This window comes from Arachis hypogaea, chromosome 17 (assembly GCF_003086295.3).
Source record: "Arachis hypogaea cultivar Tifrunner chromosome 17, arahy.Tifrunner.gnm2.J5K5, whole genome shotgun sequence".
Taxonomy (NCBI): domain Eukaryota; kingdom Viridiplantae; phylum Streptophyta; class Magnoliopsida; order Fabales; family Fabaceae; genus Arachis; species Arachis hypogaea.
Genome location: NC_092052.1, coordinates 17,287,902 through 17,359,990, shown reverse-complemented (window position 1 = coordinate 17,359,990; position 72,089 = coordinate 17,287,902). Strand labels below are relative to the sequence as shown.

At 33.5% G+C, this 72,089-nt stretch overlaps 3 protein-coding genes and 1 long non-coding RNA gene across 21 annotated transcripts; 3 read left to right on the top strand and 1 right to left on the bottom strand.

The window, feature by feature from the left end:
- Nucleotides 1-16,966: 16,966 nt before the first annotated feature.
- Nucleotides 16,967-19,166, bottom strand: LOC112765469 (UDP-glycosyltransferase 73C3). Its single transcript, XM_025811369.2, has 2 exons — nucleotides 18,105-19,166; nucleotides 16,967-17,815 (listed from the first exon to the last, which is right to left on the bottom strand). Exons 1-2 carry the CDS (start codon nucleotides 18,877-18,879, stop codon nucleotides 17,127-17,129), a joined length of 1,464 nt encoding a protein of 487 aa, XP_025667154.1. The 5' UTR covers nucleotides 18,880-19,166; the 3' UTR covers nucleotides 16,967-17,126.
- A 14,319-nt stretch (nucleotides 19,167-33,485) lies between these two features.
- Nucleotides 33,486-36,929, top strand: LOC140180906 (uncharacterized). Its single transcript, XR_011875014.1, has 2 exons — nucleotides 33,486-33,736; nucleotides 36,281-36,929. It is a non-coding gene; the product is annotated as an uncharacterized lncRNA (long non-coding RNA).
- An 8,171-nt stretch (nucleotides 36,930-45,100) lies between these two features.
- LOC112765468 (uncharacterized) lies at nucleotides 45,101-51,383 on the top strand. Of its 17 annotated transcripts, XM_072222509.1 has the most exons (10): nucleotides 45,146-45,561; nucleotides 46,864-47,453; nucleotides 47,831-48,016; nucleotides 49,134-49,219; nucleotides 49,397-49,433; nucleotides 49,583-49,656; nucleotides 49,766-49,859; nucleotides 49,953-50,035; nucleotides 50,511-50,602; nucleotides 50,862-51,383. In XM_072222509.1, exons 4-10 carry the CDS (start codon nucleotides 49,145-49,147, stop codon nucleotides 50,896-50,898), a joined length of 492 nt encoding a protein of 163 aa, XP_072078610.1. In that variant the 5' UTR covers nucleotides 45,146-45,561; nucleotides 46,864-47,453; nucleotides 47,831-48,016; nucleotides 49,134-49,144; the 3' UTR covers nucleotides 50,899-51,383. The 17 variants fall into 17 exon arrangements, 11 of the variants coding, with proteins under 11 accessions (XP_072078611.1, XP_072078612.1, XP_072078605.1 ...); XM_072222510.1 differs by lacking the exon at nucleotides 46,864-47,453 and having other exon boundaries at nucleotides 45,101-45,561; XM_072222511.1 differs by lacking the exon at nucleotides 46,864-47,453 and having other exon boundaries at nucleotides 45,101-45,561; nucleotides 47,831-48,161.
- A 10,381-nt stretch (nucleotides 51,384-61,764) lies between these two features.
- Nucleotides 61,765-66,222, top strand: LOC112764704 (isocitrate dehydrogenase [NADP]). Of its 2 annotated transcripts, none has more exons than XM_025810440.3 (16): nucleotides 61,765-61,971; nucleotides 63,019-63,062; nucleotides 63,167-63,276; nucleotides 63,429-63,466; nucleotides 63,654-63,731; nucleotides 63,886-63,939; nucleotides 64,026-64,127; nucleotides 64,235-64,323; nucleotides 64,414-64,517; nucleotides 64,607-64,675; nucleotides 64,764-64,879; nucleotides 64,979-65,013; nucleotides 65,231-65,373; nucleotides 65,460-65,582; nucleotides 65,683-65,775; nucleotides 65,930-66,222. In XM_025810440.3, the coding sequence occupies exons 1-15, from the start codon at nucleotides 61,923-61,925 to the stop codon at nucleotides 65,762-65,764; spliced, it is 1,236 nt and encodes a 411-aa protein (XP_025666225.1). In that variant the 5' UTR covers nucleotides 61,765-61,922; the 3' UTR covers nucleotides 65,765-65,775; nucleotides 65,930-66,222. The 2 variants fall into 2 exon arrangements, with proteins under 2 accessions (XP_025666225.1, XP_025666226.1); XM_025810441.3 differs by having other exon boundaries at nucleotides 61,770-61,971; nucleotides 65,924-66,222.
- Nucleotides 66,223-72,089: the final 5,867 nt, after the last annotated feature.

Sequence of the window (72,089 nt, the reverse complement as noted above, 5' to 3'; positions counted from 1 at the left end):
CACTTCTAACTGAGAGGAGAATATATTTTTTTTAATTATAAATGTGTTTTTGTCGTGAAATTTCATTTAAGGGCAGACAATAGAAAAAACAATATTATAACAGAAAAATACGGTGAAATTGAAAATACATTTCGTAAAAGAAATTTAAAAAATTAAGAATTTAAAATTTAAAAGAAACTGAGTAAGCAGATGCAATTGAAATTGTAAACAATTATTGTAATAGACACTTATCCAGGCACGGACCTACATGGAACCATGGGGGGGCACTTGCCCCCACTCTCATTTAATTTTTTTAAACAAAAAAAAATATATACATATATAATATGCCCCCATTTTAAATTTTAAATGATCCCATTACAAATAAATTAAACTAATTATTTAAAACCTTGAATCCATTTTATCTTGCTATCATTTTGATTATGAGTTAACCTAATTAAATTTAGTCTTCTCTCATTCTCAAATCCTAGTCGTCACTCATTTATTCTCTTAAACTCTCTTCTTAGTTTCATATTTTCAACATTTTTTTTCTATTCCTTGTTTAGTGGTCATCTTGTCTTCATCAACAGGTAAATTTTAAATTCTCTATTTTGTTTTATACAGCTCTCTATGATTTTATGTTTTTTTTCAATTTTATTGTTTCTCTTTTCATATTTTCGATTGCAAATTTTAATTCAAACAATTATAGTTTAGGTATTAATCTATTTTTATATTCTCTTCATGAATTTATATATTTTATTTTATTTTTGATTTAGTGATCCTTATTATTTATTTGTTTATCTTTTATTCTATTCTATTATATATAATTATGTTGCATATAAATTTCTAAAGTGAATCGATCAATTTACTAATTTAGAATATATATTTTTTATTTTTAGAAATAATAATGGAAAAATATTTTAAAAGAAAGCTACCACTAGAATCTGAAGTCACTTCATTAGTCTCTTCTAATAAAAAAAAGTTTTTAAAATTCAATGTAAAAAGTTTCATAGTTGATCCTGAACAACGACCCAAAATTTTAAATTATGATATAAATGACAGAGATGAAATTAGACAAATTTATTTGTGAAAAGATCATTGTCAACCAAGAGAATATAATTTTCTACAAACATATTTTGGGACTTTTTTTGGTAAATTTAATGCTGATTGGTTTGATGAATTTAGCAATTAATTGGAATATAGTATTTCATAAGATGCTGTTTTTTATCTCTATTATTATCTTATGAAATCTGATAGTGCGAGTAGTAATGCTTTTATAAAAGAGCTCTTTTTAAATTTAAATTAATATATCTTTTGATAATAATGTGAATTATTTTTGCCCCCTTACCATAAATTTTCTGGGTCCGTCACTGCACTTATCCATATTAGTTTGATTTGATTTGATACCCTTTTGAAATTTAATTGCTGAATATTATAAAATTGTCGAGATATAGAAAGGAGAGTCAACTACTTCCCTGGGACAGTAGAGCAACTCCAACGCTAGAAAATGGAGTCTCTCTTTTGATATCTGGAGATCTAATTATCATTGAAGTGAAGTGTGAAAAGTGAAAAGAGACTTTTTACGTGGATTAAAGTTGAGAATTTTTCTAAAGAAAAATTTACAGCAGCCAATAATTTATTATCGTATGATAAGTTAATAAAAAAAATTAAAAAATATTATATATATATATATATATATATATATATTAAATAATTAAATTATAATTAATTTATTAGTCATTATAATAATTTATTATATTAAATAATTATATATTTATTTAATAATTAATTATAGTAAATTATAATTAATATAAATAATTATATTAAATTAATATCAAATATTATTTATATTATTATATTAAATCATAATTAATTAAATTTATTAATTGAACACACTATTTATTGTTTAACTATAGAGTTTGTTTTTTTATATTAAGTAATTTATAAATTAATTTATTATTTTTATATATAATTTTTTTAATATTAATATTTTTTTAACAGTAAATTATTTTTGAATTTTTAAATTTAAATAATATTATTGTAAAAAAATAGTAATTACATTAATTTTAATTACTTAAATTAATTAATTAATTAAGTGAGACTACAATAGGAATTAAAGTTTGTTTCTCCTAATAGAGAAGAGAGAGATGCTTTGAGTTTCTATTTACTGTTTATGACGCAAAAATTAATGTGGAGTTACTTTTTATGACAGGTGGGTCATAAATAGGGATGGAATGAGTTTTCTACTAGAGATGGTCTCTTAGGACTCACAATATAGACTCTATCTAACGATTTTTTTCTTGTAAAAACTCAAAGCAACCACTAAGCTAACCATTTAATTTTAATTTAGTATTTTTGTTATTTAAAGAGTAATGTTACAAGAATTTGGGGTTAGAAAAAGAGTGGCAAGACATTTAGTTTTGTTTGTGTTATTTAATTTTATTAAGGAGGCCACTCAGATAAACACGCCTAAAACGTCTTTTTTTAAAGATGTTTTCATATTGTGTTTTAATTGGTTTCTGTATAATTTATTCGGTGTTCCTCATCACATATTATTAAATTCTTCAAAAGATTTTCTTTCCAAAAACACTAAAAAATATTTAATTTGGACTAAAACAAAAAAAAGTAATAGATTAACTATTAGATTTTTTTAAAAGATTATTTACATAAAAAATATATCACATTCATAAAAATATATATATATATATATATATATATATATATATATATATATATATATATATATATAAAACAAGCTCAAGCGTTTAAAAATTTTTATAAATAAAAAAAATAATTAATTTATATTCGTACAATATATAAAATAATTACTATATTATTATTATATTATAGATTAAGATTCACTAATTTAATTTTTTTTATTTTTAATATAAGTATTAGAAATAAATAAATTTTTTATAATTAAATGTAGTGTAACAAAATATATATAATATTAATTAGTTCTTAAAAATTTTAAAAAAATAGTTTCTCATTTTAGTAAAATAACTATTTATTAAAGTAGACAAATGAATTTTTTTTCTCATATACGGTTTTTTTAAGACATAAAAGCAATTAATTAGGACATTGGTTAAGATAATTAAAGTCACTATTTCATTAAATTTTTAATTTAAAGAAAAATCCTAGTTAATTTTGGTATAGAAATTTCGAATTTAAAAACATTGATAAAAATTATGTTGAATTTTGATTTATTTGATTTTCATTTAAATTAATCACTACATAAGTTAAAGTTCTGTTTTGAAGTTATATTCAAGCTTTAATCTGATTTTTAAAGTTTCAATTTACTTAGTTTGATTTTTTAACTTAGGTATCCGTGACTCATATTAGGGTTTTAAGTGTTTAGTTGAAAATAAAAAATAAGGTAAAAAAATTTCAATTGTCACATCAAATAGTCGCTAGAATGTATAATGTAGCAGTCGTTAGTCCATTTCAGCATGTCGTTAACGATTTTGTGAGACAGTGACAAAAATAAGATTAGGAACCAATGTGAGTCATAACTATTAAGTTGGGAGACATAATTGTTAGAACTGATTAGGAACCAATTGGGAGACATAATTTGTTGTTACTTGATTAGGAACCAATTGTGAGTCATAACTATTAAATTGAGTAAATCGAAATTTTTAAAATTAGATTGAAATATAATTGTTAGAACTGAACCAGTGATCGAACCGATCAAGCTACTGGTTTACTGGTTTATTGGTTCAACTGATAAATTACTGGTTGAACCGATAAAACTGGTCTCACGTAAATATAAAAATATAAAATAGTTAAAAACTTAAAATTAAAATTTGAAATGCATATCTTCACTAACATTTTATGAAGAATCAAGTCTCAACTTCTAAAAATAACTAATATAAAAAAAACCATAAAATTTTAATACTACAATAGTATCTTATTTTGACACAATAAAAAAATAATTAATTCACAAAGCCTATCATCTAACTATAATATCAGTAGATTTTAACACTAACATCAAAACAAATAACCTTAATCACAATACTAGCAATAAAATAGATCAAGTAAATTAATAAATTTTTAGTGAAATTTATATTTATATTAATAATGGTATATAATTAAAATATAATTAATTTTAAAAATAGAAAAAACAAAAATTAAATTAAATTAGATATTTATGTATACTATATAATTAGTATTTGTCAAATATAGTACTTAGAAGTGTAATGGCTAAGTGGCAAGTAGAGGTTACTTTTGCTCCGCAGACCAGTTTGGTTAGACCAGTTTGCACCGGTTCTTACCAGTTCACACCGATTTTATTCCTTAAACGGTCCAAAGAATAAACCGAACTGGACTATAATCCACTATAATCCAGTTCTAGTCCGGTTTACTAGTTTTTTGGTCGAACCAACCGATCCAGTTCGGTTTTTACAACTATGGATATAATAATGGTAATTAAGTTGACCATTCAGTTGTTTTAATGGTAATTAAAATCTAATAATAGTTTATAATAAAAGAAACATTCTTTTGCAACAATGAACCTATAGTAATAGTTAGGGGTGTTCATAGATTAGATCATTATCTGATCTGTAATTTGAGAATATGATCTGATCTGTAAGATGATCGGATTGGATCGAATCGGATCCACACTCTAATCAGATAGAAGTAAATATGTTTAAAAAAGTAAACAAAAAAATTATTGACTTTTTTTTTTATAAAAATAATTTTTTTTATATTTTTTATTTTATGGATATATTTGATATCTGATCCAAACATAAAAAGTGCGAATATCGAATTTGATCTAATGAATTTAGTGCGGATTGGATCGAAATTTCAGCCATATCCCATCTATAAACACCCCTAGCAATAATAACTAAAAAATTATAATGATTATATTTTTAACTAAGAGGAAGTGCAAAAAAAAGTACTAAATACAAGAACATTTAATCAAATATTAAAAAAAATTTTACTTTAAAACATACAGTTGGACTTTTTTTGCTCATATATATATATATATAATAATAATAATAATAATAATAATAATAATAATAATAATAATAATAATAATAATAATAATAATAATAATATGATAATTGCTTTGTATATCACACAAATATAAACGTTTTTTTTTCTATGATCTTAAGAAAGGTTTTGTAAGTCTCTAACTTTGTTGTCGATTTTTGTAGTGTTAGCTCTCATTATCAATTTGATTCATATATAATTCGGATGATAAATTATTTGGTGACGTGCTTTCTTTTTTACTGTGATATACTTGTTTTTATTATTATTATTATTATTATTATTATTATTATTATTATTATGTACATTAAAAAATAACAGGCCAAATTATTACCATAACATAATAGAAGTATGGAAGTTTATCATTCTTCTCTAATGGAGGAAACAAAATTCTTTTCAATAATTTATTTAACGTTTAGTAGAATAAAAATAAATTTTATTAGAATAAATTTTAGTATGAGTTTAATATTTTTATTCATCATAAAATATTTATAGAATTACTCGTAGATAAATTTTGGAAAAAAGAAAAAAAAACCATGATTTTTAATTTTATTTTTAAATAAACTTTATTTTTAATTTTAAAATAAATTTTATTTTTAATTTTTAATAATATTAATTTTTTACCGTATATAATTATTCAATTATTTTTTAATCATATATAAATAAATTACTCTTAATAAGACTTTTTTGTGTTATTCAATTATCTTTTTTTAAAAAATAATTAATTATTAAAATAATTAAATTTTTCACAACAAAAATAATAAAAAATTATGAATGAAAAAAATTAACCATTCTGATACTTTTTTGTATTTTTATTCATATTTTAATTATAAACATAAATATAATTTAATTATATTATTTATGAAATGTGACTATAGATGTAGATAAAATTTAGTTATATTACTTATATATAGTTTCATTTTATTGTATTGCTTATAAAGTTAGATTATAATTATGACAATAGAATTGTTCTTGTATTTTTATATGTGTGACTAATTGGTGGTGTTAAAACATTACTTTTAATTATAAATAAGGTTTATAATTTAAAAAATCAAAGACTCAATTAAAAAGATACGAAAAAAATGATGTTAAAATATTCTAACACTTTAAAATAAAAATATTCGAAATTTAATTAAAAATTATTTAAAATTTAAACTCAATAAAAATTTATATTCAATGTATTTTGTATTAAATATATTTAATAACCTATTATATCATATTATATCATATTGGTTGAAATTAGTTTTTATAATGTTAATTTTTTAATAACACTTTATTAGAAAAAACCATCTTTTCAGAATTTTTTAAAAACTAATTAATATTATATATATTTTATTACAATATATCTTGTTATAAAAAAATTATTTATTTTTAATGCTTATATTAAAAATAAAAACAAAATTTAAATTAGTAAATTTTAATCTATAATATAATAATTATTTTATATATTATACGAATAAAAATTAATTATTTTTTTATTTATAAAATTTTTTAAGAGCTTTTATATATATATATATTGATGAATGTGATATATTTTTTATGTAAATAATCTTTTAAAAAAAATCTAATAGTTAATCTATTACCTTTTTTGTTTTAGTCCAAATTAAATGTTTTTTATTGTTTTTGGAAAGAAAATCTTTTGAGGAATTTAATAATATGTGATGAGGAACACCGAATAAATTATACCAAAACCAATTAAAACACAACATAAAGACATCTTTAAAAAAAGACGTTTTAGGCGTGTTTATCTGAGTGGCCTCCTTTTATTAAAAACTTGATGATAATGCTATTTGTAATTTTATGTTAGATTTCTTTAAAATTTTATTATTTTTAATTTTGATTCGAACTTTATTTTTAATTTTTTATTTTATTAATATGTATAAAATATAAAATAATTAAATTTTATATTTATTTAAAAAATTTTAATTTTTTTACAAGTAAGGTAAAATAATATAAAGTTAAAAATTTTAGAATGTAAATAAAATTAGAATAAAAAGAAATTTTCAACTCATAAATAAAATAAAATTAATTTTAAAAAAATTTAATCCACATATAAAATTAAAATAAAATCCAAACTTTATTCTACCCTATTTATTATCCCAATAGCAAAGATCATAATTTGAACAAAAAATCTGATGTTGTACAAATAATTCTCTATCTTAGAACTATTCGAAGTATCTTGTGCCAATCAGAGTCATCTACCAAATAAATAGCATTAGTATCTTATCCACTTTAAACCTTCATAAAAGATAAAATGGTTTTTTCATGATAACTAATATATCTACTTGTGTCGTGCACGGCTTAATATATAAAAATATATGAAGTATTTATCTTTTAAAAAAAATGTACAAAAAATATTACTATAACAATTTTAAGTCACAATCAATTAAAAAGTTTAATTATTTTTAATAAAAAAATTAAAATAAGAAATAAATATTTTACGTATATTTAAAGTTGAACAAATTACTCATTAATAAAATTATATATTTTAAAATTAAATTAAAATATTTATATTAAAATCCTATTATTTAAAGATTTTTTTATATAAGGTTATTTTCTGGCTTATAACTTAATTACTCTACAATGTTCACTTCGATTTAAGTTCAATTAGCATTTATTTAAATTATATAGTCTTGTGAAATGTGAACAACATTATTTACTTGATACTCAGAACTGAGCTTTGGAAAGGAAAGGAGAAGAAAAGAATGGGTTGTTGAGAAAGGTGGAATCAATTTTATTCTTCAAGCGTTTCCTTTAATTCTTTTCCATCTTAGACCTCAATTCACAAATATTATTTGGTGTGGATGTATAAATAGGATAAAAATTTTTATAGGTAAACTCTGTGCGTAGTTTTAGGCTCAACCCGACATAATGTGCATTTAAAATGGAAGTCGAAAAATTTTTTAACTTCATGATCACGCAACAGGGAGTAAAGATAAACCCAAAAAATGCAAAGTCATTTTCGAAATGAACAGTTCTACAAATCTCAAGGACATTTAAATACTAATTGGATGACTAGTCGTCCTCTTGTGCTTTCTCAGAGTCTCATGAAAAAGGGTATACATTTCAAATGGGAACTTGAATGTGAAAAGGCGTTCCAACACTTCAAAAAAGTGTTAGTAAAAACTCCCATACTCTCAAAATCCAAGACAAGTGAAACATTGTACTTCTACTTATCCATAACAGAGGAAGCGCTAGCAGCGACGCTAATCGAGGAAGACGAACAAAAAACGCAAGGTCTCATATACTTCATAAGTAAAGTTTTTCGAAACACCGAGACACGTTACTCCAGCCTTGAGAAACTCGCCTACGCACTACTCATGGTGTCCCGATGGCTCCGGCAATAATTTCAGAGCCACCTTACTATGGTCTGAATAGACCAAGCCGTCAAACAAGTACTTCAGAAGTCAGACCTAGCAAGGCGAATGCTCTCTTGGTCGGTTGAGTTATCCCAATATGAAGTCCGGTTTCAAAAGTAGTATTGGTTTTAAAGGAAAAGGATTTGAGTTTCTAAATGATTTGCAAATCCGACTGCAAATTTTAGATTAAGTGAGAAGTAAAAGTAATTCTTGACATGATGTGAATTAATTACATATATTGTTGTTGAAAATAAAAGATGTCAATGTGTGATCTTGAATTGGGACTCTTATGAATTGGATTCTGATTATGATTATTGATTACTTGCCTAGGTAGAAGCAAGGGTTATGCCTTACTTGCTCTGGGTTAAGGTTTGGGACACCTGGGTAGGCGCAAGGGTTGTGACTTAGTCTCACTTGTTTTGGGTTGAGATTTTAAACACCTGCTTGGGTAGATATAAGGATTGAGGTGTTGTCCCACTTGTTCCGGGATGTGATGAAAGGCATCTGTCTGGATAGATGTAAGGGTTGAGGCATTGTCCTACTTGTTCCAGGATGTGGTGAAAGGCACCTGCCTGGGTAGATGCAAGGGTTGAGGCATTGTCTCACTTGCTCTGGGTTGCGGTGTGAAGCATCTGCATGGTTAGACGTAAGGATTGTGGTTAGTCCCACTTGCTCCGTGATATGGTATTCTATGTCCGGGTTAGCTACTGGATGTGTCGGGTTTGGCATTATAACCGATAAGTGAGCTCATGCCCAGTAGGATAAGCATGCATCATATTGTTTGGGTGTACATATTTTATTTGGTTTGCCTATGTGAATATTTCTGTTTAACTGCTAATTGTCATACTGTAATTGCTCTCGGTTGTGTTTGAACTTCATTACTTGTGATTGTGACTGGTTGGTTCGGATTATAGTCGTTTGAGTGTTGATCAATTTTCCTTGGGCCGGAGGCTGTGATTTGATTATATATTGGGACGAAGGCCGTGATTTGATTATAGGTTTAATTACTCTGTTGGTCCCTATAGTTTCGCAAAATTTTTAATTAGGTCCCTATACCTTTTTTTTAATTGAGTCCTTGCACCAATTTTTTTTAATTTGGTCCCTATATTTTTTTCTTTTTTTTGGGTCCCTACACCAATTTTTTTAATTGAGTCCCTATACAATTAAACCAATTACTGTCAAGAGGGACCTAACTGAAAAAAAATTGGTGCAGAACCAAATTAAAAGGAAAAAAAGATATAGGGACCTAATTGAAAATTTTGCGAAATTGTGGAGACCAACAGAGTAATTAAACCTTGATTATATGTTGGGTCAGAGGCTATGATTTGATTATATGCTAGGTCGGAGGCCATGATTTGATTATATGTTGGGCTAAAAGCCATGATTTAATTATGTTTGGGCCAGAGGCCGTAATTGGGTAAGTTATATGTCTTGGTAAGTTTGATAAGAATGATTCTTTGTATGAGGTAGAATCTTTTGGATATTATGCTTTGATTGGCTTTTATAAATTTAAAATATGAATTTGGATTTAAGATAAGTAATTGTTGATTTTCGAAAAGATTCATAAGACGAATGATGATCACTACGGTTGAAAACAACTTTCTTTTATATATTTTCTTATGACAATTCTAAAACTCCTCTAATGAGACCGTGTGATTAGGTTCTCACCCCCTACAGCCTTACTTTATCAGAAAATGAGCGAAGAAGCTTATGAAGAGTATACTGCGCTTTTGTTATGTGATATCGTTGTATTAGCTTAGTTATTACTTTTTCCTCTCCATTATTATTATATTTTTGTAAGAGGGATAGGAGTCATGATTGTAATTATATATATATATATATATATATATATATATATATATATATATATATATATACTGTGATTTGTATCTAGGTATTTTTTTTTAAAGAAAAAGTATTTTCAGTTTTTCAAAGAAAACAGCGATACGGTTCTGAGTTAGCAGCTCTTATTTTGTTATTAAGTATATGAAAATTGTCGTAATATCCTCGCTATCAGAGTGGCATAGCCAGAAGCGTGACATTTTGGTAGTAAGGGTGTTACATAGCCCACCAACGAGAACTTGCCCTGAAACAAAGGGTAAGCCTGAGGTATAACCGAGACATCATGAAACGAGAGTTCAAGCAAGGAGATCTAATCTTACGATGCAACGACATAGGCCCTCCCACAATGGGGAAACAAAAACTGACTTCTAACTGGAAAGGGCCTACTGAGTTAAATCTGTAATCGAAAAAGGAGCCTACAAACCGAAGTAGCTCAATGGCACCGAGGTAGCAAGATCGTGGAACACCGCAAACATACGACACTACTACTACTCTTAGGCGACCGCCACCGAGTTGATAACTTTAGCAAAATTTAAGGTTTATCTACAGTTCTTTTATTTCCTTTGCTTTGTTTTAGTTTTTTCGTTTTTCATATTTATGATCAAATCGTTTTCCGGGTTCTCTTTCCTACCCAAAAGACAACGGGAGGTTTTAACGAGGTCCAATCTTCAATAAAATATTATTTATTCAAATATTCCTTTTTAAGTTTCCACGTTTCTACCTGAGCAAAATGGTATAAACAAAATAGCTACCCCGGGGCCCGATCACCCTCGAAGGCTATGAAACGGATATCCAAACAAACACAATAAGCACGCAATTCAGCCCATCAAGAGGCCCAAAAGCATTTCGTAACAAAACGGCCCAAAAAAGGCCACCAGAGTAGTGCATATGTCGAACAGACGGCTCACAAACTTCAAAAACTAGCCAAAAAAGCAATGTATATACGCTGAACAAACGGCTTACAAACTTAAGCAAATTGTTCCATAATACCATAAAATAAAACTACTCTATATCAATGATCTCCCCATCATGAACAGTCCGGAAGGCCCGCAATACGGACACATCAACCTCGGGGGCCAGCACCTTGACCTGAGCTTTCAAGGCCTCCTCAGTCGCAGAAATCGCATACGTAACATCAGCAAGCAGGCCTTCCCTATCCCTCTTCAGTTGAGCGACCTCGGTCCTCAAACGCTCCACCTCAGCAAGGGTAGAAGCGTCCCCTGACTCAACCTCGGCATCCCGCTTCCACTGTCGAGCCAGTTGATAAAGAAGCAAGGTCTCCAACTCGGAAAGACGGAGGATCTCTGAACCAACATCCTCAGCATCTTTCACAGCCTTCAGCTGAGCAGTCTTAGCAACCTCCAGTTTCTCTTTCAGCTTACTGACCTCCGCTTGAGACTGACGGAGCTTGCCATCCAGAAGGAATACCTGAGACAGCATCGGCTTCGCCTTTTGAACAATGACAACTGAGCGAAGGAGAGCGCAAAACATGGACTTTGCCTAGTCGGCATGATCGCAGTCATGGAAAAAGTCCTCAATACTCGACAGAAGATGTTGATCGATGAAAGCCAGAGCATCAAAATCCGGATCCATCACGGAAGAGACAGACACCTCCTCCTCAAGGTTTTTCCCACCGCTCCCTTCAATCGGCCTTTTTCGCTTCTTGCTAGACTCGGGGATGGGAATCTCCAAAACCTCCACATCAGCACCGATTAACCTAGCCACAACCATCTCCTGAGATATAGTTTGTGAACTTGACTGAGAGACGGGTTGAGGAGTTGACGGCGAGGCCTCATCACTGAGACTCTCTGAGTCATGAGCAAAGGCAGCCTTGAACCTCGCCAAAGTAGACAACCCTTCAACCATCTCAACTGAAAAGCTAAACCAAACAAAAGTTTACAAGTTATAAACTAGGAAACAAAGCAATAGATTGGATACCAAGAAAAAAAGAAAGAAAACAAAACCAACCAACATACAACCAACGCGCCCCCGAATCACCCATAACATCCTGAGGACTTAACAGCCTGTCCCCAAAGACAGCCAATAGAATATCAGCAATATCTTTAATTTTAGGGACAACCCCTCATAAGTAATCTTCGTCAGGTAAGACAAACCCGAGCAAAATTCCAGTAAGTGGCGAAGCGACGTTCTCATTCCAGAGTTAGCCAAAAGAGGTGAACTTTGAAATATTCCTCCTTAAAATCGTGGAAGGAATTTTTGAACAGCCCAAAAACCTGGCGGTTCAGCTAAGCACGGAACGACACATAACCTTTCTTGTGCCTCCCCTCCTTGATCGGGATTGTGCATAAGAAAAAATTCAAGAACACCTCCACCGAGCAGGAAGCTCCAAATATTCATAAACCAATTCGAAAGTTTGGACGGCTGCCCAACTATTCGGATGCAGTTGAGACGGCGCCACCGAACACCGATTCAAGAGGGTCTGGACAAATGTGGAAAAAGGGAGCTGCACTCCCAGCTTTGTAAACATGGGATCGTAAACCCAAATCCGATCGGCAACTTGGGGAGAATTAGGGTTGATATAGCAAACCCTTTCGTTCTCCCTGGAGAGCACCAACTCATACTGACGCTTAGCATCGCCTCTTCAACACACTGCACCCTTGTCACGAAGTTTTTGAAGATCCTCCTCCATAAGCCAGGAGGGCGTACCCAGGACGTTGGAGGTTACCCAATAATAGTCATTAGGAATGCCTCTCGCCGGGTAGACGAGCACCCTAGCACGCTCGGACTTCCACTGGACCATACCTATAACCAAAGGGGGCACCACCGTCAGCCTACTCCTTAGAAACAGAAGAATACAAAATCCTACACTAAAATTTAGTGAAACTTAATCTATACCAAAACAGTGGTAGCCCCCTACTTTCTGCTACTACTATGCAGGAAAAATAAAAAAAAAGGAGGAACCAAAAGCAAAACAATGTACAAAATGGCAGAACAAGAGTAAAAATACCAACCTGTTCTCATAATTCAAACTAAAGCGGTGAAGTAGCAGCAAACACAAGAAAAGCAGAACCAAAAACCCTCGAAAAATTCTAAAAAAACCAGGCCAAGGCACAACACTAAAATCAACAGAAAGCGCTCGACAGGGAAAGGTAAAAAAACAGTAAAGGAAAATGTAAAGAAAAAGCAATTACAGTGAGGGGAAAATAAAACCCCCAACTTTTCAAATGGAAAAACGTAACGGACAAAAATACACCACCGAGTAACGCAACGGACAGAAGTAGAAACGACTGCTCGTCTCATCTACGAACTCTCGACCTCCTAAATAAACAAAAACCGAACTCATCAGCCACGGAAGAAATGTCGCAATGGCCCACCAGAGAACCAAAGGATGTTCAGAAACGGAAGGCAATGTCCTACCTTTCCATGTGAGGTCTGCGACCTCCTAACTCACGGAAAGACTCAATCAACAAAGAAACTAAGCAAACTTACCCTCATGCTGTGGGTGCAACTATTTTGGGTCTGGCCTTCGGGGGACTTGAAACAGTCAAACAATGACCTGACTCCTGGGCCCAAAACCCTTTCTACGGCCCGAACTAGCCAGAAATCAACAACCGATATTTAAATTCAAATATCTCCCGTATCTTAGAAAAATAAGATAAGATAAGATAACAAGACAACTATATAAGGGGAGCCAAAGGCTCCCTCAGGTACGTTTCACACTCCTAACCCTCTTTTATACCTCTTAGATCCATTCTGACTTGAGCGTCGGAGTATCTTTGCAGGTACCACTCCCGCCGCTCCAGAAGTTCGATCACATCATCACTGAGACCAACAGTCCTCGATTCTTCCCTCAACCCGTACTAGAGAAGTCTCGTACATGATATATATAAATTTTAAGTTTATACTTAACCACAAAAAATGCACCCGAATTTACTATCGACAAAAATACCTTCAAATAATTTAAAAACGCGACAAAAAAATCTAACAGTAAATATATATTTTAAAAAATGTCTTAAAGATTGAATTTTGATACGATTTTTTGCAAGTATAATTATAAAAATGATATATTATTATCCTTAAAATTTGGTAATTTTTCGTTAAGTATATATTTTTTTGTAATTTTTTTGTTAACAACTAATAATACTTTTAAAAAAGAGTAAAGTATCGTTTTTGTCCCCAACGTTTGGGGTAAATCCTATTTGTGTCCCTAACGTTTAAATCGTCCTATTTGTATCCCTAACGTTTGTAAAAGAGATTCAATGTTATCCTGCCATCAATACACATCATGAGCGCTTTAGTTTGAGTTTTAAAAATCTCTTCTTGAAGTTAGAATACAAATGTCTGGGATAGAATCGATGATCTACTCCGAAAAATAGCTCATCAAATGTTGAAACTAACTCCTACAACATTTACATAATTCACTTTTCTAGGGACATAATTAAATCTAAACACAAATAGTGGGTATAATATTAAAATCGAACACATCCAAGTGAGACCTAATTGAGAATAAATACATCCAAGTGAGAATAATTGAAAAATATAATCTGATTTGTTAGTATAATTGATAGTAGGATAACATTGAATCACTTTTATAAACGTTAAGGATACAAATAGGACGATTTAAACGTTAGGGACACAAATAGGACTTACCCCAAACGTTGAGGACAAAAACGATACTTTACTCTTTAAAAAATTACGAAAAAATATACTTAACAAAAAATTACCAAATTTTAAGAATAATAATATCTTTTTTTTTAATCATACTTTTAAAAAATCACATCAAAATTCAATCTCTAATGTATTTTTTGAGAAATACATATTTAATGTTAATTTTTTTGTAAGATTATCTAACATTCCAAAAAATATATTAGAGATTGAATTTTGATACAATTTTTTGCAAGCATAATTAGAAAAATGAGATATTATTATCCTTAAAATTTGGTAATTTTTTGTTAAGTATATAATTTTTTTTTGTAATTTTTCTTAACAACCAATAATATTTTTAAAAAAATCACAAAAAAATATATACTTAGCAAAAAAGTCACCAAATTTTAAGAATATTAATATTTTATTTTTTTAATCATACTTTAAGAAATCACATCAAAATTCAATCTTTAAGACATTTTTTGAAAATACATATTTACTGTTAGACATTTTTATCGCATTTTAAAATTATTTGACAGCATTTTTGTTGATAATAAAATTTTAAATTTAAATATATTTTTGTCAGCGTTTGAATAATTTAGAGGCGTTTTTAGTGATTAATCCCTTTAATATTATGTGAATATTATTTTTTAAATATATGTTAAATTTTATATTTTTTATAGATATAAGTGAAATTGCAATTCGACTGGGTGGCAACTTGGAAGTGGAAGGAGGCAAATTACTTGCAAGTTACAACAATATTATTATTTAATGTAATGAGGAGAGAGGAGAGAAAAGACGATTTTGCAGTTTGATTTAAAAATAATGTGAATAACTCTGAAAAATGAATTATTTTATAAATAAAACAAGTATATTTAAAAAAACTGGAGTAGATGTTGCAGTTTTTATCCTCAAAGAAAAAGCAAGGTAAAAAAAATTTAGAATGTATATTTCAGTTTTCTAAACTTTTATTTTATGAAAGGGTAAAATATTAACATATAAGTACAATAATTTTGAATTTGCTAATTTTAATAAAGAAAACTCGGATGTCTGGGTACATTGATTCTGGCATATGTGTTCATCTCTGTTCTGCAGTTCCTTTCTTGCTTGATTAGATTCTTTGTTTTATTAGTTTACATAAAATGTCTACGTAATTTTACAGCATATATACTGTCTCTATGCATTTGTTTTTTCCCATTGGGTGTAGCTTGGCACTTGGTTATATGCATACAAACAGAGATATGAATCCAATTTTCTCTCTAGGTTCGGTAGCAGCTTTACATGCATTTTCCAGGGTCAGAGAGTCTCTTCTATTTTATTAAATTTTGTCTATTATTTCGATTATGACTTTAAAAATAATACAATTTTGCTGGATATACATCCGAGGGACGAAGCCGCATAGTGAGAAAGGGGGAATGCCCTCTTTAACTTTAATTTTTGATATATAAATTATATGTAAATTTTAGTTTAGTCGCTTTTAAAATTTTATTTTAATTTTATTTTAATTATATAAATATTTTTAGTCTTTTTTTAATATTCTATGTAGCTCTATTTTTGATACATTTTTTTATATAAATACTAATTTAAACTAATATTTTTTTAATAATTATATACAATTTTTTTTATTTATTAAATAAAAAATAATTTAAATTTATAATTATTTAATAATAATTAAATATAAAAAATATTTGGTATACAAACAGTATTTTTTAAAATCTTTTAAAGTCATATATGGCAACATAAATTATATTCCGTTTCATTGGTGATATATTTTTTTGTGACTAAATAGAAAAGAAAGAAAAAAAAAAAGAGAGACAAAACCAAATTAATTGGCTAAGGTCATATCTAAATCTATTAGATGTTGAAACTCACTCTATGGTTGGCTTCAATTCGAGTAAATGTCCGCGACAGGAGCAGCTGCTTTAGCCATACAATCTGACAATCTGTAACACTATTTACAGTCCTCTAAATTAAAAGAATAGAGACTCTCAAATTGTTTCATTGGTGATATATGGGTACACGTCTTGTATGTCTCTTTATCTTTTATTTTTTTATGTTTCTGTCTTTATCTATTATTTCACACTTTCTCATTTTTCTTGGTCTTCTTCTGCTGGTTTCCTAAAATACAAGTGATTATAAAACCCTTTCAGTTATGACAATGCAGTCTTTTATTATAACAGATTAGAGATTCGATCTGACTGATGAAACTAAAACTTAATAGCAATGATAAGCTCAGATATATAACACTGTTGTTGAAACAAAAATATAAAATTGACTCTCCTAAACAAATTTGAAAAAGCCATTAGAGAAATTAAGGTCGCTGCCTCTTATAGGAAGATATGCTTACAAACGATATCATATATCTCCCTTAGTTTTTTGCATAATATCTTGGATAAGGAGGGTCACATTTGAGTGAGAAGACCCACCTTTTTCTACAGCTTTCTTAGCCATCTCAGCAAGCTCTCTTATCCTTTTTCTTCTTTCTTCCTTTTCAATACTCTCATCCATAAACTCCTCTATTGCATTTTGAACATCTTCCTTCTTTATCAGCACACCAATTTCCTCTTCTTTCCCCCACGTAACAGGACACTCCACCCCAATCCTTACTCCAACTTTCAATATCTGAACAATTAACTTTTCATTGAAAAATTGGTCTCCAAATTGCGGCCACGTAAGCATTGGTACACCGGCACACACGGCTTCTAAGGTAGAGTTCCAACCACAATGTGTTATGAACCCTCCAATGGAAGGGTGTGACAATATTAGCAGCTGAGGAGCCCAACCTCGAATTACAACACCTTGATCTTTACATCTTTCTTCAAATCCATCTTCCTTCATCCATTTTTCCAAAGCTTCTAACTGCCTTCCTTCCCTTATAACCCAGATGAAGGGTTTTCTCGAGGCTTCCAAGGCTAAACCAAGCTCTATCAACTGCAATGGAATCAAACTGGTTACACTTCCAAGGCATGCATAGATTACACTCTCCGGTTTCTGCAAGTCAAGCCACTTCAAATGATGCCACTCGTCCATCGAAACACTTTTTCCTGTTAGATATATAATTTAGAGTCTAGAATTAAAAATTTAAAATAAACAAATTAGTTAAACGGATAATATTAGAGAACCAAAAAAATAATAAAAATTTGTCTTATTTAATATTTGTTAATTATCATAATAATTAATAAATACTAAATAAAATAAATTATGATTACTTTTTACTAATTAAAAAAATCTAAGGGTCAACACTTTTATTAAAATCTGACCAATACTTAACTATCAACTCTTCTTACTAATTTTCTTTGACTAACAAACATTTCTGTTTTAAACTAACCATACCTCTTTGCACCTTATCCACTTGATCCTTGTTGCTTAGTGAAACAGGGCCAATACACCAGACTTTGTTGTTTCTAACCTTGCTGTATTCCTTCGCATACGCAGGCTCCAACTCTTGAAAGGAATTCATGATTACGCCGTAAGTAACCGCCTCCGCCGCCATCATTTCGTCGTTATACTCTTTCCAGCTTTCGTCCAGGCTGAGCAGAATCTGCGCCTTGGTAAATTGGAGTCTGTCAGGGACACCGGGCAAAACAAAGTAGTCCGATTCAGCGGTTTCGCGCTCCCTCTCGCTAACATTGTAGACATGGATACAGTGTTGACACAAGAGGAAGAAGTTGTTTACGCCACCGAAAGAGATCCTGGGAACGTTGAACTTGCTAGAGATGTGCCTAGTGTATGATAAGTTCATATCAGAGACGATGCAGCTTGGTGGCGGTGTTAGATCTTCTAGAAGCTTCTCCACGGGTTCGCAGAAAAACTTTGTTGCGTTCAAAAATTTCATGGTCATGGAAGTGGAAGGTAGCATGTCCATGTTCTCCAGGCCTTCTGGCAAACCAGCTTGTTTGGATGGGAATGGAAGTTCAAGCACTCTCATATGGTAACGGGCAAAGGTTGATGTGAAGCGTGATGCATTGCTTGGTGTTGTCACAACTGTGATGGTAACGTTCTTGTGCTGCAACAATAGCTTTGCAATGTCCATCATAGGGATCATGTGGCCTTGCGCCATTAATGGAAACATGACAAAGTGAAGCTGAAGGGGTTCTTCCAAAGCCATGATTGTTGATTAGCTGATTCGTGCCAATGAGTAACAGCCTAGCACATTTATTTATAGGTCTTAGATTCCTTTACGGCGGCTTGCTTCTAATTTTGACTGGAGTGGTTGACCACTCTTATTCTTTTCTTCCTTGCTTGGCACGCACTCTTGCCAATTTGTTACTCTATCATTAATATGAGAATAACATTAAATTGTAAGAGATTTTTATGTTTAGTGAAATAATTAATTTATAAGGAGCTACTCAAATATGAAGACCTCAAAATAATCTTCTTATGAAGATATTTTTGTATAAAGGTATGATTTATTTATTTGATTATATTTTAAATAAAAAAATATTTTTATAACGTATTAAAATTTAATTTTATAATTTATTATTTAAAAGTCTAAAAAAAAATTATATAAAAATAATTATAAAATCTTTATTAGAGTACCTATCTTATTTATATATACATATATTTAAAAATTATACTAAAAATTATTGAAAAAAATTAAGGTTAACACAAGAATTTGTCTAACAACAAAAGTATCAAAAAAATATTTTTTTACAATTTGTGTAATTAAATAGGTAACTTCAAAAATACTCCAAACAATAAATATAATAGCAGAAATTAAATAATTAAATACCAGAATTTTTATTGTAAAATCCCCCTCCAAGGAGGGATAAAAAACCTATAAAATCTAGTCTAGTAAAATTTTCTACTATCAAAATAATGAATACACAATTAATCTTTATAGAAGCACTATGACATCTCAACAATCAACAAAATACATCATCAAAACTGACGGAACCAACATAAATACTCTACAAAAATGGGTATCTCAAATCAGACAAAAGAAAAGGCAATACAGCTAACAAGTTATACCTTAATGTTCATCTCTACACCAAGAATAACAAACTAAAATTTTATAAGAAATAGAACAAGTTTACCAATTTAATGAGATCAAATTGAACCTGCCCTTTTTTCCCAATTTCTTCTCTTTTCGGCGAGTTCTTCTCCCTCTCCCTCTTTCTTTTTCTTTTTCAAATGAAGGACTCCACCACTCTACTTTTTTTAATTACTCGTGGCTATAAGCCACTACTTCTTTTATTATTATTTTTTCTTTTATTTTAAAGTGTGGGTCTCACTTGAATTGGAAACCCAACAACAAATTTCTCTTTTATCAACTCAAGTAGGAATAGGCTGTTCTACTAAGCATGCCTTCTCTTTGCAGGAATCAAACTTCACTGCAGGTAAATTTTTAGCCATCATATCTGAATCATTGTCATCAGTATGGATCTTTTCAAGTGCATATGACTTCATCTCAAGCGTTTGACATATCCAATGATACCTCACCTTTATGTGCTTTGATCTAGAGTGAAACGTCGGATTCTTGCTGAGATGGATAACACTTTAGCTATCACAAAATAACACAAACTTCTCTTAATTGATGCTTAACTATTGTAAAAATTTCATTGACAAAGACCAAATTGTAGGTTGGGATTTTTTCCAAATAGATCTTCGTTGCAAGTATAGCTCCGGACCAACAATTGGCCAATAGTCAAATTATTACTCTAAATATTGTCACAATTCAAAGCAAATATATATACCGAGAGTATTTAGACTCCCGGGTCGTTATTCCTAGGAACTAGTGACAACAAGTGCATAAAATTGGTTGGGAAGATCAAAAGGGTTTTCAATGTTTGAAGTAAACAATAAAGAGATAAAAGAACAAGGCAAAATTATAATTAATAAACTAATGAAGGAATAAAAGAACTATGTATGTAATATAAACAAGTAAGACTCAAAATTGATGGAAAAGTGGTTTAAAACATAAATAAAATCTTGACTTGGGATGAGTTATGGAATCCCTTCCTTGCCATAACCACAACTACGATAATTATGATGGATTAATCTCACTAAGTCAACCCTCACATCGGAGAGTAAGTTAAATGAGCATAAGTGTTCTTAACCCACAGATCCTAGCTTGCTTGCTAATTACCTTAGCAACAAATTAGCGTTAGTGGGAACAAGAACAATTACAACCTAAGAATTATCACTAAATGTTTGACATTATAGCTCTAGTAATCCATAAACTCATTTTTCCCAAGCCAAGGGGTGGAAATTACCCCATAACTAAGATTGGCATTTCATCAAACACATAGAGGGTATAAACATAAAACATGGCAAAATTGGTAAATTAAGGAAAACTATGAACCACAAATACTCAAAATCAATAAAGGCAACTCAAACAAACATATAAAAGCCATCAAACATCAAATTAAACAACTAGGAATCCAAAATTGCAAGACTATGTAAATATGGATAAAGGAGATGAAAATAAAAGCAAGGGTAGAACAAGTGGTATAATAAAAGAGAGAATTAAAGAAATACTTACAATAAAATTGCTATAATCCCAAATCAAAACTTGAAGTATAGAATTCTACAAAACCTAATTAAAATCCTAAGAGAGAATTTTCTAATCTACACTACTCTTACTCCTACTATGTGTTTTTCCTATCCTAAGATGGCTCCCTAAGCTAATTCTCCTAATGCCTTCGTATGTGATGTTGCCCCCTTGATATAGCCTTTGAATTCAGCCTCAAGCCTTTAGAAATGGGCCAAAAAGAGTCCCAAAATACGAGTGCACGTGCATTTTTAATGAAGGCACGCACTGGTACCTGTGCGTACGCACAGATGTGTGCGTACGCACACTTCGCTGAATTTCCACTTGTGCGTACACACAGAGGGTTGTGCGCACGCACACTTCGCGATGCTCTGGATTCGCTCTACTTGGGATCCTGTGCGTATGCATAGGTGGTTGTGCGCACGCACGCATGCTGATTTCCTTATTGTGTGTACGCACGCTTGCTTGTGCGTACGCACATGGCTGTGTGCTTTTCCTTTGTTTTCTTCATGCTTTCTCCCTTTATACATGCTTCCTTCCACTTTTGCATATTCATTCTTACCCCCTTGACCTGAAATCACTCAACAAACATATAACGGTATCAAATGGAATAAAAGTGGGATTAAATTGCTCAATTTAAGTACAAAAACGCATGTTTTCACATTTAGGTTCAATTTAGGGATCAAACACAAAAGTATGCTATTTTGGTGAATAAGTGTGAGTTTATGTGATGAAATTCATTCAAATCAAGTTAAAATATCTCATCAAATATAGACTCATCAATTTTCCCACACTTAAACAGTAGCATGTCCTCATGCTAATCACAATCAAAGGAGAAGGGTAAAAGGGTAAGCAACTTATTAAATGCAACTATCTATATGCATGCAAGTATGCTATATACCATCTATATATATCTATGTATCTATAGTTCCTATCGATTTGGTGAAAACAAACAATCAAATTTCCAAGTAAGAGTATATGCATATAGGGCTAAACAACGAAGTAGCTCAATGCAATCAAAATCTAAAGAATTGATTCAACTCATAAAAAAGAAGCAACTTGCAAGAATGCATGATAAGAAGGGTGAAAACATAGAATTGAGTGATCGAACCCTCACTAGGTGTGTATACACTCTCATCACTCGGTGTTTAGGGTCAATTCACTCAAATCTCCTCTAATCATGCTTTCAAGGATTTGCTTTTCATCTAACAATCAACAAGTATTTGATGCATGTATGCAAATATCATGAGGTCTTTAAAATGTTGTAATGGGATTGGGGTAAGGGTAAGATGAATATATGGCTAAGTGGACTAAAGGATTGAATTTTTGATTAGCTCAAGTATCCAACTCAACCTATATCCACCAAATCACAAAAATGCATTCTAACCACCTATTACTTCTTTCCACACACATTCATGCCTTAGTTTCTATTCAAAACACATATGCATTCCTTATTCATTTTCTTTTCTTTTCTTTGGGGCAACCTTTGTCCCCTCTTATTATATTTTCATTTCATTTTTTTCTTTTTTATTTCTTTTTTTTTCTATGACAAATGCACATAGTTAAAGCAATTTGATACATGAATGTGCACCCATTTTTCTAAATTTTTCAATGAAATACCCAAAACAAAATTTTTCATTCACTATCAATATTTTCCAAAATTTCTCCACACTTAAATTTAACACACTCCTCAACCTAAACCAATCAAGGATACAATCCAAGGTAAATTATGGTTTTCTACTTAAGGTTGTGATGTGGTGTTATTACAAACAATGGGGTAAATAAGGCTCAAAGGGGTTAACAAAGGTAGATGCAATGGTAGACCATATGGGTAAAGTGAGCTTTTATCAAAGACAGCATCAATCATGCTCAATGCAATTCAAAACATCAACCATTGGAAATAAAGAATCAAGCAAAACCAAGATTACAATCATAGAAGGAGCATATCACACAAGAACAAAATTAGTGGTTAGAATATGTAACCACTCATTAAGGCTCAAAAACTCACAAGGTATTTTGTTCTATCTCTCTTCTATGTTCCATAAAAATTCATTCAAGCAAGTTTAAAAACAATTTTCCAAATCAATTCAATAGAATGCCCTAAAAACAAAATTCTTGGAAAATTCTTATTGTTCTTCACCAAAATTATTTCCTATATGTATGAATGATGTGATGGATACAATTTCAAAAACTTCCCTAGTTCTATTCCTAATTTTTAACATCCAAAAATTAACATGAATAATTAGGACAAAATTGAACTAGGTGCTATACTATTCACATCATCCAATCACAACTTCTATCTATAAGCTATATATCATGCAAAAACAAAAAATGCCAAATGCAATAACTAGAAATAAACTAAGATATATATATACCAAAAGAAAAAATGCAATGCAACAGTCAAAAGCACTCAAATATCTGCAAGAAACATAATAAAAAGAAACAAAAAATAAAGTGCAAAGTATTCGGAAAAGAAAGTTTACGCCCCAAAATGACGAATCCTCCCCCACACTTAAGCGTTTCACGGTCCTCCGTGCACGAACACGATCCGGGAATAATGTCTCTAAGTTCCTCCACCTTTGGTTGGCGGATGCGGAGGCTTGGGTTGTGTGGAAATCACCAAGTTCAAAGTATTTTTGGTATCTTCATCCTCAGTGTCCTTCTCCTCTCCCGGCTCCTTGTCTCCATGTCTCATCCTCAAAAGAATGGATAAAGTATAATTAAGAATCATAGGGCAAGTGGGACAAAAAGGTAAAGGAGTAAGCAAATAAGCATCTGATTGAGGAATTTTGCATAGTAGTGTGGTATGATGAAAAGATGAGCCATGTGTGTATTTCAATTATGCACGCGATTAGAATACACACAACGGTCAGTTAAAATGGCATCCACACAATCAAAAAGTAAGAATGAGTTCCTCAACTAACTGGCCTAAGATGCAAGCAATGAATGAGGATCAATTAAACACGAGCAAACTTAGGCAATTACAACAAGAGTGAATTGAATGTAGAAATTATGGGATATTGAAGTTGTGCAAGTGAAAGAGAAAAATTGATATAAAATAGCACAACAACAATAACCAATGCAATGATGAAGAGAAATGACCTATTCATCCTTAAGAATAAGGCAATAATCACATGGGAAGGTGCTTGCTACAAAAAGTGACAAGTCTTGATAAGAATCAAGTAAAGTCAACTCAAACAAATGCAAAGCATTAACAAGGAGCAAATATCTTGTGATGTGATTATATTGACTTAAAAACCATGATGAACAAGCAGCTCCATTCAATTCACTAAATTCAATATGTACTTGTTAAAAATTGCACCATATAAGAGACAAAAAGTCAATTTCTAAATCAATTTGGTGCTACTAACTCAAGATAATGAACAAATACATTATTGAAATTTCAATTTCAAAATAACATCATAATCATTCAAAAGTGCACAATTCTTAATTAGAATGCCAAACAAGGATATAGTCTAACACATATGGTCGCGACAACACATGCATTAAACAAAAAGTTCATTTAGGCATTATGTCAAATTCATGGAGTGCAGTGCACATATTCAACAAATCAAGCCAAAAAATTCAAGAATGAGCAACCCAAAAGTCAAAATTGAACACTTGCAATGTAACAAACAAGCAACCAATTAAGCAAAACTCAAGCTAGATTATCAAAACTAAATAAAGAAGATAAAAATTAAGCAAATAAGTAATCAAAACAAAGAAGAGTAAAACAAGAAAATTGGAAAGTTGAAGGATAGAAAAGAATAGGATAGGCAACAGTGGCACTTGTGATAGCCACTGCGAGGCCCACGGCGACGGAGTTTCGCCGGAGAAGAGATGAAAGAGAGAAGAAATAAAATAAGAGGAAGAAGAAAAGAAGAAGAAAAGAGAAGAAATAGGGAGAGAGAGAAATGTGGTGGTGGCTCCGGCGGCGGTGGTCGCTGGAAGAATGGGGCTGGGTGGGATCAGGGGGTAGAAGAAGAAAGAAGGAAAGAAGAAAGGGGTGAGGAGTGGCGCAACAGGGCACCCTTCCTCATTATTGCCCAGACCGCGACCCGTGCGTATGCACAGGGGAGTGTGCGTACGCACACCAACAAGTTTTTGGGGGCGTTCATACGCACAGGGCGTGCGAGCGTTGCTGGCAGAGAGGGTCTCAAGATCTGTGTGTGCGTACAGAGCTGTGCACGCACAGAGCTGTGCGCACACACATAACACTTTTTTTTTTAAAGTAAAAGGATGAAGTGTGCGTTCGCACGCTGGGTGTGCGGACGCACAGGCCGTGCGCGTGCTGCGAATAGAGGGGGTGTTTGGGAGTGTGCGTGCGCACATTACTGTGCGGTCGCATAAGGACGGGAAAACAGGAGAACTGTGCGTGCGCACAAGGCTGTGCAGACGCACAGGTCTCTGTTCCTGCAACAAAAATTTTGCCTCTAAGGCATCAAACTTGATATCCAAAACAGGTTTTCAAGTCCCAAAACATCATAAAACTCCCACAAACACATTATTTCACTAAAATTATCTAACAAACATCAAAATTCAACTAACCAAGCAAGCAACATAGCCAATTATTCATGAAACAAAAGCTAAAAGAGAGAAGGTTGAAAGGATATTACCATGGTGGGGTGTCTCCCACCTAGCACTTTGGTTTTAAGTCCTCAAGTTAGACTTTTGGTTGGAGCTCACATCAAGGAGGCTTGTGCTTCCATCCATCCTTGAGTTGCCAACCATGCTTGCTCTTCAAGAATCCTCCGGGATCCCAAACGAAGTACATTAAGCTCCTAAGCAACCTTAAGCGATAAATTGGGACCCAAAATTGTCGGTTGTTGAGTTGTATGCCTGGATCCCACACTTTGGTTTCTCCATCATCCTCTTGTTGACTTTTACTTGTACCCTTGGATGAACAACCTCTCCAAGCACCTTTTGAGCATCCAATGAGATCTTGGAATCTTCCTAATTGGCCCTTGCACCACTCATGCTTTGAAATCCTTTGGGAACCAACACCCAATCTTTCATCATTTAACACTCCAAGAAGCACCTTAAGTTGGTGGTCCGTTTCCAAGAGAGCATATTGGTATGGGCCTATGAAGCTCATGGAGGAAATTGTTACCCATTAAAATTGCCCGTGAATTGGAATCATTCTCTTGGACTATTGCACAATTGCTTCACTTCTTGGGTATTTACCTCTTCCTCACCATTCTTTTCTAGCTCTTCCCTTTCTCTCTCAAACTCAAGAGTGGAAGGCTCCTCAAGATCATTGAGGGGGTTGACCAAGTGGACAAAAAATCATTGATGATGCAATCCTCTTCTTGATCAAACTCTCACCATTCTCCATTTACCTCTTCCGTTTCACTAGTTCTACCTTCCCCCTCTTGTGACTCAAGCCTTGGCTCCTCTTCCTTTCGTTGAGGCTTTACGTTCTCCTCTTCACTCCATTCTTTAGTTGATCTTTCACATTCTTCAAGAGAAGTGTCTTGATCGGATGAGCGTAAGAGGACTAAGCGATTTTATGGTTTCCACAAATTGCTCTTGTGTCCTTCGGAATCCTTCTTGCTCTTGGAGAAAGGGTTGAAGGTCTTGTGGCTCTTGGGCCAAGGGTGGGAAAGTTTCACATTGTGATGAAAGAGGAGTTTTATTGTTTGGGAGGAAGGTTGTATATATAGAAGGTGATTCATGTTGGTAGGTATCTTAAAGTGGTATGTAAGAATGTGGTTGTTGGTATTGGTGTGGTGTTTGAAAATGCAGTGATTGAGGGTTATGTTGAGGGTATGGGTTATAGGCATATGGTGGTGAAGGTATGTAATCATTGTAAAATCCACCATATCCTTGGGTTGGGTATGTACATTGGAAAGGGTATGGCTCATTGTAATATAGAGCAGGTAGCTCCTTCCAAAATTGATGCTCCAATCCCATGATGCAATCCAAAATTGAGGTTATCAAGCCCTACAAAATAAGCACAACCAAACTCCAAACCAAGAGGGTGATAACTCATAGAGAAAATTGAAAATAACAACTAAAGACATCAATTAACAAAATAAACAAAATCCTAATTACCAACAAAAATAAACAAGCAACCAAAAAGTATCTATTCATACTATGGACATATTTACAACAACCAAAATATAGCACTCATGACATTAGCTCCCCGGCAACGGCGCCAAAATTTGACAAAGACCAAATTGTAGGTTGGAATTTTCTCCAAATAGATCTTCGTTGCAAGTATAGCTTCGAACCAACAATTGGCCAATAGTCAAATTATTACTCTAAAGATTGTCACAATTCAAAGCAAATATATATACCGAGAGTATTTAGACTCTCGAGTCGTTCTCCCTAGGAACTAGTGACAATAAGTGCATAAAATTGGTTGTGAAGATCAAAAGGGTTTTCAATGTTTGAAGTAAACAATAAAGAGATAAAAGAACAAGGCAAAATTGTAATTAATAAACTAATGAAGGAATAAAAGAACTATGTATCTAATATAAACAAGTAAGACTCAAAATTGATGAAAAAGTGGTTTAAAACGTAATGAAACCTTGACTTGGGATGAGTTATGGGATCCCTTCCTTTCCATAACCACAACTATGATAATTATGATGGATTAATCTCACTAAGTCAACCCTCACATCGGATAGTAAGTTAAAAGAGCATAAGTGTTCTTAATTCACAGATCCTAGCTTGCTTGCTAATTACCTTAGCAACAAATTAGCGTTAGTGGGAACAAGAATAATTAACAACCGAAGAATTATTTCTAAATATTGGACATTATAGCTCTAATAATCCATAAATTCATTTTCCCCAAGTCAATGGGTGGAAATTACCCCATAACTAAGATTGGTATTTCATCAAACACATAGAGGGCATAAACATAAAACATAACAAAATTGGTAAATTAAGGAAATCTATAAACCACAAATGCTCAAAATCAATAAAGGAAACTCAAACAAACATATAAAAGCCATCAAACATAAAATTAAACAAATAGGAATCCAAAATTACAAGACTATGTAAATATGGATAAAGGAGATGAAAATAAAAGCAAGTGTAGAACAAGTGGTATAATAAAAAAGAGAATTAAAGAAATACTTACAATAAAATTGCTATAATCCCAAATCAAAACTTGAAGTATAGAATTCTACAAACCCTAATTAAAACCCTAAGAGAGAATTTCCTAATCTACACTACCCCTACTCCTACTATGTGTTTTTCCTATCCTAAGATGGCTCCCTAAGCTAATTCTCCTAATGCCTTCATATGTGATGTTGCCCCCTTGATATAGCCTTTGAATTCAGCCTCAAGCCTTCAGAAATGGGCCAAAAAGAGCCCCAAAACGTGAGTGCACGTGCATTTTTAATGAGCACGCGCTGGCACCTGTGCGTACGCACAAATGTGTGCGTATGCACACTTTGCTGAATTTCCACTTGTGCGTACGCACAGATGGTTGTGCGCACGCACACTTCGCGGTGCTCTGGATTCGCTCTGCTTGGGATCCTGTGCGTACGCACAGGTGGTTGTGCGCACGCACGCATGCTGATTTCCTTATTGTGCGTACGCACGCTTGCTTGTGTGTACGCACACATGGCTGTGTGCTTCTCCTTTGTTTTCTTCATACTTTCTCCCTTTGTACATGCTTCCTTCCACTTTTGCATATCTATTCTTGTCCCCTTGACCTGAAATCACTCAACAAACATATAACGGCATCGAATGAAATAAAAGTGGGATTAAATTGCTCAATTTAAGTACAAAAACGCATGTTTTCACATTTAGGTTCAATTTAGGGATCAAACACAAAAGTATGCTATTTTGGTGAATAAGTGAGTTTATGTGATGAAATTCATTCAAATTAAGTTAAAATATCTCATCAAATATAGGCTCATCATTCATCATCTACAAGAGTTCTTTAGAAACTTCAACAACAACAATGTTTCTTCTGTCTCTGTAGTAGACAAAGTAACACATTTCTGAAGTCGATATTGCCACGACACAGCTCGCCCTGCAAAAGTCATCATATAACCAGAAGTAGACTTCTTTGAATCAAGATCATCCCCAGCCATATCCGCATCTGTATAACCATCCAACATAGGTTGGCCACTCCCAAAGCATAAATAAACTCTGGAAGTACCATTAAGGTATCTGAGAACCCACTTCACTGCTTGTTAGTGTTCCTTGCCAATATTAGAGAGAAACTTACTAACAACTCCAACGACATGAGTAATATCTGGCCTAGTACAGACTGTAGCATACATCAAACTACTAACTGCAAATGTATATAGAATCTTCTTCATTTTTTCTTTGTCTTTCTCACTTGTAGGACATTGTTGCGAACTTAGCTTGAAATAACAAGCAAGTGGAGTACTAATAGATCTGGAATTACTCATGCTAAACCTTTCTAAAATATTCTCAATATACTTCTGCTACAACAATCACATTTTTCATTCTTCATGTCACAAGTGATACTTATACCAAGGATTTTCTTTGCAGGACCCAAATCCTTCATAGCAAAGGATTTGTTCAAGTCTTTCTTAAAAATTTCAATCTTTTTAGTATCATGATCAATAATCAATATGTCATCAACATAAAGTAAGAGAATTATAAAATCACTATCAGAGAATTTTTTAACATACACACAATGATCAGAAAAAGTCTTACTATACCCACGACCTTCCATGAAAGAATCAAATTTCGTGTACCACTACCTTGGCGCTTGCTTCAACCCATATAAGTTTTTCTTCAACTTGCAGACAAGATGCTCCTTTCCTTTAATCTCGAAAATCTCTGGTTGTTCCATATAAATTTCTTTATCTATGTCATCATGAAGAAATGCAGTTTTCACATCAAGCTGCTTAACCTCTAAATTCAAGATAGTTGTCAATCCAAGCACAATTCGAATAGAAGACATCTTCACAACTGGAGAGAAAATCTCTTCAAAATCAATACCTTTCTTCTACTTAAAACCTTTAACAACCAACCGAGTTTTGTACCTTGGTCGTGAGATATTTTCATCTACTTTTAATTTGAATACCCATTTATTCTTTGAATGCTCTCTTACCACTCGACAACTTCACCAATTCAAATGTATGATTCTCATGCAAGGATTTTATTTCTTCTTGCATGGCCTTCAACCAATCTTTCTTATGCTCATCAGACATAGCTTCCTGGTAGCTCTCTAGCTTTCCAATCTTAGTATTCATCACATACTCATGAGGAGAGTATCTTTGAGAAGGATGACACTCTCTAGTAGATCTTCTTAATTTAGTTTCAACTGGTGATTCAGGTAGAACTTCAACATCTGGTGGAACTTCTGCATCTGGCACCTTAGATTGAGGTGTAGGTTCATCATGAAAATCATCACCATCATTATCAACTTGTACATCTTCTCCATCAATAGGAGGTCTAGTGAAAGGACCAGGTTCATCATCAGCAGAACGTTCAACAGTTATTGTTGGCTTATTTATCTTCTTAAGTTCTTCAATAGTTTGGTCTTAAAAAAAAAAAATCACATATCAACTTCTAATTATTTTCTTGCTCACCGGATTTCATAATCTATAACCAAAGTCTTCGTGACCATAACCCATGAAGATACACTGCTTTGACTTTTCATCAATTTTGGACCTTTCATCTCTAAGAATGTGAACAAAATCTCTATAGCCGAACACTTGCAAGTGACTATAAGAGACATCTTGCTCTCTCCAAACTTTCTCTAGAACATCACCATTTAGTGGAACTAAAGGAAAAAGATTGATCACATCTACTGTAGTCCTCATCGATTCACTCCAAAAGGATTTAGGCAACTTTGCATGAGAGAGCATACACCGAATTATATCATTGACAGTGCGATTCATTCTCTCTGTAACTCCATTATGTTGGGGAGTCTTATGAACTATCTTCTCAAGTTTAATCCCATGTCCTTTGCAATACTCTTCAAACGGACTCTTATATTCACCACCATTATATGTTCGAACACATTTCAATTTCTTTCCTGTTTCTCTTTCACCACTTGCATGAAAGTGCTTGAAGATATCGAACACCTGGTTTTTAGATTTCAAAACAAAAGTCTACACTTTTCAAGAATAATTATCACTAAAAGTAACAAAACATGATGCACCACCTAGAGTCTTAGCATCCATAGTGAAAACATCAGTGTGAACTAAATCTAGAACATGTGATCTCCTATGAGGTCCAGAACTATGAAATGATACTCTAGCAAGCTTTCCAACAAAACAATGAGTACAAGTATTAAAAGTTGTACCTTTCATGGGAAGTGAGTACTTCTTGAGTAAGACGCTTAGTCCTTTCTCGCTCAAGTGACCAAGACGCATATGCCACAAATTAGAAGAGGAATCATCAGCTATATTTACCTCTTATTTGCATAAATTTACTTGCAACTGGTAGAGAGTAGTGAGACTATTGTCTTCTTTAGCAACTCTTTTGGTAATCTTGTATTTTCCACTACTAAAAGAAGTGCAAATATCCTTCTTGATTCAGTGCTTTCACTGAAATCAGATTGAACTGCATATCTGGTGCATGCCTAACATTCTTCAACTGCAACTTGCATTCCATGTTGGTTTCAAGCCACACATCACCCATGCCAATGGTATCACACACCCCTTTATTTTTCAATTTGATCTTGCAAAAATTTTCAACAGTATAAGAAGTGAAAAATTCACACCACGGAGTGGCATGATATGAAGTACCAAAGTCCATAATCCAAGTAGAACCATCACAGACAAAATTAACATAATTTTCATCATAGGTAATAAGATATTTATAAACGATAGTAGCAGTTTTTTTGTCTTTGTTTTTTTATCAACATGTGGATACACGCTAAAATCAAGTCATTGCCTAATTAAAGCAACTACCTTTCGATTTAACTTCTTCCATTAAGTATCAGATTTGGTACCTTTAGATTTATTCCCTTGTATAAGATCATACAAGTCGTTGTTGTATAGCATATCTTTTATAAAGGTTTTTCAATTCAAGTAATTTTTTTTAATTTGACTATATTTGACCCTTAAATATTTTTGTCCATTTAATCGCACAAAAATAAACAATTAAAACTCTGAGTACCACTTTGTTAAAAAATAATGAGCACCTAGATAAAATGTTTTGCTTTACTTTTTTGTTTGAATTATTAGTATTTGTTATTACTTCCAAACTAATATTGGAATAACGGACCTACATGTCTCTGATTGGGGCTTCAAGTGAAGTGAACCTTCTTGGAAAGTTTTCTATACTTTATGGATTTCATAGTGACAGTATTGACCAACAATCACAAACATGTGACTTTGGCATTGCAAATGCAAAATGTAAAGTCACTTTCTCACTTTCTTGTTTGGCACGGCCATCTTTCTTATCTCTTATCATTGTGCTTTAAAAGTTAAAACACATTCTGTGTGGTAATAACTACTAGGTGCTGACATTGTTTAACCTTTCTTAATCGTGTGCCTTTTGACGTGTGTGACCCCGAAACAAATGCTAACTTATTACTTGAGGGTATTGGTTAAGAATATTATTAAAAAAAATTTTAATTATATTGGATCTTTATGCTAATTTTTTTTAATTAGGTCCTTCTTAGCAATAATTGGCTTAATTTTATAAGGACTCAACTAAAAAAAAAATTGGTACAATGACCCAAATAAAAGGAAAAAAATATAGAGACCTAACTAAAAACAATTTTGGTACAAAGACTCAATTAAAAGAAAAAAAAAAGTACAGTGACCTAATTAAAAATTTCGTGAAACTATAGGGACCAATAAAATAATTAAACCTAAAAAAATATTTTATAAAATTACTGTAAAAAATATTTTTTTTAAGTTGTCAATGCATTGAATATATCAAAATATTAAAAAAAATTTATTATTATATTTAAAAAATATGTCTTTATGTTGCAAATTAGTTAAATCTTTTTTATTTTTTATTTTTTGTTGAAAACTTTATTTTTTATATTGAAATTTTTTTAGTAATTATTCAAATTAGTTCTTGAAATTTTTAAGATTGGACACTTTAGTCCCTCAACTTTTGAAATACACAAAAAACTCTTTCAAATTTAACTATGGCAGACAAATTAGTCCCTGACTTTGTTTTTCCGTCAATGACAAATAAAAAATGCTGACATGGAGATATAGAGTAGGACATGTGGCAGTCAGTTGTCCATGTGTGCAAACAAGACAAATTTATCCCTAGGCTTAGGTTTTAAAACCGAGTCGTTTTGGAGAATACCCAAAACGCAACATTTGATTCCCCTCTCCCCTCTGTCTCCTCCCCAGTCACCACCCTCAAGTCTATCATTGTTCGAATCTCCTATTCTTCTCGTGATTTCCTCATCCAATTGATTATGATGGAGGAAGATGACCATACACATCATCATTTTTTTTCGATCTCAAAGTTGTACAATAATGGGCCCACCACAACCAATGTCTATGACCTTCTTGAGTGCCTTGTTTACACAAGTTCAATGTATCCTTCAATCCACCAGGTCTTTCTTCTCTGGTGTACTCTCTTTTCGTTTTATGGCTTTTGCTTCCTACAATCATGCTCCTTTTTTGCTCTCTCATTACTTGCTTTCGTGTTTCTTTTTTTTCTAAGTTGTGTTTGATGCTATTTGCTTGCTTGCTTGCAATCATTATTCTGTTACCCTTTTTAGGAAAAAGTAAAATATTCATTAAAGAGAGTATTTTATTTTTTATTTTATAAATATGTGCTTATGGTTGCACTCAGGGATGACAAATACTTTCGAGACGTGAAAATTCCCATAGAGACTGCCTTGAATGGGCCACGATTGTGAAAATTTTTTTTCGCGGGGATAGGGACGATGGACAAAATTTTCTTGAGGTAGAAGCGGAGACCCGAGCGGAGATTCCCGCCCCATCCTCGCCAATCTCTGAATTCAAAAATGACTTAATTACCCCAAATAATTTATTTCTTGTTTTGGTTTTTTAGTAATTTCACATCTCATATATATAGAGAGAAAGTGAGAAACCATAATATCCTTTCTCACTCACTAGTGTCGCGCCTCACCCCTTAGCCCTTGCCACTATCCCTTCACTGTTCTCTCCATCCTCTCTGCAACTAGCCACCCACTCCCTCGTCACTCTCCCTTCTCACCATGTCATCTGGTGCGAAATTTAGGATTATCCACAACTTAACCGGCAAGTGCACCGGGTCATCCAAGTAATATCTCAGATGAGTGAAGGTCAATCCCACGAAAATTGTCGGACTGAGCAACAATGGTTATCCAATTGGCTTAGTTAGGCTAACAAAAAGGGTTTTGGTGGTTGAAATTTACATCAAACAGTAAATAAGAGAGTAAAGAAAGCAAATAACAGGTTTGGTGTAAAAACAGCGACAGAAAACAGTTAAGGCTTCAGAGATGTTTAATTTTTCAGATTAAGTTTTCTTACTAACCATTTTAATCATGCAAGATTAATTTCATGGCAAACTGTAAATGACTAAATCCTAATGTCTTAGTGATTTAGTCTCCTCTAACCTTCATTAACCGCCACTGTCATGGTCACTTAATTTCGATTAGAGGGTTAAATTCAACACTAGTTTATAGCCACAAAAATCATAATTTCCCAAAGCTAACATGATTATATGTCACATATCCCAATTAGTTCATGTAATTAGCAATTTAGAAAGAATTTGTTTTCAAGCTGTTGTTCAAGCGAGATAGCTCTATCAAGAATCACAAGAACACATGTAGAATAAGGGTCATACTTTTATTCCACCCAGATTCATAAGATTAAGAATGAAAATAATCCTTGAAACTGAATCAATACATTAATTAAAATAGAAAAGCAATAGTCTTAATCCATAGAAATAAACAGGGCTCCTAACCTTAACCAAAGAGGTTTAGTGGCTCATGACTTACAGAGAAAAACTAGGGTTCTAAAAAGTACGGAAGAGCGAAGATCCGAATCCTCTCTCAAGGGTGAATCTTTTCGCTTTTATATCTAACCTAATTTGATTCGGAAAATAAAATAAAATAAAATAATAAATCCTAAAACTAAAAGATATTGTTTGTAAATAAAAATTACAAAAGGACAATAAAAATATAATTAATAATAAATGCTAAATCCACTAGAGATGCTCCAAGAGTGGGCCTTTCACATTCGAACCAAGCTTGCTGGTGCTAAACGCCATATTGGGCGTTTAGCGCCCTAGAGGGAGTAACATCGTGCATGCTGCTGGCGCTAAACGCATATGCCAACTTTTCTGTTTTAGCTCCAAACTCTACCAAATTGCTCTGAATTTCACCTGAAATTATAAAAATACTAAAACAACTCAAAGTGGTATCCAAAGAGGATTTTTAAACTGAAATCAAGTAAAACTAAATAAAATCTAACTAAAAATAATTAGAAATGATAAGAAAAAGGGTATAAGATGCTCACGCATCACCGTCGTCCTCACCGCACCATCACTGAGCACGCTATGTTCTTTCTTCCCATGCTATTCTCTCTCCTTGAGCCGTTCTCTCTCCTGCACTGGGTCGTTTCTTTACCTCGCCACTCGTCAAAATAAGTCTTCGTTGCATCCCCCAACTCGTCGAAAGAAGTTACCGTTACATCTCCTCATCGCAGTCGCCAGTTGTCTGTCCTCCTCCTCCTCCTCCACTTTCACTTGACTTCAAGTTTGATACTCTTTTCCTTTCCATAATCTCTTGCACTTAGGGTTTATCCAAGATTAATCTGATTTGGTGTAGGTATTATCCATTGTAGTTTGAACTATTTTTAGAATTTATCCAAGATTAATCTAATTTGGTGTAGTGTTATCAGTTTCTCTGATTTGGTGTAGGTGTTATCCATCGTAGGTTGAACTATTTTTAGGGTTTATCCAAGATTAATCTGATTTGTATAGGTGTTAGCCATTGTAGGTTGAACTATGCAGGTATGCAGATTGATCTGTATGTGTTATCCATTGTAAGTCGAACAATTTGTTGTAGGTGTTATATGTAGAATATTATTTATGCAATAATTATGCCTTAGCTTGGATTTCACTTATTGTTTTTGTTTTTGTATAGGATGGATAGTTACAACTCCACTCATATGAAAAACAATGATTATTCAGAACCAACATAAGGTGACAAGGGTCAAGTAATTGAAGTAAATGTTGAAGAAACACAAGAAGGAGGACAAGAAAAAATACAAGAAGAATGACAACAAGTCAATCAAAGCGTGCAAAGCAACCCTATTAAAAAAGGATTAACTTCCGATACTTGGTAGCATTTTAGGAGGGAGCAAATAGATGAAAAGTGGAAGGCAATATGTAAATATTGCGAACGACAGCTTGGAGGTGACACGAAGCAAGGAACTAAGCATTTGCATGATCACATTAGAATTTGTTCAATTTGTATTGTCAAGGGGACAAAGCAATCAATATTAAAAACAGTGCAACAATAATTAGGTTCAACGGGAACGGAAAAGCCAATGGATTCACTTTTGATTGAAAACTTCACATTTACTCAAGAGGCATCACGATAAGCACTTATAGGATGGGTTATTAGGAATAATCACCCTGTAACATTTGTTGAGCAAAAGAGTTTTTACGAGTTTATGGCTGAAACTCAACTTTTATTCAAATTTTATATAAGAAATACATTGAAAAGTGATATCACGAAGATGTATGAAGCTAAAAAGTCTAATGTTATATATGAAATTGTTGGAAAACAATTCGAACTGCATTGTTATAACTACTGATATGTGGACTATGGAGTGCTGACTCTCAAAACAAAGGTTATATGTTAATTACAAGTCACTTTATTGATGATTATTGGAACTTGTAGAGTTGGCTTGTGAGGTATTATTTTGATTTATTTGTGCTTAACTGCTTTTAGTATCTTTGTATATTTGAGTTGCAATGTCATGATTGTTTCTTATATTTACATTACTTTAGGTTTGCATACGTGCCTGTGCCCCATACTACTGAGGTTCTTAGTGATATTTTGGTGAATTTTTTCTATGATTGGAATATAGATAGAAAATTGTCAACTTTAACGATTGATAATTGTATTACAAATGATTCCATAATTGGTCTCATACCTGATAAAATTTCACCATCTAACTTTGTTAAGAGAGGGGAATTTTTTCACATGCATTGTTGTGCTCATATTTTTAATTTGATTGTGAAGGATAGCATGAATGCAATATATGTTTCCATTTAAAAAAAATTAGAAAGTGTTTCTTTTTTGTTGCAACACAGAAGAGGGAAGAAAAATTTAAAGAGACTTATAAGCAATTGAATATTAGTTATAGGAGAAAGCTTACACTTGATTGTAGAACTAGATGGAATTCAACTTATCTAATGCTTGATTCTGCATTGCCATATAGAGAAATTTTTTAGCATTTAAAACAACATGAATCTCTAGATAAATGTGTAATATCTGATGATGAATAGGAAATGACAACTGAACTTGTTGAAAAATTGAAAGTCTTTTATAGTGTGACTGAATTGTTCTTTAGCACTTTATATCCAACCATAAATTTATATTTGTTTCAAGGTGTATTAAATGATATTGACATTGAATGAGTGGATGTATAGTCCTAATGACATGATTCATAGAATGGCAACAAATATAATTAGTAAGTTTCAAAAATATTGGGATCAAAATAATGAAATCATGACTGTGGGAGCTATTTTAGACCCTAGATATAAGATGAAACTGTTCAAGTTTTTTTTCCTAAAATATATGGATTTCAAAATGAAAATGAATTGAGGAAGGTCAAGAAAATAATGGAAGAATTAGTATCCGAATATTAACAAAAGACTAGGGTTAGAAAAAGAGCTCAAAATAATGTTGATGGTTCAGCTTCTATTTTGAATGCTGGAGATGATGAAGGGTAAAAGAAAGCAAAATTTAGTTCTATCTACTGGTAATTTGTAAAAGATATATCTGAAAACTGTGCTACAAAAATTAAATTGAATTTCTATTTGGAAGAGACTGTTATAGTAGATAAAATAAATTTGGCTACTGAAAAATATTGGAGTGAAATATTTTAGGCTACTGAAAAAATATTGGAGTGAAATATCCAACTTTACAAAAATTTGCAAGAGATTTTTTTGCCATTTCAATTTCTACCGATGTCTTAGAGTCCGCTTTTAGTACTGGTGGTCAAATTATAAATCCACATCACAATAAATTGCATTATGAACTTGTTGAGGCATTAATTTGTATTCAGCATTGGATATACTCTTCGGATGAAAGTATTAATAATTCAAGTTTTTATCTGTTATTAAAGTGCAATTTCACGTCAAATTTAACTCTTGTGAATTGTTGATTGATATAATATAAATAAATTAGGGTAGAAAATTCTAAGTCATTGGGACTATGAGATGGATATGGAAAATTTATGAGTTTAGGTAATTTCTTTTATGCCAAATTTTTATTTAACATAGGGTATTCTTATTTATAATGTATGTTAACATATTTATGTATTGTGTTGTTTTAATAGAGAACATGGAGTTATTTTTTGGAAGTTATACTTTGGCAAAGGAAAAATATTTGATGTTAAAGATTTTATTTTATGCTTTTTTTTTTAGATTGGAAGTTGTATTTTAAGACTTTGTTTTATAGACTATGATTATGGTGTTAAAGATGTCTTAAAGACATTCACAATTCATCACATCAATACTTATATTTTTTTGTGAAAAGAAGGGAGTCAAGGACCCCAACCGAAAAGAAAAGAAAAACCAAGCTAACAAGTTTTAACAGGAGCCTCTCAGCCTGAAAAATACCAAAACTATCTAGAGAAATGGCATCACACGTATCAGGAGGAGGGGCATCAAAGATATGTAATCCCAAAGGCAAATCTTGGCCGTTTTTTGCAAGATGATCCGCTACGATGTTTGCTTCCCGCAGGTTGTGGCACCATCTAACTTCTTCGAGTCGCCGCGAGAGAATGTGAATATCCTAGACCAGAGGGAAGCATGGATGGAGGCCATGGCACCCTCCCTTAACCATGTTGATTGCCATCTTGGAGTCCGATTCTACAATGATATTCTTCATATCATTAGCCATCGCAATTTGCAATCCCTTGATAAATACCCTATAATTCGGCATGCATAATCGAGCAGCTGCCAATATTGCAAGAAAAGCCCTTCAAGAATCTACCCAGGGAATCTCTGAAAATCCCACCACATGCCGCATTGTTATTGTGAGCATAAAAAGGACCCATCCACATTAATTTTGATGAATGGTTCTTGAGGAGCTCTCCAGCAAATCATATTCTCATTGTTGGAAATAGGATTTTTAAGACCTTTCACCTTAGGAAGAAGTAATTGATTCTCCCTTGTTCGTGCCTGAATGCTAAGAATCACAGGCTCACAAGACTTATGTTCTCTTGAAAAATTAACATATTCCTTAAATACCAGAGAGTAGAAACAGCCACCCCAAAAATATTTAACCAATCCTTTTTTTTTCAATATTAAAAAACAGCCACTCATGACTATTCACATCATAGAAGGATTGGGAGATATTCTGGTGAACGAGTTTCCTCCAAACCTGTTTTGTGAAAATACGATCCCGCAAGACATGTATAGTAGTCTCAACTTTGACATTGCATCTGGGGCACATAGGGTCAATGATCATATGTTTTCTTCTTCTTGTGTTATTAGTGAGAATAGCTTCATTGGCAACAAGCCACAGAAAATATCTCACCCGTTCTGGACCTCTCTAATTCCAAATAGTTTTGAAAATCGGATTAGTAGGGGAATGTCGTTGCATAGAGATAAACAAGCAGATTTAGGGTTGAAGGATCCATCACTTGACAAGCTCCAAGCAATCTGATCATCTTTTTTCCACAGTGAAGGAAGCACCATAGCCATGATTCTTTTCACAATACTATCAAGCAAGCACTCCCTCAATTTCCTTTCATTCCACGAACCTAAAACCGAAAGAAAATCATTAGGAAAGGCGTTATACCCACTAGACATATTTACCTGAGTGACATGATTGCTCATACGACCCAACTTAAGAATCCAGTTATGATCCCAAAAATTAAATTTGGAACCATTGCTAATTCTCCAAATGGTATTGTAATCTACATCCTTCCAAGCTAGACAAACACCTTTCCAAAGGTTGGAGTCTTTATTCCTTTTCCTAACATCGGGGATAATATCATTCCCACACCTGTATTTTGATGAGAACTTTGACCCATAAACTATTATTTTTCTCTACTAAACTCCAGCCCATTTTCATCATAAAATCTTGGTTTAACTCTCTAGCATAATGAATTCCAAGCCCTCCAAAAATCTTGGGGTTTTTTAGCCTCTGCCAGCTCACAAAATGGGTCCACTTGCTATGCTCGGTGTTTCTCCAGAGAAAATTCTTGCAGTTAGAATCAATAGCATTACAAGTAGCAACAGGAAGAATAGTAGTTTGCATAGTATAAGCTGGAATGGAAGTAAGAACAAATTTTACCAGGGTTGATCTTTCTGCCAAGGATAGCGTGTTTGCCTTCCAATTGTTTTGTTTGGTGCTCATCTTGCTAATAATACCATTATAAGAGCCCTTGTTCACTTTAGAATGAAAAAGAAGAATCCCTAGATATTTTTCCAGATCATTAGTTCTTGTAAACTAAAGCGCTTCACTAATCTCCTTTCGGACATTGTTCCCCACATTGTTCGAGAAGTAGATGTGGGTCTTCACATTATTGATTTTCTGACCAGAACTAGTACAGAAGGCCTCCAAAACTTTCTTGATCACATTCGCTTGCTCCATGCTTTTTTCCGCAAAAAAGATAAGATCATCCACAAAGCATAGATGAGAAAATTTAAGTCTATCCCAGCTAAGACAGATTGGTTTCGAGAAGTGCAGGTCCACGACCATGCTTATAAACTAAGAGAGCCACTCCATGCACAAAACGAAAATATAGGGTAAATCCTTGCCGGATACCCCTTGAGGGATTAAAACTTTGTAAATCCTTGCTATTCCAAAGAACTCTGAACTTAGTAGTAGAGATGAATGTGCAAACCAGCACGATGATATGCTGAGGAAACCTAATGTCTTGGACATTATCTTCTATAAAGCTCCATTTAATCCTGTCATAAGCCTTCTCCAAGTCGATCTTGATAGCCATCCATCCTTTCAACCCTTTTTTCTATCTTATAGAGTGGATAACCTCCTGAGTGATGATGACGTTATCCGAAGTCTGCCTTCCAGGAACAAAACTCGATTGAGTTGGCTTCACTAAATGCTCCATAACTCTAGAAATTCTTCTGGAAAGAAGCTTGGTTATGACTTTGTAGGAGATGTTACAGAGGCTGATCGGTTTCATCTGGCTCAAATTAGAGACAGGCTCAACTTTCAGGATGAGAGTAATAAGCATCTCATTAATCTTCTCAACCACCTGAGGATTATGAAACACTTTCTCTACAAGGTCGCAAAGGTCATTACCCACCATTTCCGAGTTACTTTGGTAGAAAGTAGCTTGAAACCCATCATTACCCAGCGCCTTCAGACCCCATACTGAACAAGGCTTCTTTTATTTCCATCGGCAGCATTATTCTACCAATATATTCTTGATCTTCGTTGCTTAATACGGGAAAAGCACCTTGAAGAATGAAAGGAGAGTACGGTAAGTCATCTGTATATAGGTTAGAATAAAAGGAGTTAGCCATAGACTCAAGCATCTCCCTATATCCGTTACCCAATTACCCTCATTATCTTAAAGAGATATGATTATATCCCTTCTTCTTCTAGCCATCATTGCTCCGTGAAAGAACTTTGTATTTCGGTCACTAAACTCGAGGCACTTACACCTAGATTTTTGAAACCATAAAAGCTCTTCCTATCCCATAATTCTTCATATTCAGCCTATAAATCTTTCTGAAGATTCTCCAAAAAGTTGTTGCTCCCTACATTAAGACTATTCGAAATACCTTGCTATCTTCACAGAATCTTAGACTTTCTCTTACGAATATCCTTTAAAAACATTGGCATTCTAATCTTTCAGAGAATTTTGAAAATTATTGATATAATCCATCAAAGAACTCGTGTAATTCCAATTGCTGGCAGCCATACGTTTGAAATCAGGATGTAGGAACCAAGAAGCCAGAAACCTGAAAGGTCAACGTCTTCTATTAGGCCCAGATCAAGCTGTAAGCACAAAGAAGTATGGTCAGATTCCAAAGGAGGTAAGTGCTTGATGCAGGCTTCGGGAAACTTGATCTGCCAATCGATGTTACCAACAACTCTATCCAACCGTTCCATTAAAGTACCTCTCTTCTAAGTAAACAGGGAGCCAGAATAGCTTAGATCAATAAGACTGCAATCCTGAACACAAGATGGAAAATCCAGACACGCAGCATACTGACCATTCCCAAGACCCCCTCTCCTCTCATGATCGTGAAGAATGGTGTTAAAATCACCAATCGTACACTAGGGTAAATTAACATAATTGTTCAAATCCTACAAATTATCTTAGAGAGTTTTGCAGTAAAGCCAATTAGGGCTACCATAAATGGTTGTAAGAAGTCAAAACGATGGATTTTTTACCTTCCACCTTTAAATGACTCAGTTGAAAAGTTTTCAAAATGACACTTCCAGAAATCAGCGTTCCACATGCACCAAATGTCCTCTGACTGGTCTCTAACTTCCTCAACACAACAACTATCAATCCCTATTCTGTCTCTAATCTTCTTACCACGTTCACTACTAATATGTGTTTCAAGAAGGATCACAAACTAAACATCATAATCTCTACTAAGATTTCTAATGAGATTGGCAAAACCCCTACAACCCAGACGGCAGTTCTACACAATAATATTCGTAATAACAACCGCATCAAAGGAGATTGTAAAGATCAAATACCTCTTAAGCAGATGGTCCAACATCACCCTGATCCACTGACGAGGATGCAGCTACAAAGACATGCTCTATTCTCTCATTCGAAGATGGCTCCTCCTTTAACATAAAAGACTTATTCTTATCTGGCGGGTCTTCTTTTATCATCTTCCCTTTTGATGTCGCCACCATTGAAGAGGAAGGAGGAAGTTGATTCAAAAAGAGTTCACAACAACATGGGTATCGAGAAGGCTATCCAACTCCTTAGCCTTCTCAAATCCCTCTCGTTGCTGGCGCTCTATCTCTCTCATACTCTCAGTATCGCCAACTCAATTACAGCAGTGTGCGGGTTCCTCGACGAAGAGGATTTCTTTAGAAGGGGCTCGGCCATGGATTCCACAATTTGGGGGATTTTCTCTTACAATTTTTGTTTGGCCTTGAAGCCTTTTTTGGTAAAATAGGTCAAATTCTAACTGGAGCATTCTTTTTCATCCCCTGCAAATTTTTACCCTCCCCTAGCCTCATAATCTTTTTTTTGGGCCATCTTTGAAGAAGAACCATTGACTTGGGCTTGCGTGGAGCTTGGCTCACATTGCATGGTGATAGGTGTACCATCTTCAGGCTAAAAATCAATGACTTCTGCATGGCTGGAATTACGACGCAACTCACGCGTATCTTCCACACTAACAGTAGCCATATCATAGGCTCCGTTTGTTTAGTGTGTAGCATGAGACATGGACACAAAGACATAGACTATATAGACATAGACACAAAATACATGTATACATGTTTTATGTTTGATAAAGAACATACATAAAACACATAAAATTTTAAAAAGTCAATAATACTCTCATCATCTACCTTTACCACCATCACCACTATCTATATTTTTTCATCAACCGCTACACTGATTCTTTTTTTTCCATTTCTATTCATAACAAAAAATTATCCAAATAAAAAAATTCTAGTAATTTCAACAACAAATTTAATACATATCTTTCTAATTAAATAGCAAGTAATTAATTGACATGATTTCCATTTTGAATTTCTTGTGTCAATTTTAAGTTGTTGAAGCGACGATGAACAAATGGAATATCGTAGTTTTGCAGCTGAGAAATTAAAAAATGAATTGGAGGATGAGATATTTCAACGGTGTAGAAGCCAACGGAAAGAAACTATCCATAGCATTCATATTATACTTTTTTTTTCTAAAAATAGCACAAATTAATAATAAAAAAACAAAGAAAAAATAGAACTTTATTTTAGGAAAAAAATCCAAAAAGGGACAAATAGAAGGATGAACAGAGATAAAGATAAAGACACAATGGATTGATGATAGAGCCTCGACTGCGACATGACAGAGACACAAGTCACATATCTGGAGATTTGGAAGAAGGAAGAAGACAGGGACGCAATCTAGAGAGTATGAGGAGGAAGGGAGACGGTGACAGTGGCAGAGGCACTTCAGTAGAGGAGGTTGGTTGGTCATGAAGAGAGAAGAAGTAGAAGTTGAAATGGCGAGGAGAAGAGAGGGGAAAGAGATTCTGCTTGGTTGCCCATGAAGAGAGAAGAGACGGAAGTTGAAATAGAGAGGAGAAGAGAGGAAAAAAGAGATGAAAAGATCTGAAAATGGATGAGAGGAGAGGACAAAAATAAAAATATAGAAATAAAACAAGAATAAAATTGTCAAAATAATCAGTGTCTCTATATTAATTTTTGTGTCTCAACTTATTAGAAGTATACTAAAAATACATATAATTTGTGTTAATCTGTGTACCAACATATCCTTTAAAATTGTGTATATCAATAATCAAACAGAATACGCCCACTAACCAAATACTACCATATCTAACCAAGACCAATGTTCTGAAAATCGGTTCGGATTGGCCGATCGAACCGGTTAAACTGTGAACCGCTACAAAAAACAACTCGGACAAATGTTAAAACCGCTAATTTCAAAAACCGCAATTAAACCGTCAAACCGGCCGGGAACCGATCGGTCGAACCGAATCGTAACCCGGCCGGTTTTTTGAAAAAGGAACTAATGGCTGTCGTTTCATTGTGCTGCACACTGACTAACCCTACCCAAACTCCATCGTCCAGATCCAGAACGCGCATCTGCCTCCTCAGTGCCTCACTGCCTCTTTCACACTCAGTCCAGGGCTCCTCTCTTCGAGCTCCTGGTCGTCCGTCCAGCCACCGCCTGCTACCGCCGCCGTCGGAACTTCGAACAGCCACCGCATGCTCCCTCACTTCCCCTCCATCGCGCCGCAGCCATCGCAACCTTCCATCGCGCAGCCACCGTGCGAATGTGGAAGCCTCTGTCGCGCAGGTTCCTCACTTCTCCTCCTCCTCCTCCTCATTCAGATACAGGTATACAGCGCCCCACCCCCAAAACACAAACCCTAGGTTACTCCCCCACTGCCGCAAGGGTCTCACTCAACGCCGCCGTTGCGCTCAGACACCATCGTGTCTTCGTCCGGTCGTCTGCGGCTCCACGCTTCTTCCTCATTCAACAATTGGTGCGTCTTCCTCGAGCTCACGAAGGCAATGGCTTCATTTTTTTAAAAATTTTCGTTCTGATTTTTTATCTTTGCTCAGAACATTGATTCAATGATTTTTTTGAGATTCTGCTAGAACATTGATTTTTTCTTGGATTCTGTTAGTGCTACTCAGATTGAAATTTAAATCATTGATTAGCTCTGCTCCTGTGCTGTATTATACTATTTTCTTGTTTTGGATTGAATCATTGAATAATTAGTTAATTTAGTTCAGTTAATCTTTGTTAAAATTAGACTGATTTAGTTCACTGCTTAACCTTGCTTTAGTTCTCAAGTTGCTTGCTGCTTCAATTTAAAGGGATTGTGAATTTTGGTTTAAGCTGTGATTGAAGTTTCCTTCCTTTGGGTGTTCTTCACTTTTCCAGTGAAGCTTAGCCTTTGATTCTTTAAGCATACAGGTTCAAGTTATTGTTCTCAGCAATGCTGATTCTTAGATATTTCTTTCTTTGTTGCTTTGTTTTAAATGTTCCTATAGGTGTTGTGTTGTTGCTGTGTTTTAAATGTTCCTTTGATTCTTTGTTGTGTTGTTGCTGTGTTATCTTTCTTTTTCTTGAATGTTTGTATTGATTTGCTGTTCGAGGACCTGCACACCAACTTGCATTCTTGCAATGAAGCTTTCCATGTTAAAACTGTTTTTGCATACAAAATGAATGTGGTTTGATAATTTCTAATTGATATAACTTATTGTGGGATGAACTAGAGATTACTTTGAAGGTGTTGGGAAGGAAAGGAGGTTATTGAGCAATTGGAGAGTTGATAGTGCTAGCCTTTTTTTTGCTATTAATCATTGTGTTGAACTTGTTAAAATTGATTTGAAAACTCTGTTAATTTATCTTGTTAAAATTATGTTTGAAAATTTTGTTAATCTTAGTTAAATATAGTTTATTTTTGTTAATCTTGGTGTGTTTATTTATATTTTATTTATTATTTTATTATAAAATGGTTATTTCGGTTAAACCACTATTGAATCGGTTAGACTAATAAATCAGTGAATCAGTCACTAGAACGGTTCGATGACCGATTCAGTTTTCAGAACCTTGACCAAGACACTAAACCTTGAACCACCTTCAATAAAAATTTGTAGCCGTTACTTTCATCTTTCCCATTTAAGAGAGTATTACTTGAGGAATTATTTCTTTTGTTTCCCAGCAATATTTTGTCTTGTTTTCTTCTTGTTTGTTTAGTATTCTTTCTAGTAACGATTATCTTACTCTATTATTCATGGTTCTGAAAAAATGGACCGGAAATCGGACACTTCTGCAGTCCATTCAACCAAAGCAAACATTTCATTTGTGAACCGCTAAATCGGCTGGATCGAACCGAAACCCAACCGGTTTCCATGAAATGGTGTCGTTTGGAGTTAAAAAAGAAAACAGATTCCTTTCTGCCCAATTGCACGGCGCCCCAGCCCCTTCTCCTCACACTGACTCGCACGTTCCTCCGGAAGTTCAGAGCTTTTTGGTTTTGCCCTCAAACAAACCCCAGCCATCTAACCTCCACCACTGCCGCAGGGACTGGGACTGGGACACTGGGACCACCACCACCACCTCTGTTCACTCTCACGGTCTCACCAGTCACAGCTTCTTCCTCGAGCTCAGCGTCTGTCATTGTCTTGTCTGCTCAGCTGCGGTTTCGCCGCCGTCCGTCGCGCTCAGGAGCTTCCTGTCATCGTCTGGTCGTCGTGCTCCAAGTCTCCAACCCCTCTCCTCATTCACCAATCGCAGCTTCTGCATCTGGTCTTCGTCTGCTCAGCCGCGCTTCTGCCGCCGTCCCTGTGCTTGTCGCCTGGTCGCCTTTGTCCGTTGCGCTCAACCGCTCTCCCTCGCACTCTGCCCAGACTGCTCAGATCGAAGGTAATGGCTTCTCTGCTCACTACTAGTGCCAGCTGTTCTGTGTTTTTTTTTTCAGAAATTATCAAATTATATTGATTATTGATTAGCTCTGCTCATTGCTGCTATGGTGTGCTGTACTCTGGTTTGTGTCTTCTTTGCTGCTGTGCTGTGTTCTTTTGCGATCTGCTGCTCACTGCTGTGCTTTCTTTGTGTTCAATTAAGTCAATTAAAACTATGCTTTGGGCTTAATTGTGCTTAGATTGTTAAGTTAGTTAATTCAGCATATGAATTTTGCCAATTATGCATTTCTTAGATTAAGACTTGCACTAGTTTCTTTCCTAGTAACAACCTATGTGACTGATTTTGCACCGTTATGAACTTATCCATTCACCTCGTAGGCATGCGCTTGGTGGCTTTGATGGAAGCACAATGGTGTTGACCATTGAAGTGTTTGATCCTCGTGCGAAGCATGGATAACCGGGGAACAAATGAATCATCCTAGGGAATATTTTGCTGCTGCTGTTGTTAAAGAGTCTATACATGTAATTGGGGGAGTCAAGGTTGGAGAGAACATTATAGAAACGGTACATTTGTCTACTAACACTAGTCTTAATTGTAATTCATTGGCACCTGTTCTATGCTGTGCTAATTGCACAAAAATGGTTGGAAAAATGTGTTTTTGTTCGGCTATAGCTCTTTAGGAAGCACAACAAAAGGTTATACAAAGAGGTAACTTTCTAATGATGTCATATAAAAGTTCTTCATAAGCATTTTATTTAATCATGAAGGAATATTTGTTTATCCTTGACTCTGGATTGTCACCTGTAAAGAAATGTTTCAACATTCATTTATTGTTTTTTATCATAGTACATAAAATATTCTTGACTTTGTTATTGTTATTGTTATTTGACTTTTGAGTTTGTATTTGAATGAGATTATAACATTGTGGTTGATGTAATACTTTTAATTTGGATGACATTTTAAAGTTTATATTAGACTATAATTATGTTTTAGTGTGTTTATTTATATTTTATTTATTATTTTTTGTAAAATGGTTATTCCAGTTAGGTTACGGTTAAACCAGTGAACCAGTAGCTAGATCAGTTAGATGACCGGTTTGGTTTTCAGAACCTTGCTATTATCCATTTCTGTTTTCTATCCATTGGGCTAAACTCAAGTATACTCATTCCGTTGACTTCCATTCAATGAAAAGTTTCTCTCCAGATGTTTTCCAGAATGATTTAGTTGGCACACTAATGATAGGCTTGGGGTGTTTGGTGTAATAAATTTTTGGCCATGTTAGAGTGTGGTGGTAATTGGTAAATCCTACATTCTTCCATGTTACAATTGTTTTGCTATTATTTCAGTACTCTAAATATATTCCTCTGAATAATGCTATTGAATACCTTTTTATACACTATGCATATCTCTTTGTCCATCAAGTGTTAGCTTTTATCTCCTTTTTCTTCTCTTGGTCGAATCTAATCTCATATCATCAAAATTAGCCAGGAATCTTAATGTAGAAGTAATCGCAATTACTTTAGACTATCTCTATCTTTCCTTTTTAATGCCCTTCCAAGCTTGTATCGTTCTTGTTGGCATTTCCTCCCGTGTTTCTCTTATTGTTTCTATCAGCAACTTTTAGTGCAAACAAATTTGTTTCTTTGTTATTCTTAGTATTAACAAATAGTTATTGAGCAGAAGAGGAAACCATGATATTTACCAATGAACAGAGACAACAAGAGCGAACTGGGAAATATGGAAGTCCTAGATTTCAATACCTTCAGGTGCTTCTCCCATCATCTTTTTCTTTTCGACTTCTGTTGCTTTCATTATTATAACAGCAACAACAACAGCAAAACAAAAACAAATGATAGTCATATACAAATATTTTAATTTTGTTGCATTGGTTTTTTTTTTTTTTTATGTTTAGTATTTTCGTTGATAGATGATGTTTGTTTCAGGAACTGGTGACTCAGTTTCAGAACACAACTGATGAAGGTATACTTTTTTTTCTTTTATTTTTAAAAGTTCATTCAATAGTTTAGTAATGTCTGAAACACTCTTTCAACTGCATTTGTAAAGACACATTTGTGTTCTAGAGTTCTAGATTGCTGAAACTTTTCTGTATTCTTTTTCCCCCTTAACAGAAACAAAAGAGAGGATTTTGGCAAATTTGGCCAACTTTGCATATGATCCTTACAATTATAACTTTTTGCGCCAAGTATGGAGCCAAAGAATTGCATATGATGTACTTTGTAACTTTCTTTCGTACCAAAGCATGGGTTGTTCAATTTGTAACTTCTGTTTTACCCAATTTGATACATGAGCAGCTTAATGTTTTGGAACTCTTCCTGGACTGCATGACTGAACCCAATGAAAAACTTGTAGAGTTTGGTGTTGGAGGCATCTGCAATTGTTGTGCTGGTAAAAATGCTAGTTGTTTTTCTCTTGTTTTCTAAAATTTTATTGTAAAGAATTTTATTTATGGTAACAACATTTTGAATTTATTTATTTTAGATCAGGCAAATGTTGCAATTGTAAGTAAGTTTGGTGGCATACCTCTTATCATTCAATGTCTATCAAGCCCAGTCAGGAACACTGTAAGGATAAAAACTTTCTTGTTGACTGTGTTGCTTTACTACCTCATGATTATGTTTTGGCTCTTTAGTTCAACCTGTGAATGCTACTAGTCAAAGGGAATGTGAAACCATGTAGAGTTAGAATCTTAAATTTGTTTTTGACACAACAATCTTTTCCCTAGTTTATGTTATATATGAGCATGATTCATAGTTGTTACTCTATCTTTAAATTTAGGTTCTTTTAATGTCTTCTGTCCAGCAGAAGAAATAACTTCGAATAATTTTTCATAGGAGGTTTAGTAAAACATGTTAGATTCTCTACAGTGTATATACCTTTATAATTGTTAAACTTGCCTACTAATAACTCGCTCTGAAAAATCACCTTGTAACTGCTGAGAGTAAATCATGTATCTTTATTGACCTTTACGTTCTTAATTTTCTTACACTATAATTTGATGAATCACCGAGTATTTACCGTTTGTCGTTTGATATTTAGGTAAATTATGCACTTGGAGCACTTTATTATATCTGTAATGAATTTAACAAGGAAGAAATTTTAAAGCCAGAAGTTGTTGATACCATCAAGAGGTATGCAGCGGCTGAAGAAGTTAGTGCAAGCTTCAGTAATCTAGCTAAAGCTTTCCTAGACAAACATCTATCTAAGAACTAGAGTTTTCTATTCAATATCAGTGAGACTATCCTGTATGAGGCTATTTTCTGGCTTATAACTTAGTTATTTTACAATGCACAGTTCGGTTTAAAGTTAAATTAACATTTATTCAAATTATAGCCTTGTGATCAATTTACTTAATTCTTTTTTTTTTTTTTTTTTTTTTTTGCGTTCAAGTTACATTAGGAGAAGCTCGAACTTGAGATCTCTATAAAGAGAGGGAGGACAAATGCCATTTGAGCTACCGTTCATTGACTATTTACTTGATTGTGAGAGTTGAGATTTTGAAAGGAAAGGAAAAGAAGGGGATGCCTTGATGAGTAAAGTGGAATCAATTTTATTCTTCAAGCCGTTTCCTTTCATCTTTTTCCGCCTAAGACCTCAATTCACATGCTTATGGATGTATAATGGGATGGAAATTCTTACATATGAACTTTGTAATTTTACGTAGTTAGACTTATCTATGAAAAATTATTACCCCATTTTTAACTACCCTGAAGCCAACCAAACCAAGAAAAAATTTCAGGGCGCTCTCATTATGTTCTTTTGTAAATTAAGAATTATTCCCATTGGGTCTAATATCCTTATCACCAGTAAATGCATTGTCATAATTCCAAAGTCATTTCCATATAAATAAAGGGTGGGGTTGTTGAAGGATAACTATTGTAACGTACTGTTTGGCATTTCTATTTGCTGGCATATTGGATTAACAAGGATGAAGTATATTTGTTGTAGGTCTAGCATTAAATAATAGAAACTATTGATTTGAGGTCCAGAAGGTCACTATAATTTTAATAAATTATTTTTTCTTTCGGATAAACCTTTAGTTTTTTCCGTTATTATGTTATGAAAAGTTTTAGGAAAGGGATGTGTAATGCTTAAATTAAATTTTATCTTCTGTTTATACTTTAACAGTCAAAGGTATCACAATTTTTTGAATAATGTTATACATTCAAATCTTTTTATAAACTAAGTTTAACTAAATTAAACAATAAGATTTAAAATAATGCTAATTATAACTGATTTTGTTATATTAGACTAATTTAATTAGACTTGGTTAATAAAAAAAACTTACATGTGTAGTATTATTTCAATTTTTTATGAGGGTGGATGAGATGTCATTTAACTATAGATGCGTAAAATATTCTGAAATGTTGTCAAACAAATCTAACAATTTAATTCTCCAAAATATCCGATTTATGTTATCTACTATCATCATTATAGCTTTTTGCACATTAGAAAACTTCAAATCAAGAGTTGGTTACAAATTGTTTAGTAAAACATCTTTATTTACTAACAAAACTAATGTATTAATATTTCATTGTTCGTTGTGCCTAAAGTTATGGACATGATAAAGTTAAAATAGTTTAATAAATATTACATTAAAATATGAAACTAATATATTGAGCTTAATTTTTTTTAAGCAATAGATATAATGAACTGAGGTGAGAATTTTTTTTAATCATAAATGTGATTTTGTCATGAAAGTTCATTTCAGGCCAGACAACAGAATATATATATGTATAAACTTATCAATAAGGGCATAAAAAAAACTATACTCATACATTAACAGAAAAATATGGTGAAATTGAAAATACATTTCGTAATGTGTATTTTTTTTAGAAAAATATAATATAAAAAAATAGAATTTAGAGTTTAAAATCTAAAAAAAATTGAGTAAGAAGATGCAATTGAAATTGTAAACAATTATTGTAATAGATACTTATCCATATTAGTTTGATTTGATATACTTTTGAAATTTAATTGGTGAATAGTATAAAATTGTCCATATATAAAAGGAGAGATTTCCATGAAGAGAGTCACGCCACTGCTTCCCTGGCAGACAGAGACTCTCAATAGAAATGATAATAATTTAAACAAAAAGGATCTGAAGATCTTGTACCAATAACACTCTATCTGAGAACTATTCAAAGTATCTTGTGCGAATCATAGTCACCCACCAAATAAAGAACATTAGTATATTATCTACTTTAAGAATTCATAAAGATAAAATGGTTTTTTTCATGATAATGTCCCTTAACCAACAACATAGAACATCCTTTTTTCTTTAAAATAATCTCAAATACTACATGTTAATTAACATAAATTATTACATCTATTTAGTATAAAATGTAATACACATTCTCTTAGTACGACGTTTAAAATGTAATAATCAACCCGTGTTTCACAATAGAGTATGGTACCAATGTATAGAAGGAAAAGAAAATGTTATGGGCATCTAGAAAGGGCAACTGATGCTATGATATGATGACACATATACTCACGATAGTGGCATTTTGACATTTTGGAATGGGAATGCGCTAAAAGACTAAGAGGAGGGGCAGGTGGGGCTTTAAAGGCAGATAAGTCGTGACAACTTCAGCCACTGACCAGCCAATACCATTGCTCACCAAACTATACATTATACAATACAACTCAGCAAGGGAAATTAGGATCCAACAAAATACAAACTACATAACATACTTATTATCTTTGTGACCCCTCATCATCTTATATATTACACCTTCGCCATTCACTTCCCTCTCTAGTCTCTGCTCAATCTTCTCCTTTTTTATTTATGAAGTAGAGGTTATCAAGATTAGGTCTAGCCAATCCGGATTTTTTTTTATTGATTTTGAGTTTGTTATTTTTATCTATTATATATTATTAAAAGGTGAAAATTTCGGTGCAGTCAACTTCATATAAAGTTGATAATTGAGAGGTGTCAAATAATTTGACTGATTTGATTAAATTTTTATCTGATAACTCTTAGTTATCAAGTTTATACAAAATTAACTGCACTTGAGTTTCTATTTTATTAAAATTGAATTTTTTAATAACATATTTAATGTAATATATTTTTAAAAAAATATCTTTTTGATTTATTTTATTTGATTGAAAAAAATATTAAATTATTTAATATTTTGTTTGACTATATTAATTATAATTAATCAATTATATTAATTATTTATTTAACTAGAATAATTGAATTATTTTTATTTTAATTTGCATTAAATTTTTTTATGTATTTTGATTAATAATTTTTAAAAGTATTATAATTTTATCTTGATTTTTTGACACATAATAAAGATTTGTCTTTTAAAAAAAATGATTATACTGGACGAACAAATCAACTTCGATTTTTGAATAATTAATACTATTCTTGTTTCTGTTGTATCATAAGATTTTTTTTGTGTGGAAAAGACCTATAACAATAATTATTGTTTTATGTAAAGACAATTCAAAATTTTAGACACAAATCTTTTTTATTATTTTAAAAGAATTAAGACAAGATATTATACATTTAATTTTGTATTCATCTTATCTTTAGCAGTTTTAGTAAGTGTTTAAAATAACGAAAAATATAAAATTATTTATAGCTATAAATAATCAAATACAACTAATTTAACTCAAGAATAAATAAAATATATTAGTAAATTTTAACCAATAACAATGTTAGTCATATTACTTTAATTTTAAGAATGAATATGATACTAGAATATAAAATAGTTCTAGATAGATTTTAATAAAAATAGTTCTTCATAAGAGTAAGAAGGTTTGAAAGATTTACTAATGAGTCATGAAAAAATATTTGAAAATTTAACCATTAATATTATTTAAAAAAAATAAAAAAAATAATATTTTAATGTAAATATTTTAATTTAATCACAAATTATATATTACTATTAATGAGCAATTATAAGTAAAATTATTACTCATTGATTTTATTATTTTAAATATTGAAAATTGTTAAATTTTAAATTTAATTAACTTTATAAAATTTTTATAACAAAAATTACGATGCATGTTTTATTTAAAAAATTTAAAAGTATATAAATTATTTTATATATTTTTGTATATTATCTCGTAGAATACAGGTATATATACTAGTTCGATATAAATTTTAGGTTGAATTCGAATAATGTTTTGGCTAGAATCGATTTGATCCAAAATTGTTTCATAATTAATATATATTATGTTAAAATTTAGAGTGGATTCATATATTTAAAATAAACTGATAAAATATTAGGATTGGGTTTAACTATGAGTTAAATCCCAAAGTGGTCCTTGAAATTCACGATTTGCACCAATTTAGTTCCTGACTTACCAATTGCACCATTTATATCCCCGACTTTGTTAAAATTGCACCAGGGTCGTCCCTTCCCACATCTCCGGCCAAATTGACTGCCGTCGGCAGTGACATGGCGCTGAGATGCCACGCTGGCGTAGATAACGGCTAGCTGAGGTGGCAATTGAAACTGTTTGACCCAATTCGGTCCCTAAACCTAGTTTTAACCCTATTTTGTAGCATGACGTCGTTATCCCACTTCATCTTCTTGTCTCCTCCCAGCAACGTTCTTCTTGTCTCTGCCCAGCAACGTTCTTCTCATACTTCCTTTTTGTTACTCGTGGAACTGAAACGAAAACCATGAATGGGTGTCCGAGCCAGGGTCAGGGAAGCTCTACACGATCGACGACGAGAACGCGGAGTCGGACCAGACCGTCGCGGGTGCCTGACCGCTGTGGATGCGGCTGCCGGCCCGTGCTTCGTTGGTCCGGAACAAATACTAACCCAGATAAGCCCTTCTTCGGTTGTCCAAATTAGAATGTGAGTTTTTTGTGAGAAAAATTGTTTAGTGATTTTCTGTTCTTTACTTCTTATCATATCTCATATTCAGACTAGGAAAAAAACATGGTGTGGATTTTTTCTCTGGGCTGATGATGTAGAAGAAGAAGAGGAACATGAAGGAAGAGTGGATGCAACTGTAGTTGACAATGAGCAAGTGAGAGTCAATTTAGCCTGGAGGATTGAAAAATTGGAAGCTGAAGTGAGGACCCAAAAATGTATGATACAATTCTTAGGCATAGTGGTGTTGTTCGTTGTAGTTGTTGTATTGGTTATGACTTTGAAGTTCTGACAATGTTATGTTTTATGTAATGAGTTGATGGATGAATGAAAGTAAGAGTCAGTTTTTTATCTTCAGTTTTATTATGCCCTGTTTTTGATAGACTAGTTATCATAAAGAAAAATAATTATAGATCATATGAGTAGCAAAGATAATCATATCTGAGTAGCAAAGTTAAACATATCTGAGTAGCAAACATTAACATATCTGAGTTGCAAACATTAAAGAAACAAAAGAAGTGCCACAAGTAATATATGAAGGCTGGCAATACAAAAGTTTTGACAAGCAACCTACACAAAGCTACTATCTATTAACTGCCTTTAACAAAACAATCAAGTACTGTCCTAAAGATCCTGATGTCAAAGTCATGAATTGTTCTTTTTCCTTGGTGCTTTGAAACCGGGAGTTTGAACAAACTTCATAAAATTGGCCAATCTGAAAGATGTTGCCTCACTGGCTCCTTGCATTGGATCCACACGAATTGATTGAGGTGGTGGTGAGCTCCTCCTTTTGGTTGGCAACTTCTTCGGCCTTGATGGTGCAGGTGCAGTAGATCCTGCTATGTCCTACAGCAGAAAAATAGCTCAAACACATGAGCCCAGAAAACAACAAAAATATATTTTGCTATGTTGTAGATCTTAAGAACTGTATTACCTGTGATCCTTCGTAGTTTGGTTGTGATATCTCAATCTCCACAACAGGAGGTTTATCAACTGGTGCAGCAGCAACATGAGCTTGAGGGCCAAGATTTGAAGCAGAAGTAGCAGTTTGAGGTTGAGGGCCAGCCTGAGTAGCAGAAGCAACAGTATGAGGTTCAGGGCCAGCCTCTGAAGCAGCCTTTGATTTGGCTTTATCTGCAGCAGCCTTTGCAGCTGCAACAGCAGCAGCTACTTCATCCAGTCTCTTCTTTGAGCACCCTCTCTTAGTATGCCCTTTTACCCCACAATACCTACATGTGAATGGCTTCAAAACCCTTTTTAAACTTCCACTTGGTTTGGCTTTCTTGTTACCACTGTTCCCCTCATCAACATCTTTTCTCCTTTTCTTTGTCAGAGCTCCAGGCCTCCTCCTAATGTTAGGGGCCTGTGGATGAGTGTACATGGATTTCTCCCACAATGATTGGCCAGAAAGATGATTAATGTGATGGGCATAAGTCTTGTTGTATGCCTCCATAGTACACAGTTGATGACAAAAGTCTTCCGGCCTCTTGTTTACCCTTGCAAGGGCAGCACATGCATGAACACAAGGAATGCCTACAGTTATTAACACAAATGCAGAGTAAGACAATGACAGTCATCAAAGTACAGAAATATTAATAATTAAGTTAAAGAGGTTGAAAAAGATCACTGGTCAGCATCCAGAATTGGCAAGTGCATAGTCTCTTTCCAAGATCCACTACCATGTTTGTTGGATGGCCATGAACCTCGAATTTTTCATAGTCTTCATCACCGGTCCAGATAGGCATCCAGTTCTTTGATTCTTTTCTGATTTTATCTAGGCGACTTTGAATTACAGGGGGGAGTATGCCAACATGATTTGCCAGTTTTACCTTATTCTTCGCAATAGTTCTCATCATAAACATTCTCACCTCCTCAAGTAATGTGATGATGGGTTTGCTTCTGGCCTCTTTGATTCTTGCGTTGAAAACCTCACAGGCGTTGTTGCAAATGTTGTTCAGTTTTGGCCTATGGCTGAACTAGGACTTTGTCCATGACTCTCTAGGCCATTTGTTGAGATATGCCCAAGCCTCCTCATTCACCTTCTTAATCTTGTTCAGATTATCAATGAAATCCTGGAACGTTGTTGATCTGGCACATTCCCAAAGCAGTCCCCTCAACTCAAGGTCCTTCCATTGTTTATTGAAGTTCCTCCAGAGGTGCCAAACGCAGAAACGGTGGTGAACTCTTGGCATCACCTCCTGCACAGCATGAATTACACCCTGCAAAACATTGTTGGTACACTATGTGTCAAAACCAAAAAGTGATGTACACACTTTTATCGTGCCACAGAACAGTCCCTGAGTTTACATTAATGACCCTAATATAGTCCCTGACTTTCGCATTTTAATATAATTTAGTCCCTTCATTTAGGTGTAAAATGCACGATTCGTCCCTACTACTATAGCTACATAATTAACTGTGCATACAAGCAACCCAATGCATACAAGATACAACCATATGTAACAACCAATATTCCAAGACAGTTCATTATAAATCCACAGACTCATAGATTGTTAAAGGCATATGAAAGGTAACATTACCTTCTACATATCAGAAATAAAGCACCATCCGTTAGTCTTGTAGTCTCCAAGATCAGCATGAAGCAGTTCCACGAACCATTTCCAAGTTTCCGTATTCTCTATTTCAACTATAGCCCAGGCAATCACGTAAATGTGATGATTGGCATCCTGTGCCACAGCAGCCAAGATCTGACCTCCGAATTGTGTCTTCAGAAATGCCCCATCAAGCCCAATCAAGGGGCGACAACCTGCTTTGAATCCCATCTTGCAACCATGCAAACAGACGTACATCTTATCAAATATGACCTCTCCGTTTGGTTGAGGTTCGACACAGATCTGAACCGTAGATCCAGGATTCGTCTTCAGTAAAGTTTCAGCATAGTCCCTTAACTTTGCATATTGTGCCCTCTCATCCCCATATACTACATTCCTTGCATCTGCCAGTGCCCTTGCAATGGAATTTCTATTCAGCATAAGGTCACACTTTGTCCTGAAGTACACAGCAGCCTCACTTTGCTTGAAATTGGGGTATTTTCTCACATTTTTCACAAATTTACTAGCAACCCAAGCCCTATTAGCAGCCCTGTTGGTGTTCTCCCTTGCACAAGTATGATCGCCGTTGAAAGTTTTGATCTGCCATCATGAGTCATCACAGTCCCTTGAGGCATACACAACCCATGCACACTCTTTCACCTTGCACACAGCGCTGCATCTAATATTGTCATTTTTCTTGAATTTAATTCTCCTCCCTTCTTGGATAGTATACTCTCTTACAGCCTCTCTGAACTCAAACTTGGTGTTAAATTTCATCCCCACTTGTAGTTGAAGCTCACCGAATCTCGCACCATTTCTAAAGATTGGGAATTCGTCTGAGTCCTCATCAGATTGCAGCTCATCCTCTGAATTAGGAAGAGTCTTCATCTCCTCTGAGTGCCAAGAATTAGCACCATCAGACTCTGCACCTGGGTCAAGTGCTTCATACACATCAACAATCCCTTGAGTTTCCACAAACCCCAAGTCCACCTCTCCATCTGACACATCCTCAACCAATGCATCATCTGGTTGCATTATGTTCTCTTTTGTCTTAGCAGCAGCATATGCACGTCTCTTGACTTCTTTTAGTTTCCTATTTCTTAGTTTGGACATACTTGCATTGTCTTCACTGCTAGAACTGTCTTCTTGGATTGGCTTAAAGGAACTATCCTCTGAACTATCATCCTCACTGGAGTCATCATTTACAGTTAAGTCAACATGAAGAGCTTCCTTGCCCTTATTAGCAGACCTTCTATATGTTCCAGCAGCTTGAGATCTTGTAATTCTCTTAGGGAATAACTGAGGTTTGGACTTCATTTTTTATTTGTCTTTTCCTTTTGCTGTGGAGCATGCCTTGGTAGTCTCTCTCAGTTTGGTTTTCAGGCCTGGGTTGGGTTTCTGAATGGGCTTTTCAGTCAGTTTGGGTTTGGAGATGGATGTTGGGTTGGGCTTTGACTTTGGCTTGGGCTTTAATTTAGAATTGGGCTTTAAAATGGGTTTGTCATGAGCCCTAGCAGGATTTAGATTGGAGGTTGTGTTATCAGCAATGGGATTTGGATTAGTGACAGGGTTGGTTTCATGGGGGGTTGGAATAGGATTGTTTTTGGGACTTGGGTTTGCTTTTGGGATGGAATTTGGTTCTGTAGTTGGGTTTGGCTTGTTGCCATCAGCTTTGAGACCCTGTTTAGTGTTCTTTTTGCTCATCAAATCTCCCTCACAAGTATCATCAAGCCATACTACAACTTCCTTTCCTGCAATCACCTCTGGTGTGGACACCCCATGCTCAAAATACACATCAACAACTCCATCATTATTCTGTGCAGCAAAACACATCTCTCTTAACTCACCATCACATGTAAGAGCCCTCAGTCCACCATCTAAGCTCCTCCCCGGAGGCAGCCACCAACACTGAATTATGTTGTCATACCCAAACTCCTTGTAATAGTTCCTTACAAAGAACACATCTAACGTGTCCTCATCTAAATCTCCTAAGCAAGTTCTATTATCTGGTGAGTACACTAATATTCCATCTTCATTTTTTTTAAGTGTTCCCCCATGATGGAACATGATATCCATCAAAGTCTTCATCTGCATTATGCAAAAAACCAAATTCAGGAATCTAACAATCAGACTTCACACATGCAAAAACAAAAATTGACATTCAATCACATACAAAACACCAAAAACACCCATCAACTAACCCAACTAAAATTGCATTAAAAACAGAGCATGAAAAAAATTTCTCCACTACCCACATAAACCCTAACAGATAATGAAAAATTTTAAACTTTCATCAACCCAAAATCAAGTTTTCAACAAACAACGACATTGATGCATAATTTTTCTTTGAAAAGCATTGTTTTTTCCGAGTTCAGACGTACCTTCGTATGCTCCCGATGAACTCCTTCTGCTTCCGTCAACGACAACGATCGCAAAAACCTATCACAGTCGCAGCAAACTCCACGGAACAAAAATTTTGCAACCTTCAAACCCTTATACAGTGCCCAGAACTCAGGACTTCATGGTGCGTTGTTTTGGTTTTCAGAAGACAAAGAGGAAGATGAAGTGATCATGTGTTATTTGGGTTTTGTTTCTAAACGTATATCAAACGACGTCGTTCCATCTTTTAGCGCCAAAAGTGATCCAGCGTGGCATCTCAGCGCCATGTCACTGCCGGCGGCAGTCAATTTGGCCGGAAATGTGGGGAGGGACGACCCTAGTGCAATTTTAACAAAGTCGGGGACATAAATAGTGCAATTGGTAAGTCAGGGATTAAATTGGTACAAATCGTGAATCTTAGGGACCACTTTGGAGTTTAACTCGTTTAACTATAATTAAATCATAAGTCGGTCCGACTTTATTCCATATACACCTTAAATGAAGTTTGTCTTTAAATAAGCAAAAAAAAAACTTGATTTGTGATAGATTAAAAATGGATTAGATTTTTTGTCTTTTAGAAAATTGTTTTTCGAGAAAATTAAGAAATTATCTTTTCTCAAATTATAGTTTAGAAAATTTTATCTTTTCTATATAAATTTTCGGCAAATCACATCATATTAGTTAAAAAATTCCTAAATATTAAGAAATTGTAGTAAATGACTAAATGTTGCGCTGAAATTTAATGATAATAAAGTAAATATTATTATAATTATATTACGTGTTTATTAAAAGTCAGTTATCAAATTAGTTTTTTATATAAAATAATATTAAAAAATATATATTAAAAATAAATTAAATAATATATATTTATATATAAATATATAATAATTAATATGGTGACTAATTTTTAATATAAAAATAATATTTTTGTGTTTATCATATATGAAAATGTTTTACGTACAAAAGCCATTTCTCTAATTAATCAATGTAATTATTTTTTTTTCAAAAATATTCGTTCTAAATTTATTTACAACCACTAATTATACCTAAATACTTAAATAATAAATACATAGGATATTACAAAATTTTAATTTAGTAGGTAGTTTTTATTTTGGTATACATAACATTATTCGAAGTTGAGATTTTTTCTTATTTTAAAAACGAATAATACCTCAATATCTCTAAAGAAATTTTTGTTAATAGAAAAATTAGTTCTCACATAAAAAAAAAAAAAAAACTCATTCATATAAAGAGATTAATAAAAAATTTACATTTTTTTAAAATTTTACATTTATATAAAGGATTTTAAATTTTTATTGAATGATGATAAGACTGATTTATCCAAACTCTTGAGTAAATTACAATGTGGGACTAATTTATTTAAAGATGGATTTAATAACTAAAATTTTAGACCAAAATATGTCGTTAAAAACATGAATAAAGAATTTGTGGCAAAGACGTAAATAAAAGATATTAGAGGGGTAGAAGTCACAAAACAATAAATATAGTGGGGTGAATATCCATTACTTTTTTTCAAATAAATAGTGCCACCCACTCTCTCTCTCTCTTTTTGTTTTCTATATAGTCTCTTTCTCATTTCCCAGCTCCATTAAGTCTCACACTCTCACCTACCAAGCCTTTCACGAGTCTTAGATCGGAAAAGAAAAAGTTCAAGCTGCCATGGGATTTGAGAAGATCAAGGTCGACAACCCCATCGTCGAGATGGACGGTTCGTAACCAATAATCTTCATCCCTTCGGATCTGTTCTCGTTTACTCGTTGCTTTCTCTTCTGATTTTCACGATCTAATTTTTCTTTTAATTGCATGTTTCTTTTTTTTTTTCTGGATATTTTGATGTAATATGTATTTGTGTTGTTATTTTATTTTATTGTATTATTATTATTATTATTATTATTATTATTATTATTATTATTATTATTATTTGCTTGAGTTAGATATTTTTTGGCTGTGATTTTGTTTCTGTGGACCACTCTATGTTTTGTTGATATTTATTTCTGTCACGTAACGTCAAATTTAAGATTGTTTTCCTGTTCATTTTGCTAATTTATTTTTTTTTATAGAAAGGATATCAGTAATCAGTAATTATTTTAAGGCACATCGAAATCTGGTTTCACTGAATGACTTGATGTCTATGTTTTCTTTATTACCTTGTAGATTTGATCTGTTAGCTTGTTACTGAAAATAAAAATTAGTATTTGGTGAAGTTCAGTCATTATACGGCAAGAATCATATGAATTTATTTTGGAATAGTATATATATATAATTGAAATGTTGCTGAATTTGATACTTAATCGTTGTTCTGTGGAAGCGGATCATAAGATTTATTTTTTAAAATAAAATAAAATAAAATGGAATGAGGGAAAAGATACTGAATAGTTGAATTTGATACTAATAGTTGTTCTATGGAAACTGAATACTCGTTTGTAATTACTGAATACTGAACATTTAATGGATTTAATGAGGTTCTATAGTGTGCACTCATCATAATTTTAAAGGATTTGACTCCACTAGAATGCAGATTGCTCTTTAGGAATTAAGTTTTAACAGCTGAACTGTTTGTGAGACAATCAACTGTTTCAGGTTTAATAACATAATAAAACTACACATATAATCTATATGTATGACTACATGTATAACCCAGTTCACTGGATGAATACTTAAAAAAGCTACATTTATTCATTACCATTGTATTTTTCTTCATGATTATGTATATGTTGTTCTTGACATTGTTTTGTTTGTGGATGTTGCATTGCAGGTGATGAAATGACCAGAGTTATCTGGAAGTCAATCAAGGATAAGGTGATTTTTAGTGATCTAGCTCATCATGTTATCATCACATTGTTTGCTCATAAAAAATGCTTGTTACACTGACAACATTTTTCTTTTCTTCCTTTTTTGGATAGCTCATTTTGCCCTTCATGGAGTTGGACATCAAGTATTTTGACCTTGGTCTTCCCTACCGTGATCAGACTGATGATAAAGTTACAGTTGAGAGTGCAGAAGCAACTCTTAAGTATGTTGTTGATCTTATAGATATTTTTCAATATATTTCAATATTTATTTTCTTGTATAATTTTGAATTTAGAGTGGTTAGAGCTTATTATGTAGTTGGCTCCTTTTCCATCTTGTTATCCTTATTTCTTTAATGTTTGCACTGCTATGTAGGTATAATGTAGCAATCAAGTGTGCAACCATCACGCCAGGTATGGTAGTGTGTTCCTACTAGAATACTCATCTGTGCTTTTTCGAATATATATACATTTGATAATTGAGAAGTATGGGAACATACTATTATGCATTGGTTGATTAAGAATTCTACTGCATGAATTGCTACATGGTGAGGTGCATGTTTGCAGAACTTTTATTAGTATTGTACTATTATGTTGACAGATGAGGCTCGAGTGAAGGAATTTGACCTCAAGCAAATGTGGAAGAGTCCAAATGGGACAATTAGGAACATTTTGAATGGTAATTCAGCTTATTTGTTGTTGACTATTGTTTATGAAATATGAACTACTGATCACTTCATAGGTTTTTGGTCAGGGAATTGGTGGCTACTAAATGATAGTTGAGTCTAACAATATATTTTGTTCTTACTGGTTGCTCTTGGAAAAACTTTCAGGAACTGTCTTCAGAGAACCCATTCTTTGCAAAAACGTCCCTCGCCTTGTTCCTGGTACTTAAATTGATTCTCTTAATTTTTACTTTTTAATTGCACATTGCCAATGGAGGCTGTAAATTGTAATGATCTAAATATTTCAGGCTGGACAAAGCCAATATGCATTGGAAGACACGCATTTGGTGATCAATATAGGGCCACTGACACAGTTATTAAAGGAGCTGGGAAATTAAAGCTGGTGTTCGGTATTACTTCTTACTTTGTTTTAGACAGCTTCTTGGGTTCATAGTTCGTACTATACCTATTATATTTGGTGGTAACTAAATATTGCTTTCATGATTTACCATTGCAGTTCCAGAAAGTGGTGAAAAGACTGAACTAGAGGTTTTTAACTTCACCGGTGAAGGAGGTGTTTCAATGGCTATGTACAACACTGATGAGGTCAATTCTGCTGTGTTTTTTTTATTGGTTTGATTTGATGAGTAATGTCTGTCATTTTCTGACCTATTTATTGTTTGGCATGTGATGCAGTCTATCCGTGCTTTTGCTGAGTCTTCTATGGCAACTGCTCTTGAGAAAAAATGGCCTCTTTATCTTAGCACCAAAAACACAATTCTTAAGAAATATGATGGAAGGTATGCTTATTATTATTAGTATTATTTTGGAAGCTTTTGCTATGTCCATCTTATATTCCATTTTAATTTTATCCATTTATTGGCTGAAGATTCAAGGACATATTCCAAGAAGTGTATGAGAAAAACTGGAAATCAAAGTATGAGGCTGCTGGTATATGGTGAGTGAATGAGCACTTACGCTTTCAGAGATAAATATAGATTCATATTATTCTATTGCTTACATTTTTTTTCTGATTGGCATGGAAGGTATGAGCATCGGCTCATTGATGATATGGTGGCGTATGCACTCAAGAGTGAAGGAGGTTACGTATGGGCATGCAAGAACTATGATGGAGATGTCCAGAGTGATTTCTTAGCTCAAGGTCAGTCTGATATGCTTGTATCTTTGTCATTTTCTTTTGTTAATTTTAATACTTCGGGTTTATTTTCCCCTTTAACATGTACCCATTAACATTTTTTAGGTTTTGGATCATTGGGTTTGATGACATCTGTATTGGTATGTAATACTCTAAACCCTTCATACTTTGTAGGGAACTTATCATTTCCTGTCCAGATGTTGTAGACATTCCTTACGAATTTAAGTCCAACCAATTACTTAAAGACAACTTTCTATTTATTCAATAGACCCAGATTATTATTATTATTTGCAATAATTGCTTTGAGTGTTCTTGGACTGTCTGCCTACTGATACTAAGCTTGTGGGATGGTTTCAGGTTTGCCCTGATGGGAAGACTATTGAAGCAGAAGCAGCTCACGGCACAGTAACGCGTCACTATAGGGTTCATCAGAAAGGAGGGGAAACCAGCACAAACAGCATAGCATCCATCTTTGCTTGGACTAGAGGGCTTGCCCACAGGTACATCACTGCAGTTTCAATCGCTAGATACTTTATGCATTCAATATTTCACAAGATTGGGGAGTTAAAATGTTTCAACATGATAGGGCAAAATTGGATAACAATGCCAGACTTTTGGATTTCACTCAAAAACTAGAAGCAGCTTGCATTGGAGTAGTGGAGGCTGGGAAGATGACCAAGGATTTGGCACTCATTATTCATGGACCCAAGTATGTGTGTTGCACCATAGCAGCATTGATCACACATTTGCTTTTCCTCTTGAAATGATTTTTGTAAACTTATGTTTGTTGCATGACTCTTGCAAAATAGGCTTTCAAGGGAGAATTACCTGAACACCGAGGAGTTCATCGATGCAGTGGCAGCGGAACTAAAAGCACAGCTTTCTGCTTAGTCCGGTTTTAGGTAAATTAGTTTACTTGGTTATTTTCATCTTTGAATGGTCTTACCAAAAGTAACAGTTACAAATATAAGGGAAGAGAGGGAGGAGTATTACTATTTATGAAACACTTCTATATCTAAAGGGACTTTTTTATTCTGCTTTTCGTTGGAGTTTCAGAGACAGGGGATAAAGGACAAAGCTGAAAGGAGATCATATACTCTCTTCAGAAGAAATAAGAAGGGCAAGAGTAGCATTGGTCGTTTGCTCCATTTTAACTTCATATGCGCTGGGTTGGTGGAATGAATGGCTTAGCTGCTTCCCCATATTGTTTTAACTGATTTGTTATTTGCAATTTTGAACCGATCCCTTCTAAGTTTGAATGGATTTTATGTTCATGCTGATTTTAATTTGCTGTTCAAACTTCTCATTCTGTATCTCATACGTAGTCATTAAATTGAGTGTTGGAAAAATGATCTGAGTTTACATTGCCTACAATGTTGAAAAGAGATATACAAATACGGTAGATGAACAAATTTTTGTTGATAACTAAGTCTACCTAAGTTGGTGAATAATTGGTCCAAATGAAAGTCACTCACACAAATTCGCCCTTGAATCAGCCATTTTAATCTCATCCTGTCTGGTCTTCTTTTGGTGTGTTTTTGTTTTTCTTTTTTTCTATTGGGGTTTTCTTTTTTTTGCCTTTTTCTTATCTTCTCTCTTTCTGTTAAAAGAAAAAAAAATGAGGGGGGTGGGGGGGAGAGAACAGATTAGGTTTCGCTAACGAACTAACTAGGAGTGAAGTGAATTTTAACTAATTAGTTGAAAAATATATTTATTATAAGAATTAATCTTAGCATACAAGTAGGGCTGGCAATGGGCAAATCCTGCCCTAACCCTACTCGCGGGTTGAAAATTCTATTAAAATTCTATCCTACCCTACCCTATCTGCGAGTTGAGAATCTCTCAACCCTAACCCTACCCGCACCCTAAAGTTCTAAACCTTACCCTACCCTACTTTACTCGCAGAAATATCAAATTTTTTCAAAGTAAATATAAAATTCAATCATTTCAAATTTTATATATATTAATAACATAAAAAAATAACAAACTAATGCTCTAAATTACTAAATTAACTAATTAGTTTAGTGGTTGTTTACTTATTGTAAGTCATTACATAAGAGAGGTTGTGGGTTTAACTCTCACTTCCTTCACTATATATCTAATTTTTATAAAATATGTGTTATATTTGAGGTGCGGGTAGGGTAGGGTACACCCTAAACCCGTACCCTACCCTACCCGCAGGCATACCCGGACCGTACCCTACCCTACCCGAACGGGTTGGACCAGATTGGGTACCCGCGGGTAGGGTATGAATTGCTAGCCCTACATACAAGCTATTAGCATTTACAAGTCTTACAAGTGCGGAACTTACTAAAACCCTAAACGCGCTCCAATTCATACGTACAAATCACGCGCTATATAACAGACTTTAGTTTCAATCAAAATCAATTAACGCGCGAATATCTCTCTTCCAATCTTCAAAAGATTTCCTTACCTTCTTCGAATCTCTTGCCAAGTTTCTTCATTCTCCTTCTCGCGTTCTTCCCTCGTCTTTTGGATCCTTCTTTCTTCTGCGTTTATCACTTCTTTGGTTTTCGTCATTTGCCTGAGTTTTGCGAACTGTAACGCTAGCTTCGTTTTATTTTGATTTTCTGGTTTCTAAAATCAAATTTTGAAGTCCTTTTGAAAATAATGGATGATTCAACCTCAAATTATTAGCGCAATCACGGCAAAGTGGATCAATCTCAGATTGTCAGCTCAATCACAGCGAAGTAGATTTTGAATTTGAATCGAACGAAGTTCCTGAGGTTTGATTTAGTTTCAGTTAATTTTGATTGTCTAGCTGAATAATTCGTGAAGCTAGACTGTGAAATTAATGCGTGAACATAATCTGTGAATTGAATCTAATGTATTAGTTTTGATTAATTATCTGCAATTTATAGCAGACACTCGGGTGTAGATCAGAACTTTTTGGGTGTATTTTTATGGAGGTTTGGGTGTATTTACAGTTTATGGTTTTTCTTATTATTTTTAATTGACTTGTTGTCGTTCGGGTGTATATCAGGAGTCCTTGGGTGTATGTTACTTTGATTGTTATTTTTTTTATGAGGTGCAGAAATTCTATAGTATGTTCTTGTTTTTAACATGTATTTTGCAGTCTCTCTCTGTTGTTGCTGAGCAACTTGTTCCCAAGGTAGGAATGACTTTTAAAAACCTTGAAGATGCTGCAAAATTTTACAAGGACTATGCCAAGGCTGCAGGTTTATTATATCCAGTTAAACCTCTTTCATGCTGTATCAGTGGTGCATCCAAATTCCAGCCAATATCAAGGACGTGTTATGAATTATCAGTTCAGGAAACCAGCAGCAGTGTATAGTTTTTTGGGTGTATAGTTACAGAATATGGGTGTAAACCATAGTTTTCTTGAGTGTATTTTTGAATTTTCTTGTGTTTGACATTTTACATATATTTCAAAATCTGCTGTTTATGTTATAAATTATTGTTTGTTTTTTTATTTTGGTATAGGGTTTAGTGTTTAGGGTTTAAGGGTTTAGGGGCTTAGGATTTAGGGATAAAGCATTAGGGGATAGAGTCTGGTGTATATTTAACTTTTCTTGGGTGTAAAATGAGATTTTATGGGTGTAAAAATCAATGATTTGGGTGTATAATAGGTTGGGTGATTTAGGGTTTAGGGTTTAGGGTTTAGGTTTTAGGTTTTAGGTTTTTAAGGTTTAGTGTTTAGGGTTTATGGTTTAGGATTTTTATGGATAAATCATAAATCATCAAGGGGAATAGATGTTTGGGTGTATAATCAACATTCTTTGGGTGTAAAATGTCAGGTTATGAGTATATATTTGGTTTAATGTTTTCCTTCATATTATAGTACCTGTAAATCAGACATTTTCAATACACCAGAGAGAGTTTAATTATGGAAAATTTTTTTACTTATAATTGGATCAAATATATTTACAGTATGTGTTCAATTTCTTACAAGAGTATATAACAGTTACATTAATCAGTGTCAATATCATTAGAATCTATCTGACAAAATGGACTCAATAACAATGAGGATGGTCTGGACAGTCTTATTGCATGACTTCCGCTAATGGCTTCAGCTTTGTCTTGATTCATTTCATGGAATAGAAGACATATATTTGTTCTTATATTTTTTACAGCTTATTTTTTGCCTTCCATTTTTACTACAATGAAAAATACACTCATAGATATCAGTCAGATACACTCATAGATCAACCAGATAAACACAAACCGATTTCATAAGTATTTGATGAGATCAGTTCAAAATGATGTTCAATTGACTCAAACATCGATAAATATACAAGTTCAAGCAATATTACAATGTCAAGCAATATACAGCCAAAGACAAGCAGTATTAGAACATTTGCAACAGTTTGACTATATTAAATTATATGAGTTCAAAAATATACACCCAACACATTACGCCATATACACCCAACAAATTACGCAATATACACATAAAAATCAGTTAGGAGAAGAACTAGAACAAGAAGAACTGTAAAAGCTAGAACAAGATGAACGATAAAAACTTAGATCAAGCACATACACTCAAACCAATTTCATAAGTATTTAATTAGATCAGTTCAAAATTATGTTCAATTCACCGAAACATGGATAAATATACAAGCTCAAGCAATATTACAATGTCAAGCAATATACACCCAAGGACAAGCAATATTAGGACAGTTGCAACAGTTGATTATATTACATGATATGGGTTCAGGAATATACACCCAACAAATTACGCCATAGACACCCAACAATTAACCATATACACCCAACACATTACGCCATATACACCCAACAATCAACCATATACACCCATACAAATTACTCCATATACACCCAACAAATTAAGCAATATACAGCGAAAAATCAGTTATGAGAAGAACTAGAACAAGAAGAACAGTAAAACCTAGAACCACTTTGAAGAACAGTAAAACCTAGAGGAACTTACAAGAAGAGTAAAACCTAGAATAAGAAGAACAGTAAAAACAGTGATATGAGATTTAGAACAAGAAGATCAGTAAAACCTAGAAGAACAGTAAAACCTAGTTCTTCGATTTCGAAATCAGAAACAGAAATGTGAAAAATGTACAAGATGAGTAAAATAGTAACGTACCTTGAATAATATTTCTTCATTTTTTCTGGAGATTGTTGATGGAGAGTTCTATCTTCGCGACGAGTTCGACCTTGAATAATGTCTCTTCAGGTTGGAATGTTGCTCGAAACTTTATGGTTTGTGTTTTGTTTGAAGGAGAAGAGGAAGAGTTAGCCATGACGAGCGCTTATTCCAAAGAGTAACCGTTTGAGTGACGCGCGTGGGTTGACGCTCCATTCAAAGGGAGTGAGTGCGCGTAGACAAGTTATTGGGCTGAGTTAACTTGTAAAACTTGTAAGCCTTTTTTACTTGTATGTGTAACAGGTCCCTTATTATAAAACAAATAAAAAAAAATTCCTACTATTCTAATTTTTCAAATTTTAAAAACAAAAATAAAAAGGAATTGACTTCGTTGACTGATTCTGAAGATGGCTTTCTATACTTTTTGAAACAAAAAAATAACTTATTAACAAGTTTAGAAAAAAAAATTAATATATATATATAAAGAAATATTAATCGAGAAGTATGAAAATATTTAAAATAAAATTGCGAGCGTAACACACGTATCAATGAGAAGTGTTGGGATAAGGAGGATGAAAATAAAACATAAAGAAAGAATAGAGTGTAGATAATATATATATATATATATATATATATATATATATATATATATATATTAGGATAAATATAATAATCACTAGTCACGACCTACGAAGTTTAGATCGGTTAGGATTAAAATAATACAAGCAATTGAAAACAATATTTTTTATCTCTCACAAATACATCAGAGTTTTTATAGGCAAGTTTTCAAAAGAAATATTTACATTTACATCATAGAATTTTCCAAAATAAAGGAAAAGAGAAATCTAAGCAAAATATAAAACAGAGCTCAAGATCACTTCGTCAGCTTTTAGAAGAACTCTAGCTCATCGTGGAGCACCAGAACCTGCATCTGAAAAACAGTAAATATATATAGAGTGAGAACCTCCAATTCATAAATTTTCAGTACGGTAAAAATATCAAATAAATACAATATAAGGTAACAAGAAATTCACTAAGCAATCTTAAGCTTCCACTCAATATTTTAAAAAAAACTAATTGAAATCATGAGTATTATATCTACAAAAATTTTATTTATACTTTAATCTCTTTGAACTATTTTATTCAAAGTTCTTTAGGCTTTTTATTTATTTACAGAAGGTAAAATAAAACAAAACAACTAAGTTGAGATCCAATTTATTGGGGTTTAGAATTTAAGATTTAAAGATCAACTTAACCAAAATTTATCTATTTAAAATTTTAACGGTGTAAAATTTTTTATTTCAACGGGTGAATTTAATTGTATAAAGTATAAATAAATCTTAGACCCAAAATTATAAAATAAATTGCTTCACTTCATAAATTAATAATATAACCAAAATGGCGGAATGCATATACCAACAACTATTAAAGAAAAAGACTAGATTAGACACAAAAATATATCGACTCAACTTTTGAAAATTTAAATTCCCAAATTAATAAGATAAGGTTTAATTATTCTGCCGGTCCCTATAGTTTCACCGAATTTTTAATTAGGTCTTTATACTTTTTTTCTTTTTAATTGGGTCCCTGTATGTTAACTTTTTTTTCAATTAAGTCTCTGCCGTCAATATTACGTTTAACATAACAGAATATTCTTAGTAAAAAAAGAATATTCCTCTCTTTTAGCTGGAGTGACCAGGTGAACTAATATGAATTTTTCTCAAATACCAAAAACACCCCTCACATTTCATCCCAAAGAAAAAAAAAAAAACCCTAAGTTGCTCTCGCCTCCTCCTGTGTCTCCTGCGTCTTCTGCGTCGATCCGTCGGCGGCGTCCGTGTTGGCATCAACTGCAACGAACGCGTGGTGGTGTGCTGTCCGTTGCCTCCTTTCCTCTGTGCTTGTCCGTCCAAGGCGTCACCGTCCCTCGCGGTGAAGCCCCTCGTCTGGCGTCACCGTGCCGCACCATGCCGAGCCTCGTAGCGCTTGGCCTCCCGTCTCCGCATTGTGCTTCTACTCCTTCTCCCTGCATGTAAATAGGTAACAAAAAAAAAGCCTTTTTTTTTTTAGTTTTAAAATTTGATATTTATGCTAATTTTATTTCTTTAAAATTATGGC

What these genes read in the sequence shown, in the direction of transcription:
- LOC112765469 (XM_025811369.2), bottom strand. Translation starts at nt 18,879, where the DNA reads ATGGCTTTGGAAGAACCCCTTCAGCTTCACTTTGTCATGTTTCCATTA. An exon ending in AGTGGATAAGGTGCAAAGAG is followed by an intron (nt 17,816 to 18,104) that starts GTATGGTTAGTT and finishes TATATCTAACAG; the next exon opens with GAAAAAGTGTTTCGATGGAC.
- LOC112765468 (XM_072222503.1), top strand. An exon ending in CATCTGCAATTGTTGTGCTG is followed by an intron (nt 49,860 to 49,952) that starts GTAAAAATGCTA and finishes TATTTATTTTAG; the next exon opens with ATCAGGCAAATGTTGCAATT. An exon ending in CAAGCCCAGTCAGGAACACT is followed by an intron (nt 50,036 to 50,510) that starts GTAAGGATAAAA and finishes TTTGATATTTAG; the next exon opens with GTAAATTATGCACTTGGAGC.
- LOC112764704 (XM_025810440.3), top strand. Translation starts at nt 61,923, where the DNA reads ATGGGATTTGAGAAGATCAAGGTCGACAACCCCATCGTCGAGATGGAC. An exon ending in GAAATTAAAGCTGGTGTTCG is followed by an intron (nt 64,128 to 64,234) that starts GTATTACTTCTT and finishes TTACCATTGCAG; the next exon opens with TTCCAGAAAGTGGTGAAAAG. An exon ending in CTCATTATTCATGGACCCAA is followed by an intron (nt 65,583 to 65,682) that starts GTATGTGTGTTG and finishes CTTGCAAAATAG; the next exon opens with GCTTTCAAGGGAGAATTACC.